This window comes from Oryctolagus cuniculus, chromosome 4 (assembly GCF_964237555.1).
Source record: "Oryctolagus cuniculus chromosome 4, mOryCun1.1, whole genome shotgun sequence".
Lineage (NCBI taxonomy): Eukaryota > Metazoa > Chordata > Mammalia > Lagomorpha > Leporidae > Oryctolagus > Oryctolagus cuniculus.
In genome coordinates, this window is record NC_091435.1 from 2,688,829 (window position 1) to 2,756,469 (window position 67,641).

The window sequence follows — 67,641 nt, forward strand, 5'->3', positions numbered from 1 at the left end:
GGACAGGGCCTTCCCGCGCTGCCGAGAGCTGGGCACTGCCCCAAAAGCTGGTTTCCCGCGTGGGACTTGGCCGCCTGCGTCTGGTTCTCGCCTCGCTGCCGGTGCCTCAGGGTGGCCGTCGTGGCTGAAATCCCGCCCGTTCCACCGTCTCGTCCCCACCTCTGCACCCTGGACCAACCCCGGGACCCGTCCCCCAACCGGAGGCGGCAGTGGCTCCGCGAACAGCGAAAACGGCCCAGCGCCCGCAGCCGCACTGGAGTCGGGGGCGAGCCTGGCTGTGGCCACACCCTGAGGAGCAGGAGGCGTGGGGCTGGGGCCGCGCCCTCCCTCAGCCTGGCAGTGGGCAGGCCGGGGGCTCTACCGCCCTCCGCCCCTCCTCCGCTCTCCCTGACGCTGCGGGGCTGCACCCTCGGTCCTCGCCCGCTGGGAAGTCATCTGTGGCCAGAGTCAAGGCTCGAGAGGCAGAGGCGCTGAGTCACCGCGGGCACGTCTGCCCGGAGCGTCTGCCTTCCCGTCGGGTTCCTGCTGCAAGCGGTGCCCTGACCCAAGCAGACAGCCAGGGCTGTCCTCCCTGCCATCCAGGAGGGTGAGGGGCCAAGCCAGGGCCACCGGGTGGTGCCCAGTGCTGCCCAGTGAGCGGCTGGGGTCCGCCCGGAGGCATGGGCAGGGCCGCCAGGGGGAGGGGGCTCTGGGGAGCGTTGGGCGGGGCGCATTCCTGCCGAAGCTTGCCTGAACCACACAGAGCCTTCTCCTGATAGGCGGAGCCGTTGGCACCGGAGCCGGCAGCGGAGGTGCTGAGCGTCCTGGACCCCTGGGCGGTCCGCCTCGCTGTCCCCCATCGCCTTGGCCTCCCGGTAGCCACTGCTGTTATGGCGTGCCGACTCCAGGGTCCCCCGGGAGAGCCGTGTCCACCTCTTCCTGCGACTCTTCCAAGCTGGGGCTCAGCGGGGTCAGCATCACCACACCAGCTCCCCAGCTGCCTGCCTGCACACATCCTGGGAGACCCCAGAAATGGCTCACGTCGGCTCTCTCTCTCTCTCTCTCCCTCTCTCTCTCCCTCTCTCTCTCCCTCCCTCCCCCTTCTCCCTCTCTGTTTCTCTCCCCCCTCCCCCTCCCCCTCCCCCTCCCTCCTCTCCCTCTCTCTCTCCCCCCTCTCCCTCTCTCTCTCTCTCCCCCTCCCCCCTTTCCCCCTCTCCCCCTCCCTCTCTCTCCCCCCTCTTCCCCTCTCTCTACCCCCTCCCTCTCCCCCCTCCCTCTCCCTCCCCTCCTCTCCCTCTCTCTCTCCCCCCTTCCCCTCCCTCTCCCCCTCCCTCTCTCTCTCCCCCCTCCCTCTCTCTCTCTTCCCCCTCTCTCCCCCCTCTCTCCCTCTCTCTCTCCCTCTCCCCTTCCCCCTCTCTCTCCCCCCTCTCTCCCTCTCCCCCTCCCCCTTCCCCCCTCTCCCCCTCCCCCCTCTCCCCCTCTCTTCTCCCTCCCTCTCTCCCTCTCCCTCTCCCCCTCTCTCTCCCTCTCCCTCTCCCCCTCCCCCTTCCCCCCTCTCCCCCTCCCTTTCCTCCTCCCCCTTCCCCCCTCTCTCCCTCTCCCTCTCCCCCTCTCTCCCCCTCTCCCTCTCCCCCTCCCCCTTCCCCCCTCTCCCCCTCCCTTTCCCCCTCCCCCTTCTCCCCCTCTCCCCCCTCCCTCTCTCCCCCTCTCCCTCTTCCCCTCCCCCCTCTCCCCCTCTCTCCTCCTCCCTCTCCCCCTCCCTCTCTCTCCCCCTCCCCCCTCCCTCTCTCTCCCCCTCCCCCTCTCCCCCTCCCTCTCTCTCTCTCCCCCTTCCCTCTCTCCCTCTCTCTCCCCCTCTCTCCCTCCCTCTCCCCCTCCCCCTCCCTCCATCCCCCTCTCCCTCCCTTTCTTTCTGTTTTCTCCCTCCAGAGCCAAACAGAACACCTGCTGGACCTGCTGGGTTGCCCTGCAGGACCTGGCCCCTGGATACGCCCCTCGAGGGCGCAGAGGCCGCCCCCACCCCACCTGCACCCAGGGAGCCGGCACCCCCTCTGTCTGGGTGGTGGGACCAGTGGTAAAGTGCTGGGCGGCTGCAGGGGACTCGATCAAGGGGAGGCACCCCCACCTCACCCCTGCTCTGCCCCAGCACCCACGCTCCCAGGAGCCGAGGGAGGCCGAGCCCCCGGCAGGCAGTGGCTGTAGGGAGGGTCAGTCCCAGGCCATGTGGCTTGGCCCTGGTTGCTGCGGGCAGGTCTTCCAGAGTACGGTGGTGAGAGGAGGCCCATGCTGGGCACTGGGCCACGTCTAACTGGGCGTCAGACACGCCTCCCTTTGCCTCTGCCACACTGTCCCGCTGCACGGGTCACCAGCGGCTTCCTGGGAGGCTCCCTCCCTGCCCGCAGTGTCCCGCCCTGCGAGGTCAGAAGGGCATGAAGACAGGTGGACGCCTGGGTGGCCACGCACAGCAGCCCAGCAGGGCCCACCCCAAGCCGGTGCCGGTGGCAGCTCTCTCGGCTGAGGCCAGCCTGGCACGGGGCCGGGGCTCGGAGCTCAGAGGCCTTTTCTGGACCCCACCTCAGATCAGCGAATCCCACCAGCAGTGACTACAGCAAACGCCCAGCAATGACCGAGACACTGCCGGGCTGGGTGAGTGTCCCCCTCCCACACCAGGGCCAGGGCCGGCCCAACTGCCTCCTGCCAATGCCACGAGGCTGAGGGTGGATGGGGCCATCCCCTGGCAGGCGCCGTGGGCCTCGGCACCCTGAGACAGCCTGCGAGGCCTGCGGGAAGTGGCTCCAGGATGCGTGGCCGGGGAGGAGGCCGGAGAGGGGAGTGGCGTTGGCCCCAGGGCCCAGGTGGTCAAGCGGCCAGCATGCGGGCAGCCGGGACCAGTCCTGCTAGGGGGCATGGCCCACCCAGGGATGTGTCCGTCAGCCACATGCTGGTCCGGCCAGCATCGCCAGATAGCAGAAGCTGCCATCCCTGCCCTGGTCGCAATGTGTGCAGTGGTAAGGAAGTTAGTGGACAGGGACGGCTGCCCGCTGCCCGCTGGCCGCCGCCTTCCTCCGCGCCAGCTGGGCAGGGAGGGGCGGGGTCTGGAATCCGGACGGCCAAGGACCTGCGTGCATTCCTTGGCTTCCCGTCAATCACATGGGCAGCATCTGCCCCGGGACCTGCAGGACACCTCAGAATCCGAGCCCAGACCTGCACCCCCAGAGGGCCAGCCCGGGAGGCACAGGGAAGGCCGCAATGGAGCTGGACAGAGGCCAGCAGACACTGCTCGGTGGGGGTGAGGTCTGTCCTGGGGCTGTGTGCCGGGCTCGGAGGGGGGCAGCGCTGGAAAGCCACACAGCGAGAGGGGCCTCGGGCTGGTGCTCACCCGGTTCCCCCGCGGGGACACCGTGCTACGTCCCGGTGCCCAGCCTTGCTCTGGGCTCAGAGTGGACACAGCTCGGGTCTGGTCTTCGACAGAGGACGCAGGTAGCAGAGCGCTCCCTGGCGAGTTGGGGGAGCCCAGGCCCTCGGTGCTGGGGGTCCTGCTGGTGTTGGGAGGGGGCTGGACGCGAGTTTCTCAAGTCAAAAGCTTCCTCCTGCAGGAGACAGGGAATTCCACAGTCTCAGACCCCGGACGACCAGCCCCGCCCTCCCCTCCAGACACTCTGGAATGGAGGAAAATGGTGACGCTCCGGCTGCCCCACTGGTTCCCAAAAGCCGCCTGAGGCTTGGCGAGCTTCCCTGGCCGGGCCACAGACCCCACCACGCCTTCCTGGTCCCTCACAGGCGGGGCAGAGTCAGGGGCTGCCGGGGGCCTCGGAGGCTGCCCTTGGAGGGATCCCCACCCCGCTTTGTGTGCGAACTCTCTCCTGAGGTCCAGGGACACCGGGCGTGCAGGGTGGGTGACAGTGACCCCACTTCCACGACGGTGCGGGGGGGGCCACTGTGCCTGGGCGGCAGGCAGGTGTGCCAGCGTCCCGGAGAGTGGACGTTCAGGTGGGGGGACGTGCTCACGGCCAGGCGGCTGCACTGCCTCGACCTCCCTGGGTGCTGCCTGGCCCTGGCTCCCACTGAGAATTCGGCCCTCGCCCGCTGCTCCCCCTCCCTGCACTGTCTCCCGCAGCCTCCCAGGCCCACAGGGCTTAGGCAAGACTTAGGGCTTAGGGGCTGAGCTTGGGGGCGGGGCACACATAGCCAGCACCAGGGTGTCTGGTGATGCCCAGCTCTGCTCCTGAGTCCACTTCCGGCCAGAGTGGGCCCAGGAGGCCGCGGCAGCAGCTCCAGTGTTTGGGTTCCCTCCACCTGTGTGGGAGACCCCGACTGCGTTCCCGGTCCCCGGCTCCTGCGGCTGCAGGCATCTGGGGAGTGAACCAGCTGAGGAATCCACCGGTTCTCTCTCCGTGTTTCTCTGCCTTGCAAATAAATAAACCACATTTAAAAGAATAAAGTCCCAGCCGGCGCCGCGGCTCACTAGGCTAATCCTCTGCCTTGCGGCGCCGGCACCCCGGGTTCTAGTCCCGGTCAGGGCGCCGGATTCTGTCCCGGTTGCCCCTCTTCCAGGCCAGCCCTCTGCTGTGGCCAGGGAGTGCAGTGGAGGATGGCCCAAGTGCTTGGGCCCTGCACCCCATGGGAGACCAGGAGAAGCACCTGGCTCCTGCCATCGGATCAGCGCGGTGAGCTGGCCGCGGCGGCCATTGGAGGGTAAACCAATGGCAAAGGAAGACCTTTCTCTCTGTCTCTCTTTCTCACTGTCCACTCTGCCTGTCAGAAAAAAAAAAAAAAAAGAATAAAGTCCCCTTGATTGGCGGCCCCGTGCCCCCCGCCCCCTGCCAGACCAGTCAGCTTCACCTGGCCATGCTGCTGCCTCCCGTGCTGCGGCTCGGGACGGCTCGGGACGGCTCGGGACGGCTCGAGGACAGCTTGGGGACGGCTCGGGTGCTCCCGAGGGCCCCGTGGCGCAGGCTGGCCTGAAGCTCTGCACTGAGCTCCCCCCCCCCGCACGTGGGCTATGGAGGCATGGTGGGGCCACGTGGGTCACAGGTCTTCAGGGAGAGGCCTCGGGAGACACTCACCCGCCCACACCCGGGTCTGGGGCCCCAGCCTCCCGAGAGGTGGGACCGCGCCTGTTGCTTAAGGCCTGGTCCTGGGCGCCTGAGCAGGCTCGGCCCGTGTCTGGTTGAGCTGCTGGCCGCTCGCCGCCCCTCTGCTCCGGGAGCCGACACCCTGAGTCCCGTGGGTCCCGTGAGTCCCGTGTGTGTGACAACGGGGTTGTGCTCTCTCGAGAAGGCGCCTGCTATTTGTGTTGTGCGTGGAAAATGGAGCGGTGCTTGGAACGTGCTTCCAAATCCTTCGGCAATGAGAAAGTGGCTCTGTGAAGCAAATACCCCAAATTTCTCATCACCGTTGAGTGAGCAGCGAGTTTCCCGGAGCTGTTCTGCCGCCCCCGAACGTGCTGGCCAACTCCCCGAAGTGTCAGCCTTGCCCCTTCCAATGACCGCCCTGGGCTGAGCTCCTGGCGCTGCCACCGCCACCGCCACCAGCTCTCTGTGCCTCGGTTTGTTCTCACGGGCACTACTGACCGCCGTCCCTGACGGGTGGACGGCTGGACACTTAGCTCCTTGGCTGGAGACTAGACTCTGTGCAGACTTCTTTAAAGGTGTATTGATTTATTTATTTGAAAGGCAGAGAGAGAGAGAGAGAGAGAGAGCGAGCGAGCGAGCGAGGTCCCCCATCCATCCACTGGTTCATTCCCCAAATGCTGCAACAGCCAGGTCCAGGCCAGGCTGAAGCCAGCACCCAGGAGCTGCATCCGGGTCTCCCACAGGAGCGCAGGGGCCCAAGCACTTGGGCCGTCTTCTGCTGTCTTTCAGGAGCATTAGCAGGGAGCCGGATGGGAAGTGGAGCAGCCGGGACTTGAACCGGCGCCCATAGGGGATGCTGGCACTGCAGGCAGTGGCCTCACCCATGCACCACAGCATCGGCCTCTTTGCTCTGTCTGAACTTGGGACCAGTCAGTCAGACTACCTCTACTTTGGCCAAATGTCCACATGCACCTGCAAAGAATTCGCACTTTGCCTTTATCGGACGAAGTATCGTCTAATGTCAGTTACATCAGGGTGATGGATGGCATTCACTGACCTGCCGAGCTCGCGCCGGTTCCCACGACCTGGTCCCTGGGGTGGAAGTGCCCAAACCTCCCGCCACTGCCACCTAACCGCCGATTTGCCTGTTTGTTTCTCAGCTCTGTTTCCACTGCCTGCGTGAGCTTTGAACGTTTGTTGCTGGGTGTGTGTGAGCCGAGGGGCGTGGTTCTCCGGGGCGTGCCGCCCTGCCTCCCCCTCCCCGGCACCGGCGTTCCCACGGTGTGTCACTCGCCCTCCGTCTTCCCCCCAATGCTCTGTGTCAGTTGAACACAGGCGGGCGCTGGGCTCAGTCCTGCCCGGCATTGCTGCTCCCGCGCGTGCGGCTTCTGCTCATCTCAGATGCGTGTGCAATGTGTGAGTGTGCAAGCGTCTCCGCCCGCTGCCCTGCTGCCCCTGTCATCACACACTTGTATTCAATTCCTCAAAATGTCCCGTCTCTGATGGCTTTCTCTCCAAAGTTATTCCTGGTATCACTGACCTGCGGCCTGAAACTCTTTATTTACTTGTTATTTGAGAGAGAGAGAGAGAGAGAGAGAGAGAGAGAGAGAGAGAGAGAGAGAGAGAGAGGAGAGAGAGAGAGAGAGATCTTCCCCCTGCTGGTTCACTCCCTGGGTGCCCGCGACAGCCAGAGCTGCGTCTCCCACGTGGGATCCACCTGCTGCCCCCAGGGTGTGCATCAGCAGGGGTTGATCCCAGCACCCAGGACAGGTGGGGGAGGCCCTGGCAGCACCTCACCTGCCGCCCCACTCACTCACTCACCCCAAGGAGTTTTTATATTGTGCAATGCAGCTACTCGGGTGTTAAATTCTCTAGGGGCCAGCACTATGGCATAGCAGGCTAAGCCTCTGCCTGCAGTGCCGGCACCCCACATGGGCTCAGGTTCAAGTCCCTGCTGCTCCACTTCCGATCCAGCTCCCCGCTGACGCACCTGGGAAAGCAGTGGACGATGGCTCAGGTGCTTGGGCCCCTGCACCCACGTGGGAGACCCAGAGGAGGCTCCTGGCTCCTGGCTCCTGATCAGCTCAGCTCCAGTGGTCACGGCCATTTGGGAAGTGGACAGTGAATGGAAGACCTCTCTCTCTCTCTTTCTCCCTCTCTCTCTGTGTCTCCCTCTCTCAGTAACTCTACCTCTCAAATAAATAAATAAATCTGTTTAAAAATTCTCTGTGTTTGTGTATCTGAAGGTGTGTCTTTCACCTTCAGGTCAGTGTTGCCCTGAGGGGCTCCGTGTCCCAGCACCCCTGTTCCACGGAGGGGACTCGGGAGGCTGGCAGCGCCCCTCCCCGACGGCTGGCAGTCCGTTTTCCTCCGGGTTAGACACCCCAGCAATTTGCAACACGCCTGTGCCTGTGTGCCCGGTGCCCCTCCCGAATGGGATCTGCCCCGCTTCCGGGATTCGCTCTCCAAGGGCTTTTTCAGCCGCTGCCTCTGTCGCTCCCCAGGGCCCTGCACGGCGACCCCAGGCTGCCCGCTGCCGCGGCTCCTCCTTCCTCTGCACGGCCAGGTTCACCGCCCGTCTCGGGTCCCCGATCTTTCCTCCTGCAGCGTGGAACCTGCTGTCACTCCCATCAGCGGGTTTTGCCTCTGCAAATTCGTTTCTAGACCTCCCAGGTTTAAAACGCCTCCCTCCCACCTTTGGGCGGCTTCGGGATACGAGCAGCAGCTGCCTGGCCGACTTCTGCCAGCCCGGGCACCGTCTCGGCTCCCTCGTGCGGCTCTGCCCCGCTGGAAGGCGGGCACTTTGGAAGTCACCTTGATGAGAGTGTGCACTTTGTCCTCATCTCGCTTCCAAGGCAGTGGACGCTCGAGGCCCGGGGGACGTGCTCCTGGGGGCCTGGGGCAGCCTCCAGCCCCGCAGCTGTGAGTGACGCTGAGTCCTCCCCTCCCCTAAGCCCACGCGGTGGCAGGCGCCTGTGCGGGAGGAATGGGATCACCGCTGAGTCACCGCACCAGGGGCTGGGCGACCAGAACCGCGGGGAGGGAGGCGCGGTGCTGACGCCAGCCGCTGGCCCAGCAGCGAGTGACACACGCTGAGCTCACGCAGAGCCCTGGAACGCGGCGAGGACACGGCAAGACGCGCGTGTCTCAGGGGACACCACGTGAGCCATGCTGGCCACAGCAGCTGCCCCTGAGGGTCCTCCTCGGCCCCCGCCCTCCCATCTTCCCAGGCAGAGCCGAGCCCTGCAGCCCCGGGCCCCCTTCTGCAGGTGCGCCGATCGGCCCCAGGGCAAACCTGGAGCGGTGAGCTGTGGCGCTGCAGACGCGGCCCCACCCACTGCCCTGAGCTCCCCGAGGCGGCGCCCCTGCCGAGTGCCTGACAGAGGGGGTCCCCCGGAAAGGCAGCCGGGGAGGGTGGCCCGGAAGCAGAAGATGAGCACCTGGCACTAGCCCGTCGGCTTTGCTCCTGGCACCGGCGGCTCCGGCAGCATCAGCGGGGCACAGAGAGATGCCGAGAGGAAGCCGAGGCTAATGAACACGTCGGGCACCGCTAACCTTAGCGCACACGCTCACTCCGCACCATCTGCAGACACGGCTGCAGCCGGGGGAGGCGGGGCTCCCGTACACAGGAAGGGGTGAGGCAGCCCCCCACCAGCACGCGAGCCCCCTGTGCTGCCCGCCTGTCTCACCACCTTCACCTCCCCACCTCCCCACCTCCCTCACTTTCCCCACTTCCCCTACCTGCCCCACCTCCCCCACCTCTCACCTGCCCACCTCCCTCACCTGCCCCACCTCTCTCACCTCCCCCACCTCTCACCTGCCCACCTCCCCACCTCCCTCACTTCCCCTACCTGCCCCACCTCCCCCACCTCTCTCACCTCCCCCACCCCCCTCCTCTCTCACCTCCCCACCTCCCTCACCTTCCCCACCTCCCCCACCTCCCTCCCCAACCTCTCTCACCTCCCCCACCCCCCTCCTCTCTCACCTCCCCACCTCCCTCACCTGCCCACCTCCCCACCTCCCTCACTTTCCCCACCTCCCTCACCTTCCCCACCTCCCTCACCTCCCCACCTCTCTCACCTCCCCCACCCCCACCTCTCTCACCTCCCCCACCCCCACCTCTCTCACCTCCCCCACCCCCACCTCTCTCACCTCCCCCACCCCCTCCTCTCTCACCTCCCCCACCCCCTCCTCTCTCACCTCCCCCACCTGCCCCACCTCCCTCACCTTCCCCACCTCCCTCACCTTCCCCACCTCCCCCACCTCCCTCCCCCACCTCTCTCACCTCCCCCACCCCCCTCCTCTCTCACCTCCCCCACCTACCCCACCTCCCTCACCTTCCCCACCTCCCTCACCTTCCCCACCTCCCTCACCTCCCCACCTCTCTCACCTCCCCCACCCCCACCTCTCTCACCTCCCCCACCCCCACCTCTCTCACCTCCCCCACCCCCTCCTCTCTCACCTCCCCCACCTGCCCCACCTCCCTCACCTTCCCCACCTCCCTCACCTCCCCACCTCCCCACCTCTCTCACCTCCCCCACCCCCCTCCTCTCTCACCTCCCCCACCTGCCCCACCTCCCTCACCTTCCCCACCTCCCCCACCTCCCTCACCTTCCCCACCTCCCCACCTCCCTCCCCCACCTCTCTCACCTCCCCCACCTCTCTCACCTCCCCCACCTCACTCACCTCCCCCACCTCTCTCACTCCCCCACCTCTCTCACCTGCCCACCTCCCCCACCCCCCTCCTCTCTCACCTCCCCCACCCCTCTCACCTCCCCCACCTCTCTCACCTTCCCCACCCCCCTCCTCTCTCACCTCCCCCGCCTCTCTCACCTCCCCCACCTCTCTCACCTGCCCACCTCCCTCACTTTCCCCACCTCCCCCACCGCCAGCCCCTGGCCTCATCCTCCCCCTGGGGACCCCACAGCCCCCCTTGGGTCTGCAGTCCGTGCTGCCGGGCAGAAGCCCTCTCCCCCTCTTCCGTGGACCCTGAGCAGGTGAAATAATCAAAATGACATCAGAAAATCATGTATGGAAGACAAATGCTTCCGTTTACAGAGAGAGGGCTCTAGGACACTACCACGTCCACTCCCAACACAGTTTGATTGACAGGTGGGTATGACCGTGCCCCTCCCACCTCCCACGCCTGGGTGACAGAGGGAGCGCCTCTGCTTCCCGGGGCTGACCGCGTTGTCAGGTTCAAAGGGCACGGCCCCCTGGGGAGGTGGCACAAGGCCAGTCCACAGGCGGACCACAGGTGGACCACAGGTCTGCACAGTGGCGCACAGGGAGGACACAGGGGTCCCCACGTTGCCAGGGACCCCAGTGTGACCTCTCGGACATGGAAGCCGTGGGCCTCCCCCCCTGGGGTCAAACGCTAGCACCCAGGCATCATTCGAGGGAGGGGACACGCACTGCCCTGAGGGAGGAGGGACAGGGCTGCTGCTGCCCCCAGACCTGGCGTGGGGACACTGGCAGTGACCCCAGGAGAGCGCACAGACCCCAGCCCCTCCCCCTGCCACCAGGCTGAGTGCCCAGCACAGGATGTCCGGAGGGGACAAAGAGCCCTTGGCAAGGGTGGGGCCCCATGCTGGCCACACCTGGGGACAGTGCTGGGCGTGTGTCACCAGAGCCACACAGCGCAGGGGTGACTGCCAAGATGTCCTGGGCAGCACGGGTTCGAGGGAACCGCAGCTGCAGGGAACCGGACGGCAGCTGGGACCTGCGAGGAGGCCGCGTCTCTGTCCCGTGCGGGGACCGCAGTGGCTGCCGGCAGGGCTTCGGGGGAGACCCTGCCCCCGTCACGCGTGGGCCCTGAGAGACACGTGTGCTCACACACCAGCAGCTTCTGAAACCGCCCCAAGCCAGGGGCTCAGCTGCCGGCAACAGCAGAGCGCAGAGTGGGCTCCGCCTCGGTCCCAGGTGCGAGGACACCCGCCCCACAGCCACGCGCGTCTCCGGGGCCACACGGGGAAACCCTGCGCTGCCTAACTCCAAGACCACGGCGTGGAGGTAAAGCGAGGGAGAGACCCTCAGGAAGAGGCCGAGGTCTCCCACCGCGGGGCGCGGGGTGGGGGGGTCCCGTTCCGTTAGCTGCTGGGGACCCGACTCTTAGACAAGGCCTGGCAAGGACTCTGGGGAATTTGCTAATGAGTGCGGTGCGACCACACACCGGCCTTCTCTCAGCTTCTGTGCTGTGCTAAGTCTAGTTTTCGGGCTTTTTAAATTTGTGGTTATTGTTTTGTTTATCTGAAAGGGGGGAGAGAGGGAGAGAGAGAAAGAGGGAAAGAGAGAGATGGAGAGAAAAAGAGAGGAAGGGAGAGAGAAAGAGGGGGGAGAGACAGGGAGAGAGAGGGAGAGAGGGAGAAACAGAGAGGGAAAGAGAGGGAGAGAGAGAGAGAGGGAAAGAGAGAGACGGAGAGAAAAAGAGGTGGGGGAGAGACAGGGAGAGGGAGAGAGGGAGAAACAGAGAGAGGGAGAGAGAGAGAGACAGGGAGAAGGAGAGACAGGGAGAGGGAGAGGGAGACCGGGAGAGAGAGAAACAGAGGGAGGGAAAGAGAGGGAGAGACAGAGGGGGGGAAAAAGAGGGAGAGACAGAGGGGGGGGCTTGTGGTTGGTTTGCTCCCCTAATGCCCACAACAGCAGGGCCAGAGCTGGAAGCCAGGAGTGCACCCGGGTCTCCCCCGCGGGGGCAGGGACCATTCCCGGAGCCTTCGCGGCTGCCTCCCAGGGTGCACACGGGAAGCCGGGAGTGGGAAGCCGGGAGCCGGAGCGCAGCCAGGCCCCGACCGGCGCTGATACGGGACCGGGACAGAAGGTGCCAGTGCTCTCCTGCTACCACGAATTTCACAATAAAAAGGTAAAATTGTTTCAAATCACAAAAACGTTTTAAAAAAAAAAAAACAAAGGGGGGAGACCTTATCTACGCAGAGTAGCTTGCGCGCTGTGATTTTCCTGTAAAAACAGACGACATCAGAACAGAGGAAACAAAGTTCAGGGCAAACACGAGGAGCCCATGCGGGTTCCTCTTCTGAGTCCCAGACGGCCCAGGAATCAGCTGGATTCTGCCCCAGTTCCTGGCAAATGCCGGGGAAACACCATGGGCCGCCGAGCCAGGCTGGCACGCGGCCTCCTGCCCGCCCTGGCCACAGGAGCTTCGCCAGCTCCAGGCTCCGAGGCTGCGTCTCCCCAGGGTGCCAGACACAGGTTCCCCGATGAGCACCTGGGGCGGGCTCTGGCCATTGCGGCCAACTGGGGAGTGAACCAGCAGAGGGGGAAGGGGAAAGGGGAAAAGGAGGGGGCAGAGGAGAAGGGGGAGGAGAGGGAGGGGAGGAGGGGGAGGGGAGGCAGCCTCGGCCCTGGTGAGTGACCACCAGGAAACAAAGCTCAGGCAGGGGGACCTTGACCGTGAGGGTGGAAGCTGAGCCCCTGGCTCCTGCGACCCCACCCCAGAGCCCGGGAGACCCCCACCCAGACCCGCAGCCCACGACGGGGGGGGGGCACATGGTGAGAAGCATGTTCCCAGCATGGCCCTGGGCAGCCCACGTGTGATACGCATGTGGCACCAGCCGACCCGACGGCCACGAAACAACCCCAGCTTCAGCCCTGTCTCTCCTGTGCCTGTTCAAAACCCCCTGCTGAGGCCACTCGACGCGTGAGCCCCTGGCAGCCCCTGGCCACAGCTCCCAGTGCTCCCGGAGGTGCAGACCCTGGGGCTGCAGCCCATGAGCCCCCGGAGAACACACGTGTGCACGTGTGTGCATGTCATGTGTGCATCTGTGCACGTGTGCACGTCGTGTGTGCACATGCCATGTGTGTGCATGTGTGTGCATGTCATGTGTGTCTGTGCACGTGTGCATGTCGTGTGTGCACACACCGTGTGTGTGCGTGTGTGCATGTGTGCACATGCCATGTGTGTGCCTGTGCGTGTGTGCATGTGTGTGCGTGTCATGTGTGCATCTGTGCACTGTGCACATGTGTGCACATGCCATGTGTGTGCCTGTGCGTGTGTGCATGTGTGTGCATGTCATGTGTGCATCTGTGCACGTGTGCACATCGTGTGTGCACACGCCATGTGTGTGCCTGGGCGTGTGTGCACGTGCACGCTCATGCTGTTTCTGTATGTATCGGTGGTGCTTGTTTATATGCATTGTGTGAACATCTCTTTAAAAAAAGATTTACTCATTTGAAAGGAAGAGTTAGAGAGAGAGAGAGAGAGAGAGAGAGAGAGGAGAGAGAGGAGAGAGAGGAGAGAGAGAGGTCCTCCATCTGATGGTTCACTCCCCAGTTGGTTGCAACGGCCAGAGTTGAGCCGATCTGAAGCCAGGAGCCAGGAGCGTCCTCCATGTCTCCCACGCAGGTGCCGTGGCTGAGAGCCGGCCAGGGCAGGGTGTGAGGGCGACGTCCGCCCGGGCTCGGCTCCCGCTCCCGCTGCCCCCTCTGTGGACGGGGTGGGGTGGGGGATCAAGGACGCCCCTGAAATGTGATCGGAAGATGTGAGCTCGCTGCCAGAGAAGCAGCACAGCCACGTGCACGGCACACCCCCCGCAGGATCACAAACACGCACATGACACTTGTGTTCACATTGCAAAACGCACAAAGCATGTGACACACGCACAAAGATACACACGGCACGCACACAATGCACACAGGAGTTACATGTACACAGTGTGTACAAGATGTTCACAGGGCCAGCGTGTGGTGCAGTGGGTAAGCTACTGCCTACAACTATGAGTGCCGGTTCTAGTCCCGGCTGCTCCACTTCCCATCCAGCTCCCTGCTGTGGCCTGGGAAGGCAGTGGAGGATGGGCCAAGTGCTTGGGCCCTGCACCCGTGTGGGAGACCTGGAGGACGCTCTGGGAGCCCGGCTTCAGCCTGGCCCAGCTGTTGAGGCCGTTGTCATTTAAGGAGTGAACCCCAGGACAGAAGATCCCTCTCTCTCTCTCCCTCTCTGTGTCACTCTGCCTTCCAAATAAATCTTACAAAACAAAGCTGTTCAACCAGCCACAGTGTGCACTGCCCAAGACCTCCTGGGGCAGCAGCACCCACAGCCCCTCCCCCCAGGGGTGGTCTGAAGTGGGGGAGGGGTGCCAGGGCTGCAGAGGGGTGGGGCAGGGGCAGGAGCCAGGACCCCACACCTGAGGTCCAGCGTGAGAGAGCCCCAGCGTGGGGAGATTCACGCAGCCCAGGGAGCAGCCCCAGACCTGGGCGCTGAGCTCGGGCGGCCGGAGGGGCAGATTAGGGAGGAGCGGGAGGGGGCGGGGCTGGCACTGGGGTGCAGTGGTCTGGGGGTCCAGGGAGAGGCCCAGGCTGCCCCAGCGCCTCTGCCGTGGCCGCCGTGAGTCCCACACGTGGCCTTCCCAGCCCTGGCCCCTTCAGCCCCCACGGCCCTCTGAGGGCCTGCTCTGCCCACGCACGCTTCAGGGCATGACCGAGGATTCCAGGGGAGTTTCCTACATTCGGGACCCTCCTCTCTGTGGCTCCCTCGTCTCCGGGGTTTCTCCCTCAATCTCCAGACACCCCGGCAGCCCTGGCCCCCGCCTCTGCCCAGCTCCTCCCACTGAGGGGCGTCTGGGGAACAGCTGGGCGCGTGGCCCCAGCCCACAGTCTGGGGTTTTCCATGCATGAGGTCACTCTGCAGTGCCGTCACACACTTGCTTCCCTTCCATCCAGAGTTCATGGTCAGCGGGAAAGCTGACCGAGCAAAACCCCCAGGGCCCGGCCGTGCTCAGCCGAGCTGCACACCTGACGTGGCACCAGGCGTGTCCCCAACACAGAGGCACCGCATCTGGCCACCTCGGCACCTCCAGGGCACGGCCCCAGGCTCTCACCTGCCCCCGACAGCCGCCTCATCCACTCTCCCCACTGGGCACCCAGACATGCCCTTGGCCTTGTCTGCCTGTGTCTGTCCGAGGACCAGGCAGGAAGTTGGAAGCCAACTGCCTGTGGCCCAGCCAAGCCTGGGCACGGCCCCACATCACCCCCAGCCATGGCTGCTCTCGGATGGCAGATGCCCGAAGCCCGATCCAGGTGTGAATGTACCTTTAAGACATGATGGAGGCTGGCGCCACGGTTCACTAGGCTAATCCTCCACCTGCGGTGCTGGCACCCCGGGTTCTAGTCCCGGTCGGGGCGCCGGATTCTGTCCCGGTTGCCCCTCTTCCAGGCCAGCTCTCTGCTGTGGCCCGGGAGTGCAGTGGAGGATGGCCCAAGTGCTTGGGCCCTGCACCCCATGGGAGACCAGGAAAAGCACCTGGCTCCTGGCTTTGGATGGGTGCAGCGCCAGCCATGGTGGCCATTTGGGGGTGAACCAACAGAAAAAGGAAGCCTCTCTCTCACTGTTTAACTCTGCCTGTAAAAAAAAAAAAAAAGACACAACGGAGCCGACAGCACACACAGGCACACGCAGAGCCGGACGCCCTCGGGGTGGCCGTGCCTCCCCATCTCCAGCCAAATCAACCCCCCACCGACATCCAGCGGAACACCTGTGGGAGGCTTCGCTCCGTTCAGAGTGGACGCGAGGCCGGCCTCGGGCCGTGGGCAGGCCCTCGGCATGCGAGCTGCCGGCGACCTCCCACGCACGAGGCAGCCGTCTTTCCCCGGCTTCTCCCGGCAGCCCCAGACAGCAGCAGGTGCAGCCGCAACGATTCCCCGCCGTCTTCACGTGTCAATCAAAGGGCGCGCGCCCCTCCCGGGAGAGCCGTGCTCGGCGCCGGCTGCTAATTTGTCGGAGAGCTCCAGCCGCGTTTGCATGATTTCCCAGCTAATTTAGTCTGATCGCAATTTGCAGCAGGTGCCGCTCCAGCAGGCAACGGAGCCGTCAGCCAGGCCCCGGCGGCGAGGGAACGGCTGCGCCAGCCAGAGCGTGGCGGCACCTCGACGTCCCCGCCGTCACCTCCAGTCCGCGGCACTGAGGAAGAACAAGCGTCCCAGGCCATGCTCTCTGCCCTCGGCCCGGGGCGCCGCACACCCTTGCTGCCCACGAGGCCACGGCCCCGCGTGCTGAGCCACCTGGGGGCTCTGGGGCCCCTGCCCAGCACAGGCCCAGGCAGCCCTGGAAGCAGCTGGACCCCCACACGACCCTGTCGGCAGCCTGCGCCGGGGCCCGGGGAGGCCAGCGCCGGCACCGGGGGAGGGCTCAGCAGAGGGCGGCCAGAGTCAGGCCCAGCGCAGCCAGCCCTGCCGGCCACCTTCTTGTGCCGTCAGTCTACAGCTACCACCGCCGTCAGAGCTGGCTGTGAAGACCCCTGCCCACCCTAGGGCCACCCCCACCCCAGGCTGCACCTCTCAGCTGCAGCCGAGGTCGGGGCACTGGCGTCACATGCTTACAAGGAGCCCCTCGCCCAATCCAGGCGGCCACACCAGACGCTGCAGCCCCCACGGGCTCCCGGTGGGGCTGGGGCCGCCTCCCCGCTGTCCAAGGCTCCCCTCCTAAGCCGGTCACGTCCTCCGTGGGTGGGAAGACACCAGCAACGACCCCGTAACTCCAGCATGCTTTCCTTCTTTGATTTTTTTGTCTGAAAGGCAGATATGGGGAGAGGGAAAGAGAGGTCTTCCATCCGCTGGTTCACTCCCAAAATGTCCACGGCAGCCTGGGCTGGGCCAGCTGAAGCCAGGAACCTGGAGCTCCATCCGGGTCCCCACATGGGTGACAGGGACCCAGGTACTTGGGCCACCACCTGCCGCCTCCTGGGTGCACCAGCAGGAGCGGGATCAGCACAGAGCAGCTGGGCCTGGACCAGTGCTCACACAGGACGCCAGGCACAGGCGGCGGCCTCACGCCTCCCGCTCCGCCGCTGCCTCCCCGCCCCCACTCTCCTGCTCCTGCCCAGGGCCTCAGGGCCTCCTCCCCCCACTCACACCCCAAGGGCCTCCTAGCCCAGTTACCGTCCTCTTTCCTGTCCATCAGCCCCAGCACCCGGCAAAGGGTGAGAACCCAGCAGGGAACTGTGCACTCACGAGCGAGTGGCTGATGGGACCTGCCAGTCCACCCTCTGATTGGTGGAGAAATGCAACACGTGCCAAAGCCACGCCCCGCAGTGCTGGACTGGACTCACACGAGAACCACCCAGGGCCCAGGCATGAAGCAGGACCAGGCCTCAGTGGTGTTCAGAGCCTCTCAGAGTTGGCGCTGTGGCATAGTGGGTAAGGCCGCCGCCTGCAGTCTGCATCCCATGTGGACACCGGTTCGAGTCCTGGCTGCTCCACTTTTGATCCAGCTCTCTGCTGTGGCCTGGGAAGGCAGTGGAAGACAGACCAAGTGCTTGGGCCCCTGCACCCGCATGGGAGAACTGGAAGAAGCTCCTGGCTCCTGGCTTCAGATCAGCCCAGCTCCGACCGTTGCAGCCACCTGGGGAGTGACCCAGCGGATGGAAGACCTCTGTCTCTCTCTCTCTCTCTCTCTCTCTCTCTCTCTCTCTCCCCTCAGAGCCTGATGTCCAGCTGGGCTGAGATGCACAGTGACCGCTGAGGGCCGTCGCTGACTCAGCCTCACGTACTGATCTTGACTTCACTCATTCACTCCAGGAGCGCCTGCATGGGCCAGGAGGACGGCAGCCAAGGCCACGGGAGCCCTCGCTGCCCCGGGGGCCAGGCTGGGAACAAGGCCCATGAGTGCACGGGAGGAGGTGGGTGCCCCAGGGGGAGGGCGGCTCGGCCTGCAGGAAGCGCTCCAGGCAGGGCCCTGCCAGAATCCACCCCCCACCCCACGCCGCTGGGCGGGCTGTGACGGCTCCTTTCACGGGAACACGGCCAGCGCGCAGGTCTGTGCTGGCAGCCTCCGGCCCTCCTGCTGGATCCGCTCCGTCGCTGAGCCCTGAGGGCCGGACCAGGACTTGGCGGCACCTGTTCTGTGGGCAGCACACGGGGCCAGGGATGGAGTTCACCTCTCCTCCGCAGGCCCCGAGCAGCCCCGGGCCATCATCCGGGGGCCCCAGGCGTGGCCTCCGAGCCGGGGGGTGTGAGGCCGGGGACATGGAGGCCGCGGCACTGCCCTGGCCATTGCCCCACGCCGCCCCGCGGCAAGTGTCCTGGGGAAGCTGAGCCCTGGCCTGCATCTCTGTCCCTGCCTCGCCTCCGGGTGGACGCTGGGCACCTGGGGGCACAGGGACTACCTGGAGGGTGGACGCTGGGCACCTGGGGGCACAGGGACTACCTGGAGGGTGGACGCTGGGCACCTGGGGGCACAGGGACTACCTGGAGGGTGGACGCTGGGTACCTGGAGACACAGGGACTACCTGGAGGGTGGACGCTGGGTACCTGGGGGCACAGGGACTACCTGGAGGGTGGACGCTGGGTACCTGGGGGCACAGGGACTACCTGGAGGGTGGACGCTGGGTACCTGGGGGCACAGGGACTACCTGGAGGGTGGACGCTGGGTACCTGGAGACACAGGGACTACCTGGAGGGTGGACGCTGGGCACCTGGGGGCACAGGGACTACCTGGAGGGTGGACACTGGGTACCTGGGGGCACAGGGACTACCTGGAGGGTGGACGCTGGGTACCTGGGGGCACAGGGACTACCTGGAGGGTGGACGCTGGGCACCTGGGGGCACAGGGACTACCTGGAGGGTGGACGCTGGGCACCTGGGGGCACAGGGACTACCTGGAGGGTGGACGCTGGGCACCTGGGGACACAGGGACTACCTGGAGGGTGGACGCTGGGTACCTGGGGGCACAGGGACTACCTGGAGGGTGGACGCTGGGCACCTGGGGGCACAGGGACTACCTGGAGGGTGGACACTGGGCACCTGGGGGCACAGGGACTACCTGGAGGGTGGACGCTGGGCACCTGGGGGCACAGGGACTACGCAGGACCCGGCTGCCCCTCGCCCACCGCTGCCACCAGGAGTCCCCCGTGGAGGAGGCCCCTCCTCGCTGCCCAGGGAGGGGGTCCCCGTGGCAGGAGTTGGGGCATGCTGGGGGCTGGGGGTGCGGTCCCCGGCCAGCGAGAGGTGCTCCGGTTTGTGTCCCTCCCGTGGGGGGAAGGGCTGGGCCTAGGGCTCAGTGAGCCAGGTGTGGGCTCCGCATTGGAGCGCTCAGGGAGGCCACGGCTGGACCCCCAGCGGCCTCCAGCCCACGCAGCCGCCCCCAGGCCAGGTAAACCCCAGTGTTGGGATCCGGTCTGGACTGCGTGCTGCCGGCGTACAGTGAGAGGGGAGGGGGCAGCGAGGTGGACAGAGCCCAGGAGCTGTGGAGCGGAAGGGAGGGGCACCCACGGGAGCCGCGGGCCTCCCCGAGTCACAGCCTCCCATGATCGCAGCAGCAGGGACCCTGAGGCCACGTTCTGGGTGCTGGGCCCCAGGCCTAAGGCAAGGGCACCCACCCAGGCTTCCTGGGCCCCCAGACCTGGGGGGAGTCCTGCCAGCCACAGCGTGCTAGGGAGCTTCCCAGGACACCCACAGCCACTCCACCCCGAAGCACCCTGCGTGTTCCCACACACCCCCGGCCCCCGGCACCTCCCCCTCCGTGCCCAGGGCCCCAGCCCAGGCCCAGTGTGCTGAGCCAGCAGGAGGCACTGGGGGCCCCATGGGGGCAGCGCCGGTCTGGGTTGGCGACTGACCCGATTGTCTGTTAATGGGTGACTCACTGACAGATGCCGGGGTGGGGCGGTCTGTGCTGAGCACCGTGGATTGCCATAGAAACTTCTAGAATGAAACACAGGCCTTGCCTGTCAGCTCTGGGCAAGCCTCTCCCGAACACCTCACAGGGACCAGAGGTGGGCGAGCCGCGGAGGCTGGGGTGACCCCCGGGGTCCTTGGATGCATCACACACCACTCACTCTAGAGCTTTCTGGAAAAGACCCTCGGGCGCCTTGCCCTGCGCCTCGTGGGCGGCGGTGCTGGGCCCGGGATCTCACGGCCCCGCAGCTCTGCCTGCGTCCGGTCCTCGCTTTCTTCATCTTGAAATGGGCCCCGGAAGCTTCCGGTGAGGAGCAGGACAGCAGCGGCCAGGGCTGCCCGAGGGGCCAGGGCGCGGGAGCCTCCCCACGGCGCTGGCCCGTGCCACCTGGACTGCAGACGTGTGGCCCCCGCTGCACGCCTCCGGCCGTGGTCATTTGCTGGCAGCCCCAGGCTCGGCTGACCCCCACCCCGGAAGCCGGTACCCCAGGTGCGCCAGCACAGGTCCCACCTCCCTGTGTCCTCACCGGGCAGGCGGGGACAGCTGCCTGGAGGGCCGCTGGGGGGAGCTCATCGTGCGGCCCCCAGCCCCTCCAAGAACACAGGGTCGGCCCCTCAGCCCTGAGCCGGTGCCAGGCGGCTGTGGGCCTCAGCCCCTCACACGCGTGTACATACCCATGTGCGCACACCCTGAGTGCCGGGGGCGAGGCTGGGTTTCTGGGCTGAGCCGTGTTGAGATGGGTTTCTCACGCCCCTCCTCCCTATGACCTTGGGTGCCCTTGAGCTCACAGCCCACCCCCTCCCCTTTCTCTCTCTCTCTCTCTCTCTGACCTCAGGAGGAATGGCACGGCACCCTGAAAGTCCTAGAGACACCAGAGGGCACAAAGCATCCCTGTGAGAGTGTGAGAGTGTGTGAGTGTGTGAGTGTGTATGAGTGTCTGTGTGAGTGTGTGTGTGAGTGTGTGTGAGTGTGTGAGTGTGTTTAAGCACGTGTGAGAGAGTATGTGTGTGAGAGTGAGTGTGTATGGGTGTGTGTGAGTGTGTGTGAGAGAGTGTGAGTGTGTGAGGGTGTGAGTGTGAGAGTGTGAGTGTGTATGAGTGTGTAAGTGTGTGTGAGAGTTTGAGTGTGTGGGTGTGTGTGAGAGTGTATGTGTGTATATATGAGTGTGTGAGTGTGTGTGTATATGAGTGTGTGTGTGAGAGTGTGTGTGAGAGTGTGAGTGTGTGTGTATTTCGGGTTCAAGTACTGATCCAATGCAGAGAAGCCATGAGAGGAGGGAACAGAGCCCTGAGCTGGGCCGTGGCCCTGTAGGGGAGGCGTGTGCACCTGCTGCCATGTGTGTTAGTGCATGTGTGTGTCATGTGCTCGTACGGTGTGGTCATGTGTGTGAGAGTATGTGAGTGTGTGTGTTGGGAGCACATGCGTGTTCGTGCACTGTGCACACCTTGCTCTGTGTGTTGGTACATGTGTGCGTCATGTGATACTGTGTTGGAGCACACGGGTGTCCGTGCAGTGTGTGTGCCCCTATGCTGTGTGTGCGCGTGTGCAGAGCTGATTGCACAGCAGGCACACCTGGCCCGGCCTGGCCCCCTCTCCTGCCCCCGCCCGGCCTGAGGCCCCACAGCAGCACAGCCTTTGACCAAACGGCCCCTTGCTTGGCCCCCAGGCTGACCCAGGCCCCCTTCCCAAGGGGCTGCCCACAGTGTGGACAGAGGCCCCCCTCAGCGTCCTTGTGGGCCCAGGGCCGCCCGTGGTGTGGACAGAGGCCCCTGCCATGTCTCTGTGGGCTCAGGGCTGCCCCGCAGTGTGGACAGAGGCCCCTCAGCAGTCCCTGTGGGCCTACGGTGTGGACAGAGGCCCCCCTCAGTGTCCCTGTGGGCCCGGGGCCACCCGTGGTGTGGACAGAGACCCCTGCCACATCTCTGTGGGCTCAGGGCTGCCCCGCGGTGTGGACAGAGGCCCCCTTCAGCGTCCCTGTGGGCCCGGGGCCGCACGTGGTGTGGACAGAGGCCCCCGTGACGTCTCTGTGGGCCCGGGGCCGCCCACCACACTCACAGGCCGCGGCAGGGGAGGGCAGGTGGGGGCAGCCCTGACGGCGGCCGTGGGCGCCTGCGTGGGAAGAGCAGGCTGAGGTCACCCTCTCCGGGAAGCAGTCGGGTCAAGGGCGACTTCTCGTGAACCAGCGGGCCCAGGGCACACGCGTGGGGCAGTACCGCCGTCTCCTCAAGCAGCCGCCAGGGCCAGCTGGCCCCGCCCACAGCACACAGCCCGGGCCCAGGGCCGGGCCTCTTCCACGCAGGTGCTGAAGGTGACCTTCCAGGCTGCGGCTCTGCCGGCCTCCGGCGGCCAAGTGAGGCCTCTGCTGCCCCCTGGTGGACAGTCGGCTGCGCAGGCAGGCGATGCAGGGAAGGCGACCTGGGGGCGGGACCTGCCCAGGAAGCACCTGCAATCCAGACACCACAGGGCAAGTCGCCAGACCCCCAGCTGCCGTGCCCCCGTGCCCCCGTGAGGATCACCTCCCCGGCTTCTGCATCCGGCCCGGGGACAGCAGGCGAGTGACTCAGCGTCCAAGCCCGCTTCCCCACTGCAGGAAGACTGGCGGGCCCTCCTGCAGGTGACACGGTGGCTGGCACACAGGCACGCCCCGGCGATGGGGACACCCGGAGGAAGGCGAGGATGCCCCTGTGTCCCACTCACAGTGCCCGGCTCTCTCCTCACTGAGCCCCTGCCGCTCAGCTCGGGACTGGAGGGGGCTCCCGGCTCCGGCCCAGGCCTGGCCCAGCCCAGCATTTCAGGGAAGGTCTCTCTCTCTCTCTCTCTCTCTCTCTCTCTCTCTCTCTCTCTCTCTCTCTCTGCCTCTGCCTCTCCCTCTCCCTCTCCCTCTCTCTCTCTCTCTCTGCCTCTCCCTCTCCCTCTCCCTCTCCCTCTCTCTCCCACTCTCTCTTCTCCACTCCCTACCTCTCAAATAAATGAATAAAAAATTTAAAAGTAAGAAAAGAATATTTATGATATTGATGATGGTGGTGTTGATGGTGATGATGGTGGTGATGATGGTGAAGACAGTGAGGTGAACATGGTGATGGCAATTATGGTGGTGGTGGTGATGGTGGTGGTGGTGGTGGTGATGGTGGTGGTGGTGGTGGTGGTGAGGATGGTGATAATGGTAGTGATGATGATGGTGGTGGTGGTGGTGATGGTGATGATGGTGGTGGTGGTGATGTGGTGATGGTGGTGGTGATGGTGATGGTGGTGATGGTGGTGATGGTGATGGTGGTGATGGTGGTGATGGTGATGGTGGTGATGGTGGTGGTGATGGTGATGGTGGTGATGGTGGTGGTGATGGTGGTGATGGTGGTGATGGTGATGATGGTGATGGTGGTGGTGATGGTGGTGGTGATGGTGATGGTGGTGATGGTGATGGTGGTGATGGTGGTGGTGATGGTGGTGATGGTGGTGGTGGTGATGGTGGAGATGGTGATGATGGTGGTGGTGGTGGTGATGGTGGTGGTGGTGGTGATGTGGTGATGGTGATGGTGGTGATGGTGGTGGTGATGGTGGTGATGGTGGTGGTGGTGATGATGGTGATGGTGATGTTGGTGGTGGTGGTGATAATGGTGGTGGTGGTGGTGATGGTGGTGATGGTGGTGATGGTGATGGTGGTGATGGTGGTGGTGATGGTGGTGGTGATGGTGGTGGTGGTGATGGTGGTGATGATGCCACAGCTGGAGTACACAAGGAGATCCCAGGAGGGGAACAGATCATTCTTGCTCCTAAACCACGGAGCGACACGCAGGTGTCAGGTGCGGTGGGGTGAGACCTCGCCCTGGGACCCACAGGCAGCTTCCTGGGCTCCCTGCCCCTCCCCCACCAGAGGAGGCAGCCACTGCTCTCCCAGCGTCTCCCTCCGGGGGCTGGGCCTGGGGCCCCGGAGCGATCACCCAAGGTAGGAGCTCTGGACTCCACCCCCAGGGGAGACGGTTCTCCAGACCTGGCCAATCCCACCCTGACCCGACGGGCTCGCCAGCAGGTGGCTGGGCCTGGGCTCTGACCGCCCGGGACTGCCCAGGCAACAAGGGGGCACGTGGGTAAGCTGGGAGCAGTCGGGCCGCAGACCTCGGAAGCTGTGGGCGGCAGAGGGAGACACCGCAGAGCTCCAGTGCCTTGTCCCTCAGACAGCTCGGCTTGGGGGGCCCGGGAGGACCAGCTGGCCGCGGCGGCTACAGCCACCCAGGGAGGCCCGGGGAGGGCAGGGGACCCCAGAGAGGAGAGGGCAGTGCATCCTCCAGTGCCCGTGGGAACGACGCAGGGCGGACCCAGCAACCCGAGGTTTCCGATGGCCGGTCAGACCCCAGCCGGCCACCAGGCGTCAGCACAGCCTCCTGCCGGGGCCGTGACACTGACGGGTCCCCTGGGCAAATCTGAGCAGACCCTCGGCCAGGAGACCTGGCTGCAGCCGGCCTGGGGCGCCCTCTGACCTCTGTGTGGATCGTCCCATCTGGAGCCCCAGGCATCACACTCCCGAGTCTGACAGCCACTGCAGGAGAGGGCATGTACCAGGGGCCGGGGGCCAGGGCAGGGGGCCGGGTCCTGGGCGGGCTGAGCCCTTCCTGAGCCTGAGCTGCCGGAAGGGCCCATTGCGGGCAGAAGAGGTGCCCCTCCTGCTGACCTCGGCTCCTGGCAAACCCCAAGGACTGGATGGGGACAGCACGCAGCTCACACGGCCACGGGAGGCTTCAGGGCTTGGCCGTGCAGTGAGCGCCTGGCGTGGTCCCCTGGCGCTGGAGCCCGGGATGGCTGAGGCCGTCCACCCGACCTGTGTCTGGCATCCCCTCCCCAACCCGTGTCACCTGCCGGCCACTCCACCCCCGCCTCGGCTCCCCCCCACCCAGCCAGGGCCTGAGCTCTGGGGCCGGACCTCCAGCAGGACTGCAGGGCTCAGGCCGCCCTGAGCGCCAGGTGGGGTGGGAGGAGCAGCGAGCCTGGGCCCTGGCTGGCCAGAGTGACTGCCCAGCCCCACAGGGAGCACCCGTGGCTTCCCTGACCCGAGTCCTCCCCGCCTCAGACACGCGGCACTCGGCACTCGGCACGCGGCACGCGGCACGCGGCTGGGCGGGCAGGAGCCAGGAGGTTCTGCAAGGGCCAGGCCACTGAGCCGGAGAGCTGGGCCACAGGCATGGGGAGGTGCGGGCGTGTGTGTGTGCAGGGTTGTGCAGGGTTGTGCCGGGTGTGGGCGTGTAGTGTGTGTGGTGTGTAGTATGCGTGTTCGTATGTAGTTTTTGTGTGGTATGTAGCGTGTGATATGCAGTGTGTAGTGTGTGTAGTATGTAGTACATATAGTGCATAGTGTGTGTGCAGTGTGTGTGGAGTGTGTGTGGAGTGTGTGTGGAGTGTGGAGGATGGAAGCGGTGCCACTTGTGATGCGTGTGGAGTGTGTATGTGGCATATAGCGTGTGTAGTATGTAGTGTGTGTATAGTGTGTGCGTGTACTATATAATGTGTACCTTGCATGCAGTGTATGTGAGTGTGTGTATAGTGCATGCAGTGTGTGTGTGAAAGGTGGAGGGAGTGTGTGTGTGTGTTCTGTGTGCACTACTCCCCTCCCTGCCTTCTGTTCAGCATGCTTACCCCGACACCCGACTCCCGGACACCCCGACACCCGACACCCTGACACCCTGACGCTCTGACACCCTGACACCCCAACAACCCAACACCCTGACACCTGACACCCTGACACCCCGACACCCAGGCACCCAACACCCTGACATCCTGACGCTCTGACACCCTGATACCCCAACAACCTGACACCCTGACACCCCGACACCCCGACACCTGACACGCTGACACCCTGACGCTCAGACACCCTGACACCCAGACACCCAACACGCTGACACCCCAACAGCCCGACACCCTGACACCCCGACACCAGAATCCCGGACACCCCGAAACCCGACACCCTGACACCTTGACACCCCGACTCCCGGACACCCCGACACCCGACACCCTGACACCCAGACGCTCTGACACCCTGACACCCCAACAACCCGACACCCTGACACCCCAACAACCCGACTCCCGGACACCCCAACTCCCGGACACCCCGACACCCGACACCCTGACACCCAACACCCTGACACCCAACACCCTGACACCCAGATACCCAACACGCTGACACCCAGATACCCGACACCCTGACACCCGACACCCAACTCCCGGACACCCCAACACCCGACACCCTGACACCCTGATGCTCTGACACCCCAACAACCCGAAACCCGACACCCTGACATCCTGACACCCAACACCCTGACACCCAGACACTCAACATGCTGACACCCCAACAACCCGACACCCTGACACCCCGACACCCGACACCCCAACACCTGACACCCTGACGCTCTGACACCCTGACACCCCAACAACCCGACACCCTGACACCCTGATACCCGACACCCTGACACCCAACACCCTGACACCCAGACACCCAACACGCTGACACCCTGATACCTTTCACCCTGACACCCTGACACCCGACACCCAACACCCTGACATCCTGATGCTCTGACACCCTGACACCCCAACAACCCGACACCCTGACACCCCGACACCCTGACACCCCGGCACCCGACTCCCGGACACCCCGACACCCGACACCCTGACATCCTGATGCTCTGACACCCTGACACCCAGACACCCAACACACTGACACCCCAATACCCAACACCCTGACACCCCGACACCTGACACCCCAACAACCTGACACCCTGACACCCCAACAACCCGACACCCTGACACCCCGACACCCTGACACCCTGACACCCAGACACCCAACACGCTGACACCCCAACACCCGACTCCCGGACACCCCGACACCCGACACCCTGACATCCTGATGCTCTGACACCCTGACACCCCAACAACCTGACACCCTGACACCCCGACACCCTGACACCCTGACACCCCGACACCCTGACACCCAACACCCTGACACCCAGACACCCAACACGCTGACACCCCGACACCCGACTCCCAGACACCCCGACACCCGACACCCTGACATCCTGACGCTCTGACACCCTGACACCCCAACAACCTGACACCCTGACACCCCGACACCCTGACACCCCAACACCCTGACACCCGACACCCTGACACCCCGACACCCCAAGCTCCAACACTCTGACACCCTGTGAGAGTCCTTTCTCCCAGGAGGAGGATGCGGGCGCCACCCATGGCCTTCCCTGGGCTCCATGGGTCCCTGGGGCCCTCAGTCTCAACCTCCCAGGCAGTGGGTCCCAGGCAGGGTGACGGCCCTGGCAGCCCATGCGGCTGTGGGGCTGCTTCCCAGGGACCACGCCTGGCCCCGGCCTGTGCCTCCGTGGGTCGTGGGAGCCACCTGCTGGCTCCAGACGGCAGTGCCAGCCTTCCCTGGGTGGAGGTGGAGGCGCCTGCCTGTGGCAGGGGCCTGGACAGACGGCAAGAGGCCAGCCTGCCTGGACCCTCAGCCCCTGGTCACCAGAGTCCCTGAGAGCCAGTGTCCCATCCAGGGAGGGGCGACAGGGAGGCAGTGCCTCCCACACTGGCCCAGGCTGCGCTAGCCAGGGACACGAGGGTGAACCCCAAGAAGACAATGGAAGCCCCCACGTGGGGTCCCTCCCTCTCCTCCCGCTGTCCCTGGGGCCAGGGGGAGGAGAGGGTGCAGGAGGCCTGGGGCCGGCAGGTGCATGGTGCCTCTCCCTCCCCCACCCTACCCCTCCCCAAGGTCCCACCCCTTCCCCACTGGACCCCCGTGCATCCTTCCCAGGCCACACCCCACCCATCCGCCCCTCGCAGGCTCCACCCCTCCCTCCCACGCCCCGCCCAGCAAGACCACAGGACAGCGTGTTGCTTGTGTCACCTGCTCTTTATTGGCTGCCATGGGTGACCGGAGTCCCCAGCAGTGGCACTACGTAGAGGGAGGGTGGAGGAAGAGGGTCTGAGAGAGGAGGCGCCGGGGAAGGCGGGCGGGGCCGCGGCCAGGGTGTCAGGACGCCCCCGGCCCCACTGCAGTCCGGAAGCCGTCAGAGTGTCGCTAGTGGTGTTCTCAGGGCCTGGTCACCTGCTTTGACCTCTCACCAGCAGCCCCAGGACGAGGCCTCACGGAGCAGGGGACCACCACCACCCTGGGTGCCCCTCTCTCAAACCCTCACTCCCCCGAGGAGATGAGCGGGAAGGGAAGGGAAGGGAAGGAAGACGAGCCCCACGCCTGTTCTGGGGTCCCCCCGGCCCAGGCACCGGAGGGCCTCGGTGGGGGCAGCGGGCTCAGGACGAGGGCGCCGAGCTGGGCTTCTCCTCCCGGGACACGGGGATGGCTCGCTCGCTGTGGCCAGCGTCCAGGCCGGACTGCACCTTGGGGCCGGAGAAGGTGAGCATGCCGTCCGCGGAGAGCGAGCAGGACAGCGCCGACTGGTCCACGTTGGAAGGCAGGCGGTAGCGCCGGTGGAACTCGCGGGAAATGTAGCCGTGGTCATCCTGGGCAGAGGCCAGGGAGGCGCCGTCAGGGGCGGTGCAGCGGCGTGGGGGGAGGGGCACGCGTCCCCCAAGGCCTGGACCCCTCCCGGGAGGCACGATTAACCCCCCTGGAACCTCGACCTGGCCTCCCTGCCTCCACAGAGGGGCTGTAACCTCAGACCTTCCTGGGGCGCCCATGGCCCTGGGGTCGCCGCTGTTTCCACTCACCGCGGTGCCCCAAAATGCCCTCTGAGTCCAGCCTGGCACCCCTGGAAAGCTCCCCACTCCCCTGGACACCCTGACTCCCCCACCCTGGACTCGTCCTCTGGCCTGGGCTGAGGGGGCTGAAGAGGAAGGGTTTGGGGGTGCCCCTCCCCGAGCCGCTGCAGCCAGGAACACACAACCCGGCCAGGAGGTGCCACGGCCTCAGCCCGGAGGCTGCACACAGGCCCCCCTCTGCTTGCCCATCGTGGGACCCCGTCTGGGCTTCCAGCTCTGCCCCAGGTGCTGCCTCCCCCTGCCCCAGTGCCAGGGACTCCCATGCGGCAGAGTGGGCGACTGCAGAGGGGGAGCCCCTGCCCGCCGCCTGAGCTCGGCCAGCCATGACTCGGGACACCAGGTACTGGCCGCAAAGGGGCCCTGGGAGCTGGCCGTGTCCCTGTGGGCAGGCCCTGGGGCAGCCGTTTGCCAAGGGCTCTGTGCAACCCTGCTGGCTTGGGGCCCGGTCTCCCCAGCTCCTTGCCAGCCCCACCCTGCTACTCGGACGGCTTGGGTGGGGCTGGGGGCAGCTGGGAGCAGCCGTGGCGGGGCTCCGGGGCCGCGAGCGCGCCTGTCCCATCCCCGCGCCGCCGCACCTGTCTCTCGTTGTGTTTGCCGTGGATCTCCACGAAGTCCTCCTGCACCTTCACGGTGAGGTCCTCGGGCGAGAAGTGCTTCACGTCCAGGAAGATGACGAACTTGTCCCGGTCGGACCGCACCTGGAGGCCAGAGCCGCGTGGGACTCCCCAGCCGCCTCCTCCCACGAGCCCCGAGGGACGGAGACTGCCGCGGGGTCCCGGGCGCCACGCTGCGCTGCTCCGCAGAGCCGGGTGGGGCGGGCGGTGCCGCTGGCGGCTGTGTGCTTGGTGGGGGCTGACTGGCAGGTTATGGTGAAGGGCTGGCTGGTTAGGGGCTACCAGCTGGTTAAGGGCTGACCGGCTAGTTAAGGCTGACTGGCTGTTTGTGAGCTACCAGCTGGTTAAGGGCTGACCGGCTGGTTGAGGGCTGACTGGTTATGGGCTAACTCGCTGGTTATAGGCTGACTGCTGGCCGTGCTAAGCTCCTGTCCTGCTGTCTCTGCCCGGGGCTGGGCTCACAGGCCACCGTGGCACCCAGAGCCCTCACACCGCTCTCCTGCCCGCAGCTCGGGCACCCCTGCACCGTGGCAGTTGGGGAGACTTAGCCCAGCCGTGGCACCTGTCACCCCGCTGAGGGTGGGGAGGAAGGCAGCTCTCGCGGCCTCTCTGCCGCTGGGGGCTCCCTGAGGGCCCTGGCTGGAGCCCCGCTCCCCACCCGCACCCGGGCTTCCTGTGCTGACGGAGAGCGGCCCCCGGGAGCTCGCACTGGCACCGGACTTGCGTTGCCGGGGTTGTACTTGGGGTCTCCAGCATGAGGCTGGCGCGTTAGAGACCACATACGGCTCATGAGCTAATGGAGGAAAAGACAGCGGTGGGCGCCGGGCGCCCTCCTCCTCCGGCCCCTCGCAGGGGCGAGGAGGCTGCGCTGCAGGGCCCCCGGGCTGGGCGGCTGTCCCCACGGGCTCCGTGGAACAAGCCCGCGGCGGCTCTCCGGAAGTCCCTAGGCCTGCCGCGCCTGCCGGGGCGCTTACCTCGGAGATGCCGGAGTCCAGCACGGTGCGGAAGAGGGACTGGCGGTAGTAGGGGCTGATGGTGGACGACAGGAAGGGCAGCAGGTCATACTCGAAGAGGCCCTCGCCGAAGAACTGGTCGAACAGCCGGCTGGGGTAGAAGGGCCCCAGGGTGCGCTTGAACCAGGGGTGCTGGATGGTGACGTCCATGGCCGGCGGTGCTGCTGCGGGGAGCGGAGGCTGCAGAGGATGGCAGGGGCTGCTGGGCAGTGCAGTGGACAGCCGGGGCGCCGGCCCTGCTTTATACGCCCCGGGAGAATGGAGGCATTAAGGGGGATTTCTCGGGAAAGGCATGAGCTCATGCAGGAGCTGCACGGTCAGCAACCCCGCGGGGCCGGCCCCGCACCCCAGCCCGGGAGGCCTGTGCTGACCAGCACGGGGCCTGGGCTCCAGTCAGCCTGCCTGGGCGCCTCGGGCCACCAGGCGACCAGGAGCCGCTCTGCCCTTCCCGCCTCGCCCCATGGGGCCGGGGCCAGGCTCATGTCCCGGCTACTAGGGGTGGGGGCGTCACGGCCAGCGACAGAGCTGCGCCTCGGCCCTCTGCCCTGTGTGGCCCTCACGGTGGGGGCAGCGCCCACCTGTTTCCCAGACGAGTACACAGGCACAGCCGTCAGACGTGGGGTCCCCAGAAGCTCCCGCTGCTTCCCACAAGCTGAGTTGCCTCTTACGGAAGCCTCGGGGGCGACGGAAAGCAGAGAAGACACCAAAGGGAGCTGGCAGTTCTGGCCCCAGGGGAAGCTTCTCCTGGGGTCAGGTGCATCCCCGGGAGGCCCCATGGCCTGTGAAGCCTGGCCCCCACGCATGACCTGCTGCAACTGTCCTTGTCACCCACACAGTGCCCTGCCACGGGCCAGGCCTGTGGCCAGGGAGGCTCGCACGTTGGGGATCCCTCCCTTGGCAGTCTGGAGGTGCTCCTGGTCCCCCGGCTGCCAGCTGCCACCCCCGCGGCACAGGGCAGTGCCGGGCCACACCCCGCCCCGGGCTGGCTTTCGAACGCACCCTCCGGACGGTGGCTTCGTCCTGCCCGTTCCATGTGCCCCAGACCCTGGCCGAGCTGGGGGCCGGCGTCCGTCTCTCGTTTGTGGGACACACTCATACCCCACAGCCCTCGGGGATGTGGCAAGTGCGTCTGGGCAGCAGCACTTGGGGGGTGCGTCCGAGCAGCTGAGGCGGGGTCGGCGTAGGACGTGGGGCGCCGCCCCGCGGGAGGCAGGGTGCTGGGGGTCACGCCCTCACCCTCATCTTGAGCACCAGCTCCGGGCACGGCCCTGGCGCGGGGTCTGGAAGGGAGGACCCTGACCCTTTGGTGTGTGATCCCAGAGGCGCAGCTGTAGCGAGGGCTGTGAGAAGGGGCCATGCCCCCGGCCCAGCCTGCACCGCCCCTGCTGGCTGTGGGAGGCAGCCCTGGCCTCACCCGGCGTGGCAGGCCCAGCTGTGCGCCCAGGTCACCCGGCTTGGACCAGGGGAGGGGACTACGAGCGATGGGGCTTTGGCTGCCTGTCTGGGCTGGGGACCAGCATCCCCTCAGTGGTGGGTGTGGATGGGACAGCCGGTGGCCCTGCAGCGCTGGCCGCTGACCCCGGGGCCCGGCTGGGGGTCTGCTCCCATGGAAGTGAGCGTCCACCTGGCTGTGTCCTGCACAGCGGGGCGGGGCTGTGTCCTGCAGCCTGGGGCAGAGAAATCACCAGATTCCTTGGGCTTTTGTGTTCGCTCCTCTCCGACCTGGCGCGGCTTGACCTGCGGTGCGCCAGGGGCTGCAGCCTCCCGGGCTCCCGTCCACGCTCAGCGGCCTCTCCCAGGGCCACACCTGGCACGCAGAGCCTGTGGCCAAGACTGGGGGGGGCTTGAAGCGAGGCCCTGCTGCTCCAGAGGGGAGCAACCACAAGTGACAAACACACGGAGCTGCAGCCACGCGGCCGGCAGCAGGAGCTCCGTGGGAGCCGGGGCTGGGGGGCTGGGGGGCCGCCCGTGTGGCGTCAGCAGCCACGGGCGAGGCCCACTCTGCCTCAGACCTGAAAAGTAGACCCTTCTCCCCGGGCTGGGTTCCTCCCGGAAGCCAAAGCCGCAGCGGCAATGGGTGGCCGGAGCTGATGCCCGTGAGCGCCAGCACCGGGCAGCACTGAAAACCATAGTAAACCAGGCTGCCCTCGCGGCTCCCGACGCGGCCAGGCTAAGAAACGCCGGTGCAGCCTGCGTCTCCCAGGCTGAGATCCTAACAGCTGGGGAAGCCAGCACCCCAGGGGAGCTGCTGTGGGCCTGCGGTCCTCCCTGCCGCCTGGACACGCCCCGCGTGACCCATCCTGCCGACCGGTCCACACCGAGCCATGTCTGCTGGCACCATCCATCGCTTGTGCTGGGACAGAGCCTGTCCGGCACAGGTGGTTCCGACAGCACTGGCTCACCCTCGGGGGCATCCAAAGCATTGGCGGTGTCCTGGGGCGAGCCGCGGCAGGGAGGAGGCTCAGCCTGGGCTGGGGCATGCCGGGGGTGGATGGCTTTGAGAGTGTAGACTCACAGGCAACCACAACTCTGAGCTGGGGTGCTGTGGCCTGGGTTGTGTCCCCCCAGCCTTCACGGCCCCTGTGCTGTCTCGGCTTCAGGGCGCCCCGGACACCAACTCGGGCGTGTGCTCAGGAGTGGGCGCACGGGGGCACGGCTTTCCTGTCCTTTCGTGAGAGCTCACCCTGGGAACTGAACTGCCCAAGGCACCCCCAGCTCAGCGGCTGCCTCTCCCACAGCCGTTGGCTTTGAGGTGTTTGAAGATTTATTTATATATTTGAAAGGCAGTTACAGAGAGAGAGACAACTTCCACCCACTGGTTCACTCCCCAGATGGCCACAATGTCTGGAGCTGGGCCAGTCCAAAGCCAGGAGTCTGGAGCTGCATCCCAGTCTCCCTCGCAGGTGCAGGGGCCCAAGTGCTTGGGCGTCTCCCACTGCTCTCCCAGGTCATCAGCAGGGAGCTGGACCGGAAGTGGAGCAGCCGGGACTGGAACCAGTGCTCTGCTACGGGCTGAAGCCGCTGCGCCACCACACGGTTCCCGAGGCAGGTGCTGAGCTGGGAGCCGGTCGGCCTCGCGGGAGAGGGTGGGACTCCTGCATCAGGTCTCCAAAAATGACATCGGCGCACAGAGAAACAGAGCCAGGGCCCGGGAGCTGCCGCGGGGTGGCTCCTCGGGGTTCCTGGTGCCTGCACGCGGCTGAAGCTCAGGTGCGCTCCTTCTGCAGAGCGTGCGAACAAACAGTGAGAGAAGCGATGCTCACAGCACGGTCCCCGCGTGGTCCCCGCGTGACTGGACAGGGCACAGCCCTGCGTGGGGCGGACGAGGTGCTCGGAACGGCCATTCGCTCTGGGTGTCCAACGCCAGGCACACGGCCGGCTGTGGGCCCTCGGGGACCTCTTGCTGCCCCAGCAAGGGTGCACCGGCCTCCATGGCCGTCCACGGGAGACCTGGAGCCCCCCACCCTCCGGCTCTGGAGCAGCCACACTGGGACCCCAGGGGAGAGGAGGCACCCGGAGCAAGCGTCCACCACAGGGGTCACGGCCAAGGGGAGGTCCGCCCGTGCCCGACGGCACCCCCTCCCACAGGCTGCTCCCAGCAGGCCCTGGGGCGGGAGTGGACGCGTGTGAGGCTGGGAGTCCTGGGCCACACAGGGCCTGCCCTGCAGTTCCCAGCTCAGGAGGGGCTACACACCCCCCCTCACAGGTCCCAGGTGAGGGCCACGGGCCCGCCCTGGGGTCTCCCAGGCAGCAGCTCTGGCTCAGAGACCCCGGCCTGTGGCTCTCAGGGCGGCCATTCTCCCCGGGACATCGCCTGGCCTCTTGCCCAGTGCCCAGCACTCAGCTCCCGGCTTCCTAAGGGGTCACCGCCACCCCCTGCAGAGCCAGCGCCTGTGACGGCCAAGGTGGCCGTGAGGCCCGGGGCCTCTGCCCGGGGCCAGTGCTGCCCTGGGGGCCCAGGGACCACAGAGGTGGCTGCACCAGGTGGGCACTGGCTCTGGGCAGCCCCTGCAGCCTGGCCCTCGAAGCTCATGGCGGGGAGTGGGGCTGAGGCCACAGCTGCACACGCGGTGCCCACGCTCACGGTCCAGGTTCCACCAGCAGGCAGCGCCGGCCACGCGTGCTCCCCGGGACGGTGTCCACACTGCAGGGGTGAGGGCACACGTTCCCCACTCTGGGAGAAGCCGAGAGGAGGATGGAGAGGGACACGCGGTGCCCACGTGTGGCCTGCGCCCTGTGCTGTGCTCCCCACCACGTGGGCACAGAGCATGGAAGACACAGAGAAGTCACGCGTGACGGGGCTGGGCAGGCCTCACACACGGCTGGACACGGGGTCTAAGGAGGCTGGGGAGGGGCCAGCTAAGAGTGCGGGTCTGCATGTCAGGGCAGGACCCCACAGGCCTGGCAGTGCGCACGCGTGGTGCTGTGTGCAGTGTGGTGTGTCTACGCGTGGGGGTGCTGCTGACACGTCTGTGTGATGTGTGTGCTGCTGAGTGTGTGTGTGTAGTATGAGGTATGCGTGTGCGTGCGTGTTGTTGAGTATGTGGCTGTGTGTGTTGTGTGCATGTGCACACGGTGTGTGTGTGTGTGTGTGAGAGACGTGTGCTGTGTGCATCTATCTGCACAGGGCATGTGTGTGCTGTTGAGTATGTGGCTGTGTGTAATATGTGTGTTGTGTGTGTCTGCACACAGTGTGTGTGTGACGTGCGTATGGTGCTGTGTATGTCCGTGTGTGATGTGTATGTCGTATTGTGTGGGTGTGATGTGTGTGTCTACACACAGGGTCGGTGTGTGTGTCGTTGTGTGTGTGTGCACATGGGGTCTATGTGTGTGATGTCTGTGTGTGTGCACACGGGGTCTCTGTGTGTATGGCTTATGTGTGTACATGGGGTCTGTGTGTGATGTGTGTATTGTGTGTCTGCACACAGGGTCTTTGTGTGTGCTGTGTGTGTTGCCTGTGTGTGCACACAGGGTCTGTGTGTGTGATGTGTGTTGTGTGTGAGCACACGGGGTCTGTGTGTGTGATGTGTGTTGTGTGTGTGCGCACACAGTGTCTGTGTGTGTGTGATAGTGCTGTGTGTGTGCACACAGGGTCTATGTGTGTGTGATGTCTGTTGTGTGTGTGTGTACACACGGGGTCTGTGTGTGTGATGTGTATTGTGTGTGTACATGGGGTCTGTGTGTGTGATGTGTTTGTGGTATTGTGTGTGTACACAGGGTCTATGTGTGTGTGATGTGTGTTGTGTGTGCGTGTACACATGGGGTCTGTGTGTGTGATGTGTGTTGTGTGTGTGTGCACACAGGGTCTATGTGTGTGTGAAGTCTGTTGTGTGCGTGTACACACGGGGTCTGTGTGTGTGATGTGTGTTGTGTGTGTACATGGGGTCTGTGTGTGTGATGTGTTTGTGGTATTGTGTGTGTACACAGGGTCTATGTGTGTGTGATGTGTGTTGTGTGTGCGTGTACACATGGGGTCTGTGTGTGTGATGTGTGTTGTGTGTGTGTGCACACAGGGTCTATGTGTGTGTGAAGTCTGTTGTGTGCGTGTACACACGGGGTCTGTGTGTGTGGTGTGTGGTGTGTGCGTGTACACACGGGGTCTGTATGTGTGTGAAGTCTGTTGTGTGCGTGTACACACGGGGTCTGTGTGTGTGATGTGTATTGTGTGTACATGGGGTCTCTGTGTGTGGCATGTTTGTGGTATTGTGTGTACACACGGGGTCTGTGTGTGTGATGTGTGTTGTGTGTGTGTGCACCCGGGGTCTCCATGGTGGGGGAGGCTGAGCCCCCTCCATGGGGCAGTGCTCGGTGCCCCCGCAGGCGGGAAGCGGGGCCTCCCCGGGCCAGCCCCGGGCATTGTCTCCGACCCGGGTTTCGCCCGCTCTCAGCAGTTTCCCGTCCCACCGCACAGAGGCTAAGCCGGCACTGGCTGCACCCAGCGATTCCCACAGCGCCAGCAGTCTGTGAGCTCCACAAAGCAGCCCTGGGATTCCACCCCCGGGCGCCAGTCCGCCCGCCCAGCCCCCTGCGCAGGCCAGGCCACGGCCATTGTTGAGGCCCCGCAGGAATGCGCAGGCTAAGCCCTGGTCAGCAGGGCCCAGGGCACCAGTCCCGTCCGCCCGGGACAAAGCCAGCAGGCGTGGGGCGGGGGTGCTCCTGGCCTGGGGGTCTGGGGACCCCTGTGTCCCACAGTCCTGGGGCCCTGGGAGTAAAGTGTGGCTTCGCCCAAGAACGCCGGCATCCTAGGAGCAGGGACCCCGGTCCAGGGACCCCGGGCGGGAAGACTTTCCCCGCTGGAGCGCAGCTTGTGAAGGGAGCCTGCTTCGCCCTTTTTGGTTTCTGAGAGACAGGCGGGAGCATCTGGCCAGGCCGGAGTCTGAAGCCAGGAGCTCCCTCTGGTCTCCTTCATGAGCAGCAGGGACCCAGCTATGGGGGCCACCGCTGCTGCCCGCCAAGGTCTGCACCGGCAGGGAGCTGGCGCCAGGAGCCGGGGCTGGCATTGAGCCCCGGCACTCACGCATCCTGGGCCTGACGCCCGCCCCTGGAGGGCCGCATTCAAACGGCCCCCATGCCCGCGGCTCCGGGGGCTGCGCCTGAGACCCGAGATGATTGCAAAGTCCACTTTTCAGCTGACGGGGACTTGGCTACGTCCCGGTGCCTCAGGGACCCAGAGGCGGTCAGGCTAACCTGAGCCAGAATTAGCCCTGGAATTAGCCCGTTTCCCGGCAACGGAGTTGTGCAGGCCAAGGTCAGGGTGAAGGTCGGGCAGGGCATCGGAGGCACCGCTCCATACAGCACCCAGCCACGGACCCAGGACCGCCTCCCCCCACGCACCTGCCTCGTGCGGCTCTGCTGGGGCAGCCATGGGGCTCCCAGTCCTGAGGACCCAGGCGCCTCCACGGGGGGCTCCCAGCTCGCTCCCCGGGGGGCTGGGCCTGTGGGGACAGCGGCTCTGGTTGGCTGGATGATGCTACCTTTTGCACCTGTGCTTGGAATGCCATCAGCCTGTCACTTTTCTTTCTTGTGTCTTCCTTGTGTGGCTTGTGCCTTCCTTGAGTGGCTTTCCAAGAGGAAACCGACCTGGTCAGGAGCGTGGAATCGTGTTTCTTTCCTTGCTGTGGGGATAGCGCGGCCCGGGGCCCAGCAGGTCAGCTCTGGGGTGCGAGCGAGAGCCTGCAAGGAGGTCCGGGCGAAGCCCCAGGAGCAGATGGCTAGCGCCCAGTTCTTTCTGTTACCAAGATTTGTTTGTCTGAAAGGAGAGCTATGGGAGGGAGGGAAGGAGGGAGAGAGAGAGAGAGAGAGAGGTCTTCCATCCTCTGATTCACTCCACAAATGGCTGCAAAGGCCAGGACTGGGCCAGGCAGGAGTCAGGAGCTTCCTCCGGGTCTCCCATGTGGGTGCAGGGGCCCAAGGACTTGGGCCATCTTCTACTGCTTCCCAGGTGCATTAGCAGGAAGCTGGGTGGGAAGTGGAGCAGCCGGGATCTGAGCCAGAGCCCATATGGGAGGCCGTGTCGCAGGCAGTGGCTCTGCACGCTGTGTCCAGTTCTGAGGTCAGCGCGTGCCCAGCTGTGTTCGTGCCCCAGGCCTCTTTCCCACTCACACTGAGTGCCACCACCCCACGCTGCTCCACTTCTCTTCTTGGTCGTAAAGAGAACCAAGTGTGGCGGCGAACGGCTCTGCAGCTGAACACGCGTGGGTGTGAGCAGAAACAGAAGGCCACGGCCATGCCAGGGCTGTGCGGGAGACCTCCACCCCCACGTGCCCCAGGGAGCAGCCAGGCACCCACAGAATAACCCCAGGAAGCTCACGGACCCACAAGCGGCAGAGCCCAGGACCCCGCCCAGGCGCCCACCGTGTCCCCAGGGGCTTCCTTCCCTGAGTAAAAGGGCGAGGGCTGCCTGGGGTCCCCACGAGCTGCCCCCCACCCATCCCAAGGGCTGACTTCCGTTTTAACTCCTCCTGCCCGCCGCCAGCTACGACCCTTTAGGTGGAGGGCCCGGCCTGGAGGAGGAAGACAGTCTACTCTGGGTGCTTGGTGACAGAGGGCGGTGGCCAGGGTCCCTGGCGGCAGGTGGGAGGAGCTTCCTCTTCTCAAGCCACAGAGCCCGGCTTTCACTTCAGGAAGTCCCGGCTCCCCGGGTAGGCAGAGACGACGCAGGGTAGGGCATGCCCGGCCCAGAGCGCCCGTGTGCCTGGGTGACCAGCCCACAGCCTCCTACCCGTGGGGAGAGGCTCCACGCCCCGCGGGACCAGGGCTTTCGGGGTGGGGGGGCCGTGAGAGGCTGTGGTCTCTACTTGGCTCCCCTCAAAGCAGGCGCTGAGAGGGGTGCAGAGGAGGAGGTGAGGCCGGGAGAAAGCCCCTTAGCAGGAGGGGCGCGTGGGGCTGGGCTAGTTCCCTGGGGGCGGGGGTCTGGGAAGCCGCTCTGGGGCGAGTCACGTGCAGATGAGCAGACTCAGTGAAGGGGGGACCCGGGGCGCCCCGCAGCTGCACCTCGGCATCGTCCCTCCAGGACACCCCACAACCTCCCCGCTCCTGAGGACGTGGCCGCCGGCACTTCCGGGTATGTTCTCCTGGGCAGAGAGCACCCCACAGAGAGGCAGAGGCGAGGGACCCCCTCATCTCCAGGGGCGCACGGCCCCACAGGGCAGCATCAGGGCCAGAGACCCGGAGCACGGGGAGCCAGGCGGCTCTGCAGGGAGACAGAACGGCGGGGGGCAGGGCCGACGGCACCCCGAGTTTGAGGGACGGGCTGAGGGGCAGAGCCGGGAATCTGAGCGAGGCGAGGCCTGGGACAGCCACGGAGGCAGAGCCACACGGTCAACGTCCCGCCAGGCTCCGTGACCTTTCCGGGGGTCGGGGTTAGGGGCCCCCTGCACCCACACCCAGGGGGCTGATGAGGCCCTGGGCGAGTCTCAGGAATTCAACCCCCAGGAATATCCGAGAAGGAGGGCAGGGGAAGCCGAGGCCCACCCCCACGTCCAGTAACTCCAGCTGACCGCGCCGGGCTCTGGCCTCTCCTGGGCCTGGCAGGTGCAAGCCAGCTTCCTGCCCCTCCCTGCCTCTCCCCTGCATTCCTCTAGGGGGCAGGGCAGGTGAGAGGCTTACTTGAATGGCAGAGGTTTACAACGGCAGGGGCTGCTGATTCCCTGCACGGGCCGGGGACTCTGCAGCTCCCGCGTTGCCGTCCAAGGAGGCCGCAAGTCCACCCACTCCGCAAACCGCGCCTGCGCACTGAAGGCCGAGGCTCCCCTCGCTGAGGGTCCCCCACTTCATTGAGTCTGCTCATCCGCCCCAGAGTGGCTTCACAGACCCTTGGCCCCCACGGAATTCGCCCAGCCCCTGGCCTGGGTCTCACAGCCCTGCTGTCCCCTCTGACATCCACAGCCCCTAAGCCCACCGGACGCCAGCCCCGGACGACCTCGTAGGTAGGACAGGAGGGCTCGGAGCGGGGCCGCTGGCTCCACAGCCCCAGGCTGGCCACAGTGCAGCCTCCCTGAGAGGCCGCCCCCGCCCCCACCGTGAGCCCGGCTGTCCGTCCAGTTCCGGCTGCCTGCACTCATGGCCGAGGGCACTGGCAGGGTCAGCCAGTGCTGAGCAAACACCGGCCCAGAGCCAGGCTGCCGGCGACGACCACGCAGCCTTGTGGAGTCCAGGAGGGGCGGGAGCCCTCCCCCAGCTTCCCACCCGGACTCCCCCATGTCACCAACCCCAGGGACCCGTTGTCAGGCCTGGCCTTGGCGAGCTGACATCACAGGTCAGCCCCAGGTCCTGCTCCTCCTGCCTCACCGTGGGGCCCCCAGCCCTTCAGCTCCCCCAGGGGCCCCTCCTCACTCTCTCACCCATCAAAGCTGGGGCTCCAAGGGCTGGGGCTGGGGCGCCCCCCCTTTTAAATAAAGATTTATTTATTTATTTGAAAGGCGGAGTTACAGAGAGGTAGAGGTAGAGGCAGAGAGAAAGAGAGAGGAAGAGGTCTTCCATCCGCTGGTTCACTCCCCAAAAGGCTGCAAAGGCCAGGACTGGGCCCATCTGAAGCCAGGAGCCAGGAGCTTCTTCCGGGTCTCCCACGTGGGTGCAGGAGCCCAAGGACTTGGGCCGTCTTCCAATGCTTTCCAAGGCCACAGCAGAGAGCGGGATCGGAAGTGGAGCAGCTGGGACTCAAACCGGCGCCCATGTGGGATGCAGGCGGCGGCTTTACCCGCTACGCCGCAGCACCAGCCCCTTCCTCTCTTTGTCCATGCTCTAAGGAGCCCCGTGGACACCCCCAAGCTTCGTTCTGTGTGCTGCTGGTCCCCAGTTCCTGCCTGGTGTCCCCGGCCGCCTCCACGGATCTCATGCTGGCCTTGTCCCTGCGGCCCTCGCCCCAGCCTCTGGCTCAGCCCTGGGGGCCCCGCACTCGCTGTCACCCAGGCCACGCTTGGCTTCAGCCTTGCCACCTCCAGCGCCACAGGTGGGAGCCCCAAGTCCCCAGAGTTCAGGGAGCCCAACAAGGATGGGCCCTCCCTGGATAGCACCTGTGCGTGTCTGAGGGAGGAGGCAAGGACATCCATCGGATGCGGCAAGCCCAGGGCAGCAGCCTCGGGAGGCACTATGGTGCCTACGCCTGTCTCCAACCCCCAGCCTGCAGACAGTGAGACAGGAAACACCTGTGGTTTACCCCACCCAGCCCGCGGCACGTGGCCGCCTGAGCTGGCTGAGACGCACCCCGTCCCTCCCTGGCAGCCAATCCTGCCACCTCCACCTGCGAGAGCAAGGCAACCCAGAATTCACCCTCCGCTCGCTGCCACCACCCCCTCCACCCAGCACCCCGTGAACCTGCTGCCCACTGCCCAGGACCCTGCACCCCGAATGCAGGACCACACCCAGCTCTCCTGCGCCCCACACCTTGCCCGGCTGCCCCAAGGAAAAGCCAGCGTCTTTGCAGGGTCGCCCCTGCCCTCACTCTCAGCGCTGTAGCCGCACAGAGCCAGGCACCCTCCCACTCAGGCCTTCGCACCTCCGGCTTCTTTCACACAGGAAGTGCTTCCTGGGGGGCGGCACCGTGGCTAAGTCTCCACCTATGGCACCAGCATCCCGTATGGGCGCTGGTTCAAGACCCGGCTGCTCCTCTTCCCATCCAGCTCTCTGCTGGGCCTGGGAGAGCAGTGGAGGATGCTCAACTCCTTGGGCCCTGCACCTGCGTGGGAGACCCGGAGGAGGCTCCTGGCTGCTGGTCTCAGATCAGCCCAGCTCTGGCCATTGCAACCATTTGGGGAGTGAGCAGTAGAAGGAAGACCTCTCTCTGTCTGTAACTCTAACTCTGAAATAAAATAAATAAATCTCAAAAAAAAAAAAAGTGCCTCCTTCAGTCCCCTGCATGGCAGGATTGCTCACCGCCTTGAGGTCACTAACCCAGTCGGTGTGGCGCCCGCCTCGTGCAAGGCCACATCTGCTTCCTGCCCTGGCCACAGGCTGCGTGGCCTTGGAACCTGTGCTGGGCTGCAGTGTGCGTGGACAAAGCCGTGGCTGCGCTCCGTGAGCAGATGCTGCCCCTCAGTGTGGCCACGGAAGAGGAAGGCACAGAGTGAGGCCGACGCAGGAGCCCCTGGCCACATGTGGACCCCTGAACCAGGAAAAGCGCCTGCAGCGTGAGCCAGAGAGCAGTGACGGCGACAACGCTGGCTGGTCGGGTGCACGTCCCCGCCCCGCCACGCCCGTTCTCACCCCCAGCCCTGCCCCATTGTCGCCTCCCGACCACGTCACCCGCAAACTGCCTCCCCCTGCTAACGCCCTGCCTTCCCTCCCAGAGGTGAGCTCTGTGGGCACAGGGCCTTCACCACGTCTCCTCACCACGGTCTCCCCGGGGCCAGGCAGGAAGGAGGAGACACTGAACAGATATGGCTGGGTGGGGGGGCAGATGTGTGGACAGTGGATGGGGTGGATGGATGGGTGGGTGGGTGGATGGATGATGGATGGGTGGATGGATGATGGATGGGTGGGTGGGTGGATGATGGATGGGTGGATGGATGGGTGGGTGGGTGGGTGGATGATGGATGGGTGGATGGATGGGTGGGTGGATGGATGGATGGGTGGGTGGATGGATGATGGATGGGTGGGTGGATGGATGATGGGTGGGTGGATGGATGGGTGGGTGGGTGGGTGGATGATGGATGGGTGGATGGATGGGTGGGTGGATGGATGATGGATGGGTGGATGGATGGGTGGGTGGGTGGATGATGGATGGGTGGGTGGGTGGATGGATGATGGATGGATGATGGATGGGTGGGTGGGAGGGTGGATGGATGATGGATGGGTGGGTGGATGGATGGGTGGATGGGTGGATGGATGGGTGGGTGGGTGGATGGATGATGGATGGATGATGGATGGGTGGGTGGATGGATGGGTGGATGGGTGGATGGATGGGTGGGTGGGTGGATGGATGGATGGGTGGGTGGATGGATGATGGGTGGGTGGGTGGGTGGGTGGATGGATGATGGATGGGTGGGTGGGTGGGTGGATGGATGATGGATGGATGATGGATGGGTGGGTGGATGGATGGATGATGGGTGGGTGGGTGGGTGGGTGGATGGATGATGGATGGGTGGGTGGATGGATGATGGATGGGTGGGTGGATGGATGATGGATGGGTGGGTGGATGGGTGGCTGGGTGGGTGGGTGGGTGACTGATGGGACTGAGATGAGAGCTAAACCTGGTAGTAACGGGAAGCTATCAGTGGAGCCCTCAACCCAGAGGGACTTCCCAGAGGAAGCAACATCCAAGCAAACAGCCCGAGTGGAGACGCTGAGTCACCCAATGAAGGGTTCCCAGGACCAGACTCTGCTGACCAGGCCAGGGGCGAACATGGACACTGTGTGGTCACCAGGGCCGGGGACATGGTCCAGGTGAGCAGAGGGAGCAGGAGGGTCAGGGAGATGCATCTGGGGGACAGAGGTGCGACAGGGGTGTCCCCAAAGGTGAAGCAGGCGACAGGGGTGTCCCCGCAGGTGAAGCAGGCGACAGGGGTGTCCCCAAAGGTGAGGCAGGCGACAGGGGTGTCCCAGCAGGCGAAGCAGGCGACAGGGGTGTCCCCAGCAGGTGAAGCAGGCGACAGGGGTGTCCCAGCAGGCGAAGCAGGCGACAGGGGTGTCCCCAAAGGTGAGGCAGGCGACAGGGGTGTCCCCAGCAGGTGAAGCAGGCGACAGGGGTGTCCCCAAAGGTGAAGCAGGCAGGATGTGAACCCTCCCGTGGGGCGCTTCGTCGCCAGCACTTGGACCTCAGCAGGGCAGGACCTGCTTCCGGCGTGGACGCCCCTGCCGAGACCCTCAGGGCTCCGGCCAGCAGCCGCAGGACATCCTCCTGCGAGTGACGCGGCGTTCACCGAGATCCCTGCTCCAGCTCCCCACGTCCGCACCCCCGTGATCGTGTCAGGGACAGAGAAAGATGGGGAGAGGGTCCAGGCCACATCCCATCCCCAGAACCACGAGCAGCACGGAGCTGGGAGGCAGGGACAGGGAAGCCGTCTGGGGCTCAGCGATGCCGGCCAGACAGCAGCCACGTCCCGGGAGAACCTGGCCCGTGCTGGTCCCTGTGGCTGCCTGGTGGTTCTGCCCCACTCAGCTCAGCGGCCACCACGTGGGGCTGGCTGTGGATGCAGAGAGGTCAAAGGCAGGGGACAGCGCCTGCCAGGGGGCTCAGGGGCTCTGGGTGCAGGCTTTGTCCACGACTGGCCCAGCAGGTCACCGGAGGATGAACCAGGCAGGGAGGAGCTGCCCGGGACCCCACGAGGCCGTGCTGCGGTTTGAGGATTTCCCCTCTGGAATGAAGCCTAGTCCCCAAAGTCTTGTGCTTTTTATTTATTTATTAAGATGTATTTGTTTATTTGAGAGGCAGAGTTACAGAGGGGGGGGAGAGAGAGAGAGAGAGAGAGAGAGTCTTCCATCCACTGGTTCACGCCTCAAATGGCTGAAATGGTCAGAGCTATGCTGATCCGAAGCCAGGAGCTTCTTCCAGGTCTCCCATGTGGGTGCAGGAGCCCAAGGACTTGGGCCATCTTCTACTGCTTTCCCAGGTGCATTAGCAGGGAGCTGGATCGGAAGAGGAGCAGCCAGGACACAAACAGGAGCCCATATGGAATGCCGGCACCGCAGGTAGAGACTTAACCACTACGCCACAGCGCCGGCCCGTCTTGTGTTAATGGGAGAAGAGTGAACGCACGTCCAGCGTGATGTTGGAGTGGGGCCGTGGGGTCATTCGATCGGCCTGGGTCTTAGGGTGGTGACCCTGTGACTGAGCCCTGGTGACGTGAGACCTCAGACATGATGGTCACGCACTCCTGTCTTCTGCCAAGGAGGCCCTGTGCCACCTGGGACTCAGTCAGCGAGAGGCCACCAGTGCTGGCCGCTTGGTCAGTGACCCTGCCGAGCCATGAGCCACAGACCTCCCATGAGTCCAGCCAGCCTGCCTCTGGCGATTTGTCAGTGACAACAAAGCCGACCAACACGGTGCCGGCTGTCACGGGCCTCACTGTGTCTCCTCCAGGAGCTGGGATTCACTGAAATCCCAGGGGCGAGAGGAGCCCCCTGGGAAAGAGAGACAAACAGGAGCCAGGGTCATCCAGCCCACGGAACAATGTCTGATTTCAATATTTATGCTTTAAACAGCGGTTAAACCACCAAAACATCAACAATCGGCCATTGTCACTATTTCTAGGTGCACAGTCGGAGGGTAACAAGCTCCCGTCCCCACCCCGGGCTCCTGAGCCCCCTCCCTGCCGTGTGCCTCTGAGCAGGCCACTCCTCTGGGTCCCCACAGCAGTGGGGCAAGGACAAGAAGCCCTCGTCCTGCTGTGCCTGGTTGACTGCAGACCCTGGAGAGGGGGGGACAGGCTGAGGTCGGCCGGGAAGGGGCTCACGAGGCGGGGGAGGTGCCAGGGAGTTAGTGTGAGAGCTAGTGTGCGCCTCCCGTCCTGGGGTTGGGCTGCACCCAGGAAGTCAGGATCTCGTCCCAGCTGTGTGACTGAGTACAGCCACAGACAGCACAGGAGGCGTGTGCACAGGGTGAGTGTGCACAGGGTGAGTGTGCACGGGGTGAGTGTGCACGGGGTGAGTGAGCACGGGGTGAGTGTGCACAGGGTGAGTGTGCACGGGGTGAGTGTGCACGGGGTGAGTGTGCACAGGCAGCGCAAACATCAAATTCTGACGACTGCTGAATCCGGTGTCGGCACACCAAGCTCCATTATCGCCTCTGCTCTCCCTGGGTTCTGGGCTCCCACACCTGGGGCCACACCACACAGGACCGCGCACCCAGGCCCCTTCAGTCAGGCCTGCAGGGGTCTCTGTGTCCGGGTTCCCCAGAGAAACAAACCAGAAAGACAGACAGAGGAGATGTAGACAAAGAATGGATTCATAGACAGATGAGAGGAGTGGATTGGGTAGGTGGATGGATTAGAAATTGACAGAGCCGGCACCGCGGCTCACTAGGCTAATCCTCCGCCTGCAGTAACGGCACCCCGGGTTCTAGTCCTGGTCGGGGTGCCGGATTCTGTCCTGCTTGCTCCTCTTCCAGTCCAGCTCTCTGCTGTGGCCCAGGAGTGCAGTGGAGGATGGCCCAGGTCCTTGGGCCCTGCACCCCATGGGAGACCAGGAGAAGCACCAAGCACCTGGCTCCTGGCTTTGGATCAGCGCAGTGCGCCAGCCGCAGCAGCCATTGGAGGGTGAACCAACAGAAAAGGAAGACCTTTCTCTCTGTCACTCTCTCACTGTCCACTCTGCCTGTATTAAAAAAAAATAATAAATTTGACAGATGGGGCCGGCGCTGTGGCTCACTTGGCTAATCATCCCATATGGGCGCTGGATTCTGTCCCAGTTGCCCCTCTTCCAGGCCAGCTCTCTGCTGTGGCCAGGGAGTGCAGTGGAGGATGGCCCAAGTGCTTGGGCCCTGCACCCCATGGGAGACCAGGAGGAAGCTCCTGGTTCCTGGCTTCAGATTGGCACAGCGTGCTGGCTGTGGCAGCCATTCGGGGAGTGAACCAACGGAAGGAAGACCTTTCTGTCTCTCTCTCTCTCACTGTCTATAACTCTACCTACCAAATAAATTTTTTAAAAAAGAAATTGACAGATGGATACATGGGCAGCCACGCCGGCAGGTGTCCGGGACGGGCAGGTAACGGATGATCTGCCCCGGGGACTGGCAGCCGAGCAGTGCTGTGATCTGCCTCAGAGCCCCAGCATGGTGAACAGGTGTTGTCTGAGCCACTTTGTCACGGCCACCCCAGGGAAGCTGACCACGCCCCTCCTCCTCTTCCTAGGAGCGGGCTGGTTCTGCCAGCACACGGAGTCCTTGCTGGCTCCTGCACCCAGCTGAGTGCCACGACAGGTGGCTCCGCCTCCATTTCCCGTCTCTGTGCCTCGGGGGTTCCTGCAGCTCCAGGCAGGTCCTTGGCCCCAGCATCCCCGACATGCCCGCCCCGGGGAGGCGCAGCCACCCGGCCGGCAAGCCAGGAGGACGTGTGCAGCACAGCTCGGCTCACACCCAGGCCCCGGCTTCCTGAGTGGTGGGGCAGCAGCTGCCGGCAAAGGCGAGGCGGCGGCACACCTGCGGGCCCTGGCTCGGTGCCCGACCTGCGGGAGGGCCTAGAGCCACAGGCAGGCTGCTCCAGGACAGTCAGCTGCCAGCCCGCCCACCCCTTACCCATCTGGACACTGACCTCGCTGGCAGGGGGCGCAGCAAGCAGGGCTCGGCCGAGCGTGGGCTGCCCGGGAAGTGGTGAGAAGGAGGGGTGCAGGCTCCAGGAGGAAGTGGCTGGACACAACCTTGACCTCCTGTGACCATGCATGAGACCATGTGGCAGGTGGGGCACTGCCCACTACAGGCTGTGCAGGATTCTCAGAGCCTCTCCCTCCACCACTGTGCCCAGAAACCCTGCCGTGTGGAGCCCCACTGCGGCCACTGAGCACCCACCCGGCCTCCCCGGGGGGCAGCAGGGTCACCCTGCCCCAGTGTCCCTCAGCTGGACGCCCCCAGCCCCCCGAGGTTCCCCCACGCGCCTTGTGCCTGGGCTGGGAGGGTGGCCCTGACCTGTGCAGCTGGCAGAGTGGGAGGAGCGCTATGCTCAGCTCCAGCCCTCCCGCAGCCCCCAGCAGGGCTGTGGCCCACCATGGACGGGCCCCACAGGGAGCGGCCGCAGCCGGGGGGTGCAGGTGCATGGTCAGTGGACTGTGAAGCAGGGCTGTGCAGGCAGCAGGGACTGGCGTGACCCAAAGGCCAGGGCCCAGGGGAAGCAAAGGCCATCATGCGTCTCACGGACGTGACCAGCGGCAGCCCTCGGGCCCTGCTTCCACGGCCAAGGCAAGAGGCCAGGCCAAGGAGACTCAGGTGCCCTGGTCCACTTTGTTCTCCACCCAAAATCTACAGCGCAAGTCCGGCGTCGCCCCCTGGGGAGCAATGAGCCCGCCCCGCAGGCCTAAGTCCCCCCAGTGGCCTGGGCAGGCTCCCGGCCCAGCACCGGCGCAGACTGGCGCCCTCTGGTGTCGGCCGCCGCAGCAAGCAGGCTGGAAAGAAAGTCCTCTCCACGATGAACCCCAAAATCGGACAAAAAAGCCTGAGTCCTGTGAAGTCCACCCCTCAACACCGCCTGCTAAACACGCCCGCCACCCTCCCACGGCCGATGACACGCGTGCAAACCCGGCTCAGCCGTCTGCCAGCACGGTTGCAAAACACAACAGCAAAGACGGGAGTGTGTTCACTGCTGCAGCAGCCTGGAGACCACCCTCCCGGGGCTTGGGCCACATGGTGGCGCCAGTTCAAGTCCCGGCTGCTCCACTTCCGATCCAGCTCTCTGCTGTGCCTGGGAAAGCAGTGGAGGATGGCCCGAGTGCTTGGGGCCCTGCACCCACGTGGGAGACCTGGAAGAAGCTCCTGGCTCCTGGCTTCAGATCAGCTCATCCCCGGCCGTTGTGGCCATCTGGGGAGTGAACCAGCGCATGGAGGACCTCTCTCTCTCTCTCTCTCTCTCTCTCTCTCTCTCTGTCTCTCCCTCTCTGTAACTCTGCCTTTCAAGTAAATTTTAAAAGAAAAAAGGAGGGTGTTTTGGGGGAAGAGACGTTCAGACACACGCTCCAACAGGGGTGAGCCCACAGGACGTCCCAGCCATGGGAGGACAAACTTGGTCTGGTCCCACGTGCAGGGCACTTGAAATCCCAGACTGGGGGTGGGGGGGAGGCTGCGGGCTGGGGGAGGGGAGGAGCTGGGGCATGGGACAGAGTCCTGGACGCACACGGTGGGCACGGCGGCCACTGCACTGCCCACGTGAACACGTTCAGGGTGGCAAATCTCAGGTGCACTTCACCGTGACGGGAAGCGAGGGAGTGAGGGTGTTGTGTGCTGTGCCATGGAAACACCTAGCCGCTGCACAACGCTGAGGCCGGACAGAGCGTTTAGCACGTGCCCGCCTCCCCACGCCCTGCACACGTGGTCTAATCCCCCACGCCCTGCACCGCCCGCCTCCCCACGCCCTGTACCTGGTCTAATCCCCAACGCCCTGCACCGCCGGCCTTCCCACGCCCTGCACATGTGGTCTAATCCCCCACGCCCTGCACACGTGGTCTACATCCCCCACGCCCTGCACCGCCCGCCTCCCCACACCCTGTACCTAGTCTACATCCCCCATGCCCTGCACATGCCCGCCTCCCCACGCCCTGCACACGCTCGCCTCCCTGTGCCCTGTACCTGGTCTACATCCCCCACGCCCTGCACACGCCCGCCTCCCCACGCCCTGCACACGGTGGTCCACATTCCCCACGCCCTGCACACGCTCGCCTCCCTGTGCCCTGTACCTGGTCTACATCCCCCACGCCCTGCACACGCCCGCCTCCCCACGCCCTGTACCTGGTCTACATCCCCCACGCCCTGCACACGCCCGCCTCCCCACGCCCTGTACACGTGCACCGTGGGCGATGGCAGCCTCGCTGTGGGGGCTCTCGTGCGCAGTTGGCGCCCCCAGCAGTTGGCAGCTCTGAGGGAGGAGGGCGGTTGGGCCTCCGGCCGCCCCGGCCAGCAGCTGGCCCCACAGTGCTGTCCGCACACTCGGCCCCTCAGGGCAGTCTCTCCTCAAGCAGAGGGCAGGGACCCAGCCTCGAGACAGCAGCGGCAGCCGCGCCTCTAAGGAGCTCACACAGCAAACAGCGGCCGCTCTTGCACAGGAAACATCCCAGGGCCGGCGTGGCGCAGCCGGGTGAGCCACTGCTGTGATGTCGCCATCCCACACAGCCGCCGGCCGGTTCGAGTCCCGGCCGCTCCACTTCCAATCCAGCTCTGCTCCGGCCTGGGAGAGCAGTGGAAGCTGGCCCAAGTCCCTGGCCCCCGCACCCGTGGGAGACCTGGAGGAAGCTCCTGGCTTTGGAGGCTGACGCAGCCATGCGGGGAAGTGAACCGGCGGATGGAAGCACCCCCTCCCCCTCCCTCTCCATCATTAACTAAACAAACCTTTAAAAAAAGTCCGTGACCTGCAGAGAGGCCACCAACACCTCGGGCCAGGTCAACGTTTGCAGCAAACTGAATTCTAACAAGGAAAAAAAAGAGCTTGGAGTCTTCAGAACGTTTCGATTTGGGGAATTGCAGATGAGGGGTCTGCTCCAGCAGGGACTCAGCACGGGAACCTGGAGTCGGCCGCTCGAAGCGCCCTCAGCCCAGTAGGGCAGAGCCGGGCGGAGACAGCGGCTGCCGTGTCCACGGGCACTGAGGGCCGAGCTCTGGACACCGGCAGCGCGGGTGTGGCTGCTCCCCCCACATGGAAACCCCGAGTGAGGGAACCCAGACCACGGTCCCGTGCCGCAAAGCGGGTTTCAGATGCGGCGGCTCCATCCTCGGAGGGGACCCAGAGGTGCGGGAACCCAAAATGAGGTGCCCACCTGGCAGGGAGTGTGCCCGGGGCCGGGGCCTCCGGGGGTCCCCCAGCCAACCTCCCTGCTGGAACGGCGCAGGCTGAGGCGCCACAAGGCTGGTGGTGGACGTCAAATCTGGGCTTCCCACAGGCCCCAGCGGAAAGACAACCTGTCAGCTGGCAGAGGGAAACCCAGCAGGTGCACCCAAGAATCACGGGGAGACGCGGGCCAGCGCTGGGTCGTCGCACGCGGCAGCAGAGGGAATAAAGGGAGCTGGACGCGCCCACCAAGGCTTCGCAGTGGACGGCTCCAGTCCCAGCCTGCATGCGTGCACCTGCCATGGTGTCTGGTATCAGGTGCACCCCTGCCCCAAGCTGGCCAGACAGACGTGCACGTGAACGTGTGGACGGATGGACAGACGCGAGAGTGTATAGGCGGGTGTATGGACTGATGGATGGACAGATGGGTGGACAGAGGTGGGTGGGTGGATGGACAGACATGCGAATGGACGGGTAGGTGGGTCAATGGATTGATGGATGGAGATAGACGGATGGGTGGGTGGCTGGATGGACGGACAGAACAGTGGGTAAGTGGATGAATGAGTGGGTGCGCAGGCAGGGGGAGGGAGAGCCCTGGGACTCACGCCCCCGGGTGCTAACGACCAGATTATAACCCCGGGTGACAGCGCTCTGCTCCCAAGAGAAAACCTCAGCGCGCCCCTCCCGCCACTTCTCCCAGGGCCTCCGGCCCCGCCGAGCGCCCACTGCCCGGCAGGTGCGGACACGGCCCGCGCAGACGGGCCCACCTGCGCCCGCTCTCCCCGCCCAGCGCCGAACCTAGGCGGGGTGCCCCTTGGCCGGGGGTCGGGGTCCGGCCCACAGCCCGCCCCTGGAGACCGTCCGCGAGCGCCAGGCCCCGGGCCGGCCAGTCCCGCGCATAGCTGGGCGGACCACGCAGAGGGCTGACACGCGGGAGGCTGAGCCCGCGCGCCGTTCTACGCGGGGGGGCCGAGAACGCGTCTTGCGCCGGGCGCCCGCCGAGGGCCGACGCCTGCGCCGAGACGCCCCGGCCGCCCAGCCCGCTTCCGGCCGCCGCGTGGCGCGCAGGCCGCGGGCCCCGCGAGCGGAGCGCGGGCCAGGCGGGCGCCGGCAGGGGGCGCGCGGGCTCCCGGGGCGGCGGGGGCGGAGCCGCGCGCCTGCGCGCGCCCCGCGTCCCGCCCACGCACAGGCAGCGCCTCGCCCGATTGGGCGGCGCCGCGGCGTCGGGGGCGGGGCGAGCGTCGTCGCGTCCGGGTGACGTCTCCCGCGGGCGTCGGCAGGGTCGGCGGCGTCGGCGGCGGTGGCGGCGGTGGCGGGTGGGAAATGGCGGAGTACTTGGCCTCCATCTTCGGCACCGAGAAAGACAAGTGAGTGCGGGCGGCCCGCCGGGGCTCGGGACGGGGCGGCGGGCGGGCGCGGGGCGGCGCGGCGGGGGGAGCGGCCCTTCCGGCCCCGGCGCGCCCGCGGGAGCCGCGCGCCGCCGCCTCGTGGGCCGCGCGCGATGAATGGGGCGCGGGCGGACGGCGGGCGGGCCGGGCCGGGGCCCGCGGCGCGGCGGGCGGGCGGGGCCGGCGGTTGGGGGTCCGACGTGGGCGAGTGGCGGGGCGGCCTGGCCGGGAGGGACGGAACCCGCCTTGGGGCGCCCGCAGCGGCGAGGGCGAGAGGGGCCCGGTGGCGGAGACGTGCGTACCTGGGTGTGTGTGCAGGCCGCGCGGCTGCCCCGCCGACTGCCGGCCTGCGGTTGACGCAACTAGGGGTCCCGGGTGGCCTCCCGCGGGCCGGGCCTGGCGGGGTGTCCCGAGGAGCGCGGGCCCCCCCCCGGAAGCCTGGGCGGATCCCCGGGGTCTGCGGGGCGGGGGTGGGGTCGGGGGCCCCGGGGGCCTCGCTGCCCCTCGGCGGGTCTAAGTGTGCGGGGCTTCAGCCTCCAGGAGCCGAGAGCGAGGTCCCCGCCCGGTGTGCGCGGCCACGAGCGCGGAGTCGGGGCTCAGAGTGACTGCGAGGGTAGTGCAGGCGGCGGGAGCCTTCGTCCCGCCCGGGGCCTTTTGGGAATTTGTAGCGAAAGTCACGGAGCGCGCAAAATCGCCGACTTGAGAAATGGGAGTGCTCGGGCCCCGGTTCGAGTCCCGGCCGCTCCACTTGGGCCCCAGCGCCCTGCTGTGCCCGGGAGAGCAGCGGAAGACGCGCAGGAGCCTGGGCCCTGCACCGCGGGGGGCACCTGGCTCCGGCCCGGACGGCCCGGCTGTCGGCGGCCACCTGGGAGGGACCGGCAAGGTGGAAGGCCCCTCTCCCTCTGAAGAAGAAAGTCGGCTGCCCGAGGCAGGGGCGCGGAGGGAGGCCCGTCCCTCCCGGGAGCTCGGCTTCCCCTTTCCTGTTTTTGCTGCGTTGAAAGATTGTGTTTCCGTGGCGGCTGCGCGGCAGAAAGGGAGGCCTTCCCTTCGCTGGTTCACGCCCAGCGGCCGGCGCCGGGGCCGGGGCCGGGCCGTCTTCCCCTGCCGGGGCCGGGCCGTCTTCCCCTGCCGGGGCCGGGCCTTTCCGCTCCGGCTCGGTGGCCTGGAGCGCCGTGGCCCGCCACGTCTCCCTGGGGTGTCCGCCGCGGCTCCTGGTTGACGGTGCGCGGTGAGGCCTGGGTGCTGCCCTCCCGCAGTCTGGCTCGGCACAGGCCCCGGTGCCTGTCCACGCGGCCTGCAGGTGATTGCTGGACGGGCAGGCGCGGTGGCCGTGGGTTCCTGCGGCCGCCCGCGTCCCCTGTGGCCTGGTGGCAGGTACTGGCAGCCCAGAGAATGTACTGCTGCAGGCCTGTTTGGAAACTTCCTGTTGGTCTGATGTCGGAAGTTTCCGGAGAGCTGGAGCTGGTTGCCTTAGAGCAGAGAAGACCGCGCGTGCGGGCAGCGGTGCACGGCCCCCGAGGAGGGGTGGGCAGTCGGTGGGAGCCGTGCCCTCAGGAAGCGGGGCGGTGAGCCTGGCTGTGGGCCGAGTCCACCTGTGGCGGCGGGGCAGTGGACCTTGAACCTGGAGGGGCCAGGGCGCGGCCGGGAGAGCCTGTGGCCAGGGTGCCGTCTGTGGGGCGCTCCGTCCTCAGCCAGGCGCTCTGCCGGTGAAGCCGGGGGCCGACGGGCGTGGGAGCAGGTGTGACCCCCGGGTCCACGTGCCCTGTGCGTCCTCAGCAAAGTGACCAGCTGTCCTCCCCCACAGGGTCAACTGCTCGTTCTACTTCAAGATCGGAGCGTGTCGCCATGGAGACAGGTGCTCTCGGCTGCACAACAAGCCCACCTTCAGCCAGGTTTGTCTTGCCTTGTTCTTGTTCGTCTGGTGCTCAGCCTTGCTCTCCACAGCAGTCCTGGCCGCTGTCACACCCTCGTGTCCACCAGTGTTTGTTCCCCGAGGCTGAGACCCGTGAGCTACCCCAGGGGAGGGTCTGAGCGCCTCTCCAGTTCCTCTCTTTTTTATCCGTGGGCCCTGTCTCCTGGACACGGTGCGGGCTGTGGCCAGGCCAGCATGGCCTGCGGCTCTCTCCGGGCCCTGGTGGGTGCTGGCCGGGCTCTCTGCCTTTGCTTTCCATTCAGTGGCCCGTGGAGCCGCTTAGAGGGGGGCGCCAGCGTGACTGTGTCCCCAGGCCCGTCCCGCTGTCCCCCTGCCCAGCCTTCCCCAGCGCCCGGTGGAAGGAGCAGCGGGTTGCAGCCTGTCAGGAAAGCATTGAGAAATGAAATGGCGTGGACGGTGCACGCGCAGCAGCGCTGTCACCAAGCTGGGCCCGTGGGCTGGGCTTCGGTCTGCTTCGAGCTGGGTTCAGTCCAGCGCTGTGATTTTTGAGAGCTGCCTCCTTGGCCCACTGGAGAGGCGGCCAGGGTGTCCACCCCAGAGGCTCCTGACGGACTGCAGGAGAGACTGGGGGCGGAGTCTGCCCGAGCGTTTGGGGTCTGAGACTCGAGTGTCTTCCCTTGAGTCTCCGTGGGCCGAGGGCTGCCGGCTGCCACGGAGCTGCCTGGGCCACTGCTCACCTCACGCAGGAGGCCGGGGTCGGCCAGCGAAGCCGTGGGAAACCCCCCAGCGCTGTGTTTCTGGGAGAGGCGCCGGCGCCTCCTCCCCTCTGTCCTTCCTGGTTACCAGGTAGTGAGTGGGACAGGACCTGATTTTTTTAAGAATTCTGAATGTGTTCTCCAGGATACTGGAGAACTTGGTTTAGCTCCTGTTTATTACAGTTGTTTTTAAGAAATGCTTTGATTGCACCAGGTCTCTCCAGCTAAACCATTGCTATAAATTGTACCACAATCAAGCACTTTTAATGTCCACCCAGTTGTTTGATTTGGGGTGTTAGGAGTATTGGGCTGCAAGAGAGAGCTCGATTCTTTAGTCTGGCCAGGAACGCTGGCTTGTCTCCGAGCCCTGGCTGAGCCGACGCGGTAGAGGGGAGGTAACAGGCACCGTGGGTCGAGCAGGCTGACGGAGCCCTAAAGCCTGGCGAGCTCGGTGGCGCCTGTCCACCTGAGCATCTGACCTGGGCAGTTGGCATCAGCAGGAGTTACGCTGCCTCCCTGAGAGAATTTACACAGCAGCCTCTGCGGACTGCATGGATTTGACAGTGACTGGCCGGGCTCAGCTAGCTCAGCGTGGGCGCTGGCCCCCTCCAGGGGTTCCAGCTGCAACCGACCAGAGTCCGCTCCGGGACAGCTCCGGGGCCTGTGGCTGGCAGAGTGCAGCCCTGACGGGCAGGCGCAGGTGGCTCAGTGTGTGCCGGCCCAGGCAACTTTCCCAGCCACGGACCTTCCTCTGGGGAGCTCCGCACGCGGCCGCGCCCCGAGGTGCCGCTGGAAGCTGGACGGCTCGTGTGTTGTTGACTGAGTGTTTTTCTAAGTCGTGGCGTTACTGAGTCACTCCTAAGTCTAGCGTAACTCTGGGGGGTTTCTTTGTAAGCTTACAGTGGTGTGGACAATAAGATCTCGTGTGATATATTAGCTACTAACTTAAACATGGTTTGTTTTTTCAGACAACTTGGTTTTGAGAAGAACGGTACAGTGTAAGGTTTCAAGTCTGCCTGATCCAGTTTAAAGCACAAGGGCTAAAAGGATTTTTTCCTTAAAAGGAGATCGGAAAGGAGCAGATGTGCTAAGCTATTGTATTATGTAAACAGAGACCCCGCCAAGAGAGTAAATGAGCCGGCGCCCACGGCGGCTCAGAAGCCTGTTTCGCTGAGACCAGAGAACTGGGTGTGCTGCACACGGCTGAGCTGTGCATTGATTGAGAAAAGTGACGTGTGTGGGCAATGTGACTGTGAGTGGTAGCTGGAGTAGAGCAAGCGCTGCGTTGCAGTGGCACGGCCTGCTCAGACGACAGTGGGGTCCCTCTGGGTTGCTGGCTGACTTGGCCGAGTCACTGCTCGAACTCTGTTTCCATAATATGATGGCTTCTGTGTCTTCTGCTGAGGACGAGGTCTCACGTGCGGGAGAAACCGGCAGCGAGCGTATAGCCATTTGCGAACAAACTGTCTCTGCGATTGTCTGATATGTGCACAGCAGCCAGTAGAATGCCCCTTTTATTTTTTTTTCCCGCAGACCATCTTGATTCAAAACATCTATCGTAACCCCCAAAACAGTGCACAGACGGCTGACGGCTCACACTGTAAGTCCCACAGTTGGAGGAGTTTTAAAGCGATGGTGTGAAAGAGCCCACTCTTAGCTGAGGCGCGCAGTGCCGGCTCCTGCGCTGCCGGCATAGAGCTGCTGCAGGCGGGACCAGGTGCCGGGCCCGGCGCACGGCAGGACCTGGCCGCGTGGCCGCCAGGAGGCCCTGCTCTCGGGCAGGCGCTGGCCGGGCCTCTTCCCTTGCTGACACTGGTCACGCGAGATGGGTTTTGACATTGTTAGCCGGTCATGGTCTTCCCAGTGACTGAACCCTGGCCTTTCTTAAGTTCCTTCTGGAAAATTAAAAATCTTGAGAGTGTTAAGGCGTCGATCAGGTAAGTTGCCCGACGAGTGTGGGCTTCATTTCACCATTATGATTTCTCCTTTAGGGAGTGGAGGTTTCATGATATGCCATTATTGTGTTCTCCTAACGCAGGAATCTTCGCCCACCGGTACACACACTCCGCTCAGTTGATGAGGTTCTGTGTCGTACCTGGAACACGGCCCCTCGCAGCCGCGGGCTTGCTGCCTGGCGTGGCTTTGGGGGCGGAGCCCCTCCTGCGTGTGGACAGAACGCAGTAGTAGCATGTCACGAGGTCTCCCCAGAGCAGCGGCAGGCAGGCAGCACAGCCACCAGCTAGGAGAACTCCGCGCAGGAGCAAATAACTCGCTCTCTTTGCAGCACGAATCTCGGCCGAAGCCGTCGCCAGAGGCAGCCGGTGAAGTGTTTACATTCAATTTTCCGTAATATAAAGTTGTTGCGTTTTGTATTTCAGACCATTGCCCTCTTGAACATTTACCGTAACCCTCAAAACTCTTCCCAGTCTGCTGACGGTTTGCGCTGTAAGTTCATACAAGTTCCTTCCCTGGTCCCCTGGGCTTCCGTGTCAGCTCAGTCCGCTCCGGTCTGCCGTGGCAGAGTGCAGGACCGTGTGTCGCTAGCGGTGGCCAGGAGCTCTCGTCCCACTGACCCTCTGGAACTGTCGGGGAGTTGACCTCCTGCCCACCCCTGGAAGAGGAAGACAGTGACTGGAAAGGGTGCCCGTGAAGCGCCGGGGCTGCTCTCCCTCCTGGGACGTCCCCCGGGGCGCGGCCCTGTCCTCCGTCCCAGAGCACAGCCAGTGCGCCCTGCTCCCAGCGCAGGAATGACTTTCTCCCTGGCCTCCTGGCCTCAGACCTGGTGCTGAGGCCGCACGGTGGGCCTGAGAACACTGCCCCCGCGGGCCCGGCATGGGCCTGGCCGGGGAGAGGCGCCGGCGGCCTCCGCCGCTCGGGTCAGGCCACCTGCACTCGCGCAGCGCCCGTCCCCCCGCCCGCCCTGTCGGGAAGTTCAGGTTGAGGGTGTGAGTGTTTCCTGAGCGGAAGCTCTGGAGAAGGGGCCGCACGCTGGTGTCTTCGGAGTTCGCAGACCAGAGCTGAGTTTTCACAACTCCGCGCACGGCTCGCTGGGCTGTAGTCGTTTGGAGGAACCGAGGATCGGCCGGGCTCCTGCCGCAGTGAGACAGCCAACCCAAAGCAAACACCAGTTCATTAAAGCAGTGGACGCTGATGCGGGAGCCCGGGGCTGCCGCGCCGAGGCTGACTGCACCCTTGGGCTGGAACCCGTTTCCAGGGTGACCTGCCCGGGGGACAGTCGCCACTGGAGCTGCCCAGAAGCGGGGAGGCCTTGGGGATGCCCCCTGCCAGGCACAGCTCCTCCGTGGGGGAGGGGCAGGGAGGGTCCCCAGGCTCCTGAGAAGCCCAGGCCTGCAGTGCTGAGACCGACCTGATGTGGGCCTGCTGTCCTGACCCTGCCGGGGGCGAGCCCTGGAGTCAGATGCCTGGTGTTTTGTTTTGCTGAGGTGGAGGGAAGTGTTACTGTATTTACTCACTGAATAATTTTTGCAAACAGCTGCCCTAGGACAGTGATTGAGAAGTAGTGGCTGAGTTGGGAGTGAGGGCCCTCGGCCCGTGCCCCGGGCTGTCCGCGCGCTGCCGTCCGGCTTCTGTGTCTTCCTCTGCAGCTCGCGGCACTCTGTTTGGCGTCTGCTACGGAGTCGAAGTTTAGCTGTTTCTTAAATATTCAGATTCTGGGTTCACATCGTACAGATCGAATGAAATTCTAATTCTTCATTTTAGGAAGAAAATCAGTTATCTAAATAAAATGACTGGCTCTTGACACATCCTTCCATATACAGAAACATAAGCTTCGTACGTGTGGATTGAACTTAAATAATAATCCCAGTTTAAAGCTACTTCTGCGGAAAAAAAGTATTTCCAAGTAGCAGTATCAAAGCCGTGCCCAGTCGTTTAGGTGGCTCGTCTTTGCTGAAGCACGAGGCCCTGGCGGACGCCGAGGTCTGTGTACGCAGGACAGACGCGGCCGCTTGAAATGGCCGCCACGGAGGCCGCTGGGCGCCGCAGCTTTGAGCGTAGTTCCGATCTTTCTTTTCGTGTCCCTTCTGCTGTGGCAAAGGAGAAAGCGTTAGGGGTGCAGTGTCGAGCCTGCCTGTGAGCGGCTTGTCTGGCTCGCCCCGACGTCCCCGGGGCTGTTGGTCAGGGCGGCTGCCGGCAGCCTGCGTGTCGTGGCCTCGGGCCGGCACTCGGGGCGTCCGGGCTGTAAAGCAGACTGGATCCCCGGAAGCTGAGAGACAGCGAGAGCTTAGCCGTGGCAGGCGAGCAGGTGAGCCGGAGGCCCTTGAACCGGCAGGTGAGGAGTGAGGGTGTCTTCCACGTGAAAGGGTGTTGAGGGCCTCACCCCGCCAGGAGCCGTGGGGGCCGCAGCCTGCCGACTCCCTGAGCCAGCTCCCGCCCGCTGGGACAGCAGGCTGGGCTGGGCTAAGCCCGCTGGGGTCTGCACGGTGGAATGAGGCAGGGAGCGTGTGCCGGGCTAGGTGGGCGTGTGCGCCCGTGAGGGGAAGCCCAGTGCAGCAGTGGGTTCTGAGCCCTCACGGGGCGCCCAGGGCTGGGGTGCACCTGGCTCTCACGCTGCTGAGTCTGGTCGCTCGGGCTTTAATCACGTCAGTTTTCTGGCGCTCCGTGGCTGGCAGTGCGTGAGAAACCAGGCGGGAGCGCACGCCCTCGGCCACCCACCCGCCCTCGGCTTCCGCTTTATGCTAAAGGGAAGAAACCCAGCGCGCTCCCTTGACATCCGCTCTAAATCTGAGGGATTTAGGTGATCTAGATGATCCAGAAGAAGGATCTGCACAGTTTAAAATTTTCTTGATTTTGAGAGTCGACTTCTCGCTTTATGAAAACGTGGCCCTTTTGATGCTGGTTAAAACTCGTTGTGGTTTTACTGCGTGACGAGCCAGGCTGAGCCTGTCAGGGACACGTGGCGGCTGTCGCGCGCAGCCGTGGTGCAGCCTGCGGTCGCAGACGACCTGCGTGTCACTAGAGCTGAGTGGTGGCGCGAGGCCCGGCCCGGCGCGGCGCTAACCAGCAGGCTCTCTCGTTGCAGGCGCCGTGAGCGACGTGGAGATGCAGGAGCACTACGATGAGTTTTTTGAGGTGAGGCGACCCCTGGGTGGGCCTGAGCCTGGCGGCCCGCGTAGCCGTGCGCCGCGTGGGTGACGCTGGCCGTGCTGTCCCGCAGGAGGTGTTCACGGAGATGGAGGAGAAGTACGGGGAGGTGGAAGAGATGAACGTGTGTGACAACCTGGGCGACCACCTGGTTGGGAACGTGTACGTCAAGGTAGGCGCCCCGCCCCCTGGTCCTCGGGCACCGGAGAGCAGGGCAGGGCTGCGGTCTGAGCTGCCCCGCCGTCCGGTCCTGGGAGCGTGGGCGGTGGGGTCAGCGTGTCACCGTGGGTGCCGGCGCCTCTGTCCCCGCAGTTCCGCCGTGAGGAGGACGCGGAGAAGGCTGTGATCGACTTGAACAACCGCTGGTTCAACGGGCAGCCGATCCACGCCGAGCTCTCCCCCGTGACCGACTTCCGGGAAGCCTGCTGCCGGCAGTACGAGATGGGGTGAGTGCGCGTGTCCGCCGGGCCGGGGCTCCGCCCTGCGCACGCGGTGCACGCTGGGTGACGCGCTGCTTCCCCCCAGGGAGTGCACGCGGGGCGGCTTCTGCAACTTCATGCACCTGAAGCCCATCTCCAGGGAGCTGCGGCGCGAGCTGTACGGGCGCCGGCGCAAGAAGTGAGTGGGGGCGGGGCGCGGGGTGGGGAGGGCGGGGCGCGGGGTGGGGAGGGCGGGGCAAGAAGTGAGTGAGGGCGGGGCGCGGGGCGGGGCGGGGAGGGCGGGGCGCCGGCGCAAGAAGTGAGTGGGGCGGGGCGGGGAGGGCGGGGCGCCGGCGCAAGAAGTGAGTGGGGGCTCGGGGCGGGGGGCGGGGCGCCGAGGGCGGGGCGCCGGCGCAAGAAGTGAGTGAGGGGAGGGCGGGGTGGGGCGGGGCGGGGGGCGCTGCCGCCTCCCAGACCCCGCGGCCCTCGGGCTCTCAGGAGGCTGCGTGTAGGCCTGCAGCGTCGGTGTCGCTGGGCAGAGGGACAGCACAGCGGGGTGCGGGGCTCGCCCGGAGGACAGGCTGTGCGGCTGTCAACAGGAGGGGGCCCCGGAGAGAAGCCCCCGCCCTTGGGCTGGTGGTGGCTGCGTCGGTGGACTCCCCGGGCCACCTGAGTCGGTGTAGGAGACGGCTCGCAGCTGACGTCTGGTGGAGCCTCGGGCCAGGTTCTGACGTGTGTGTTTCCCCTTGCAGGCATAGGTCGAGGTCCCGGTCCCGGGAGCGGCGCTCTCGGTCTAGAGACCGTGGCCGTGGCGGCGGCGGCGGCGGTGGAGGCGGCGGGGGCCGGGAACGCGACAGGCGGCGGTCGAGAGACCGGGAGAGGTCGGGGCGGTTCTGAGCCACGCCGTTTTTACCGAGTGTCCGTTAGGAAGCCTTGTAGTTGATTGACCAAACCAGTTCATAATGGGAATTTTTTTTAAAAAACAACAAAAAAAAACACAAAGATGGGTTTCTGAATAAAATTTGTAGTGATACGGTATTCTCAAGGGAGCTTGTTTGTTGTGGAACATTTTTTTCAGGTTCCAGCGCACGTCCTCCAACCTTGGGTACAAAATGAGCTGCGTGGGGGGTGGGGGGCTCACCTGCAGCTCCTGCGCCCCTGCCCGTGGCGAGGGCTGCACCCGGGAGCCCACCGGAGGGCGCCCGGGAGAGGCGTGCGGCTGGGCGGCACTGTGGTGCAAGCCTGCCCTCCGCCGCCGGCCACCCCAGGCTGTGGCCTGTGCAGGCTCCCTGGCGCGTTAGTGGGGAGCCGGGACTCGAACCAGCGGCTTACCCGCTGCTCCACCAATGCCAAGTGTGCGGCTTGCATGGAGACCCAGGCCTGGTGCCCCGTGCAGCTGTGCGCCTGCGGCTCCAAGGCGGGTGAACCAGGGCCCCTGTGCACGTGTGCACGGTAGTTAGAAGCCATCGCACGTATCGCCGGACGCTGATGATGGGGCCCCCGTCTCCCTGCTGGCCGGAGAAGTCCTGAGCGTGCAGAAGGGGCCGACGGGCGTGGCAGTATCTGCCGTCCGTGCTTGAAGGCACAGTACGGGGGCTTCGTGGCTGGACCTCCACCTGCCACGCCAGCGTCCCACAGGCTCATGTCCTGGCTGCTGCATGTCCAGCCCAGCTCCCTGCCGACGGCCTGGGCCCCTGCACCCACGTGGAGACCTGGGGAGCACCCGTTCCGGCCATGGTGGCCCTCGGGGAGTGGCCCAGCGGACGGAAGCTCTGACTGAGATCCTAAACCTTACAGGCCCTAGCGCGGGTCTGCTCTGGCGTCCGTTCACTGCCCGTGTTCTGGCTGCACTGTGAGGTCTCGGGTGTATTGGCGTCGGGGTGGTGCTTGTGGGTTTGAACCACCGGCAGTTTTTAAAGGTTTATTTGAAAGAGCAACGGGGCAGCGCTGTGGCAGAGCCGGTAAAGCCGCCGCCTGCTGTGCCGGCGTCCCACATGGGAGCCAGTTGGAGTCCCGGCTGCTCCACTTCCAATCCACTCTGCTGTGGCCTGGGAAAGCAGTGGAAGATGGCCAAGTGCTTGGGCTCCTGCACCCGCGTGGGAGACCCGGAACAAGCTCCTGGCTCCTGGCTTCGGGTCAGCGCGGCTCCGGCTGTTGCCGGCCAATTGGGGAGTGAACCAGCGGATGGAAGACTCTCTCTCTGCCTCTCCTCTCTCTCTGCAACTCTGACCTAAAAGAGCCACAGACATCAGAGAGGTTCCATCCACTGGCCCGCTCCCCAAAGGGCTGCTTCAGCTGGGGTGAGCCAGGCCAGAGCCAGGGGCCCCGCCAGGTCTCCGGTGTTGGTGGAGGGCCGTCTGCTGCTTTCCCAGGCACTAGCAGGGGCTGGCTGCTCCCCGCACCACAAAGCTGCCCGTGGGCTGGCAGCCCTGGGGGGCGTGTGCGTGACTTCCTGCTCACTCCCGTCCTGGGCTGTCCTCACTGTGGCCCTGGCTGAGGGGAGGGAAGGTGACAGGGTCCCCATGGCCCTGCTGGCTCAGGGGGAGGCGGGCCGGCGGCCTCCCCGGCCTCGGTCAGAGGGACGGGCCTGGAGCCCGCGGCACGTGTGCTGGGGGGGAGGCCGGCAGGTTCCCGTGTGCTCGTGCTGCCGTGTGGGCGATGGGGCAGCCACGTGCGGACGGACCGGGCGCTGGGGACTCAGAGCGTCTCCACTTCATATATTTTTAAAGACGTCAGCTTCTGTTTCCTATTTAAATGTTCTTGTTTCGTTTGTTTGGGAGACAGATCTGTGGGCCGGTTCATTCCTGATGCCCGCAGATGCTGGGGCTCAGTCAGGCGCGAGACCCGGACACTCGAGGGTGGCCTGCTGCTTCCCAGGCTGCGCGTGGGCGGGAAGGGGGCAGGGCCGGACTCTGGGCCACCCCACACACACACACACCGTGCTGTGTGCCGTCAGCCGGCTGCCTGTCTCTGCTGAAGCGCCTGTGCTGCCCAGTGGTTTGTCCTGACTGGGGCTTTTTGGGGAGCCTGGACCAGCTGAGCTGCGGGAACCCGGGCTCCTGGAGTCCCCTGGCAGGGGGCGTTGTGGGGCGCCTCCCGGGCCCGGTTCTGAGGTCGTGCCGCCCTGGGGCCTGGGTGAGGTCCAGCCGCCCTGCCCTGGGTCGCGGGAGACCTGCACACCCCGCTGACCAGGACGGATTTTGTGTGACAGTGGCTGGGATTTGCTGGCAGTTCCCGTGTGGAAGGCAAAAGACAGAGGGCTGCAGGAGGCCCCCAGGGCGCTGCCTTAGGCCAGGCTAGGGAAGGGGGTGGCCCTGCTGCCTGGGGGCGGGGTCTCCCCCCACACCCTGCGACACCAGCCTCCCCTCCCCGCAGTGGGGTCCCAGCAGCCTTGTGGGGCGGAGGTGGGTGGGCCCGCCCGCCCTCTGAGACCTCAGGCTCATCTGAGTCCCAGGGAGGGCGGTCAAGGTCGCCGTAGGTCCTGAGGGTGCAACAGGTGGTGGCCCTCCCTGGCCCTCGCCTGCAAACCCAGAGCCCTGGAGACCTGGGAGGGGTCAGCCGTGCCACCCGGCCCCAGGGCCTGGGCCTGAGGGAAGGGTCGCCCCCAGGCAGGCAGGGACCCTGTCAATCCTGGTCCCACTTCCTGCAAGGTCGGCAAAGCTCCCTGCTGCTGCTCGGGCCCTGCGCCCTGTGGGAGACCCGGGTGGGGCTCCTGGCTCCTGGCTTTGGCCTGGCCCAGCCCTGCCTGTTGTGGCCATCTGGGGAGGGAACCAGCAGGTGGCAAATCTCTCTGTCTGTCACCCTGCCTTTCAAATACATAAATGAATAAATCTTTATTTAAAATGCCCGAGGCCAGTACTTGGCAAGTGCAGAGTTCTGTTTGGTCCGCACCTGGGCCAGCAGCATGGTGGAGACAGACGGACGGGAGGCGCCAGGCACAAGGGGAGGTGGCCTTGCTTCCAACAACCTGGTCCCCAAGGCAGCCTTGAGTCCCTGGGGGAGGCCCCAGCACCCCTGGGGCAGGCGGCAGCCACAGGCCAGCAGCGGCAGTGCCCCAGGGTTCAGGGTCCTGCGTCCTGGCTGGGCTGATGGTCCTTGTGGGGGGGGGGGGTGCCCAGGCTCGGTAGCCTGCGGTCTAGATCCTGCTGTTGCCGAGTGCCCAGGGGGCCGAGCACCTGCTGCCAGCCCCGGCAGCACCCCGTGCCCGTTGGCTACAGGTTCTGAGTGGTAGCCCGGTCAGCAGCCGCAGCAGGGACGTGGGTGGGGGTGGGGGACCGGCAGAAGCACCAACGGGAGGCCTAAGGGGCCCGTGTCACCCCAAACATGGGCGTCGGGGAAGCCCGCCAGGCTGCCCGTGCTGGAGAGCCGCTCTTACGTGGCCCTGCAGAGGTAATCCCGGCTGGGTGGTGTGGGTGGGGTGGAGCCGATGCCACTGGGTCACCTGACTTCTAGTAAGCGGGGCGGGCATTTGGAGAGGGAACTAGCAGATGGGTGTGTCCCCCCCTTTCAAATAAGACTTGGTTTATTTATTTGAAAGGCAGAGTTACAGAGAGAGAGGTCTTCCATCTTGGTTCACTGGGGCTGGGCCAAGCTGCAGACAGGAGCCAGGAACTCCATCCGGGTCTCCCACGCGGGCGCTTGGGCCGTCCTCTGCGCTTTCCCAGGCCACCGGCAGGGAGCTGGATCGGAAGCGGAGCCGCCCGGCAGAGCCAGCTCCCATTGGGCTGCTGGTGTGGCTGGCTGCGGCCTCGCCCCTCTCCCCAGTCCAAAAGGATAAACGGGGGAAGCGTGTGGACCGAAGATCCCGACACCGTGGCGAGAACGAGAGGCCGCGGTGGTTGGGAACATGGCCGTGTGCGTGGTCAGAGCCGCCCGCCCCGGGCCACCTCCCCAGCCCAGCACTGGGAGATCCTGGATCCGGGAGTCCCCGTGCAACTGCAGAGGGGCCCCAAGTAGCCAAGAGGACCTTGGAGACCCCAGCTGTGGGACTTGCACTGCCGGCTGGCATCCGGGCTGCTTCCCCTCAGGTCCTGCTTCCCCTCAGGTCCATGCTGGGCGCTGGCCCCTCCTCAGGGCTCAGCCGGGTCCCTGCAGCCTAGGGGACGCGGCGGGGGGCGAGCACGGGACAGGGGTGGGGGGCGGGGGGAGGCCAGCACGCCGCCCTGCCAGGGAGGTGCACCTGTGCTGCCTTGGAGCTCAGGAGCGGGCGGGGGACACCGGCCCGCCTGCAGGGTCGCACCTGAGACCCCTCTCCCCACCACTTCCCGCCTCCCTCCCCAGCCCATCCTCCAGGCCAGCTGCCTCCACCTCCTGCTGCCAGCCACACCCCTCTCCGGCCCGTGCCTCCCTCTGGGTGTGGGGGGAAGGGAGGAGGCACAGGTGCACAGGGCCTCTCCACCCGCTCTGCTCCCTCCACTCCCCTCACGCCCACTGTGGCGGTCTGGATCCAGTCAAGCCTCACCCCACCTGGCCCCAGGGCGGTGACAGAGGGGGCGTTTGGAAGTGTTAGAAAAGTTAAACCGTTAAAGCCAGAACCTAAGCCCGAGAGGTAACAGGATATTTACATAGTTACAAAGGCCCGCCCAGGAGACAGCAGTCTGAGTCCAATAGTAACTTCAGGCAGCAGCCTGGACTGGGGGTTCCGTCAGCATTGGCAGCGGCGGGGGGTGGCCACCTGGGTGCCCGGGTTCCAGTCCCTGCCCGGGCACACCCTGGGAGGCAGCCGGCGAGGTCCCTGGGGCCCTGCCTTCCCCGTGCAGGCTCCGGGTCGCCGAGGCAGTGAACCAGCAGGTGCAGCATCTGCTTGTCCGTCTCTGTCTCTGCCTTTCAGATAAAAAACGAAAACACGCAGTGTGCAGAGGCAGCCACAGCCCGCGCGCGCACACACACACACACACACCCGCTTTCCTGTGGCCCAGCATCGCCCGGGGCCTGGTCGCCAGGGGACAGACGCCGAAGAAGCTCTCTCTCAGGCTCTGTCTGGAGAGGTGCCCGTCCGTCCTTACGGATGTCCCTGCCCTGATAAACCCTGCTGTTTGCTTTCCCCTGCTCTCCGTCTCACGCCTGGATTCTTTCTTGTGAAGACAAAAGCCCTGCCATTCACCGGTAACAATAAGGCTTTACTGGGGGGTAACAATAAGGCTTTACTGGGGACGGACGGTAGGGACAGAGAGCGCCCAGTCGCTTGGACTGGGGGGAGCGAGGTCATGTGACTGAGTGGAGCGAAGCCGGCAGTCAGGGCAGAGCAGAGGGCCTAGCGCCGGCCTGTGGGACTCCCTGGGTTTTTAAGGGCGTCTGTTTACCCCTCCCCCTCTCCTCCAGGACAAAGGGTGGGAGTCCTGGCAGAAGGGGTGAAAATTAGCAAGTTCGTCCCCAGAGTTGCAGGCAGGCCCGGGCAGGGCTGGGACCCCCGGGAGGTCACCAGGGCCCGGGCAGGACTGTGGGGGACACGGGGCTTCGGGGCTTCCGCAGTGGGTGCTGGTCCTCAGGCCCTTCACACGCAGAGGCTCAGTTTCTGACTCCTACCTAACCTCCACCTAGCTGCGGTCACAGTGATATCGGAATTTGGCCCCTAAAATATACATCGAAATGGAGCCCCGTAGAGTCCCCCAAAGTCCCATCTGGGGTGCCACACGGTATCAGCATATCCTTCTTAATAATCCCCAGCATTAATGAGCCGTGTGGGTTCTTCCTAACATTCAGAGAAGAACTCTGAATACTGGCACAGGTGGCCGAGGCAGCGTGGTACACTGTAAGCTTTTATTTGAGAAACAAGCACGGGAGAGTGAGAGTGAGGGCTTTATCTACGAGAGGGGGAATCTGGGTTCACACCGGGCACCAGCAACCAGCCCCGTGGAGGAGCACCTAGGCCAGGAGAGAGGGGGAATCTGGGTTCACACCGGGCACCAGCAACCAGCCCCGTGGAGGAGCACCTAGGCCAGGAGAGAGGGGGAATCTGGGTTCACACCGGGCACCAGGAACCAGCCCCGTGGAGGAGCACCTAGGCCAGGAGAGAGGGGGGAATCTGGGTTCACACCGGGCACCAGGAACCAGCCCCGTGGAGGAGCACCTAGGCCAGGAGAGAGGGGGGAATCTGGGTTCACACCGGGCACCAGGAACCAGCCCCGTGGAGGAGCACCTAGGCCAGGAGAGAGGGGGGAATCTGGGTTCACACCGGGCACCAGCAACCAGCCCCGTGGAGGAGCACCTAGGCCAGGAGAGAGGGGGAATCTGGGTTCACACCGGGCACCAGGAACCAGCCCCGTGGAGGAGCACCTAGGCCAGGAGAGAGGGGGAATCTGGGTTCACACCGGGCACCAGGAACCAGCCCCGTGGAGGAGCACCTAGGCCAGGAGAGAGGGGGGAATCTGGGTTCACACCGGGCACCAGGAACCAGCCCCGTGGAGGAGCACCTAGGCCAGGAGAGAGGGGGGAATCTGGGTTCACACCGGGCACCAGGAACCAGCCCCGTGGAGGAGCACCTAGGCCAGGGGAGAGGGGGGAATCTGGGTTCACACCGGGCACCAGCAACCAGCCCCGTGGAGGAGCACCTAGGCCAGGAGAGAGGGGGAATCTGGGTTCACACCGGGCACCAGGAACCAGCCCCGTGGAGGAGCACCTAGGCCAGGAAGCATGGGGTGGGTGGCGCAAGGCCACGGCCGGGGAGGCTCAGTCCCCTCCAGGCAAGAGGCCAGGGCAAGGAAAAAGGAGGACAGGGCCTCCAAGGGGAGCGGTTAATGAACCTGATTGGCGGTGGACGCTCAGCTGTGGCCAGGTAGGGGCGTGAGGTCACTCAGGGGCGTGGTGAAGGCGTGGTCTTCCAGCCCACAAAGCTAATCCATTTTAACCTGTGTGCCTGTCCACACAACAGGAACTGAAGTCACGGGAGCCGAGGTCACGGGGCTGAGGTCACGGGGCTGAGGTCACGGGAGCCGAGGTCATGGGGGCTGAGGTCACAGGGCTGAGGTCACAGCAGGGGCTGGGGGCTGGGCTGGGGTCACAGCAGGGGCTGGGGCTGGGGTCTCAGCAGGGGCTGGGGGCTGGGGCTGGGGGCTGGGGTCTCAGCAGGGGCTGGGGCTGGGCTGGGGTCCCAGCTGAGCGCGGGGTCCATCCTGCCTGTCCTGAATGCCCTGAGGTTG

General features: G+C 65.2%; 2 protein-coding genes across 8 annotated transcripts; one reads left to right on the forward strand and one right to left on the reverse strand.

Moving 5' to 3' along the window:
- Positions 1-27,555: 27,555 nt before the first annotated feature.
- CRYAA (crystallin alpha A) lies at positions 27,556-51,755 on the reverse strand. 2 transcript variants are annotated; one of them, XM_070071634.1, is made up of 4 exons: positions 51,656-51,755; positions 30,029-30,247; positions 29,016-29,138; positions 27,556-28,182 (listed from the first exon to the last, which is right to left on the reverse strand). In XM_070071634.1, the coding sequence occupies exons 2-4, from the start codon at positions 30,215-30,217 to the stop codon at positions 27,973-27,975; spliced, it is 522 nt and encodes a 173-aa protein (XP_069927735.1). In that variant the 5' UTR covers positions 30,218-30,247; positions 51,656-51,755; the 3' UTR covers positions 27,556-27,972.
- U2AF1 (U2 small nuclear RNA auxiliary factor 1) lies at positions 51,179-60,541 on the forward strand. Of its 6 annotated transcripts, XM_070071784.1 has the most exons (9): positions 51,212-51,332; positions 53,158-53,245; positions 55,515-55,581; positions 56,360-56,426; positions 59,023-59,072; positions 59,158-59,256; positions 59,397-59,530; positions 59,610-59,702; positions 60,256-60,541. In XM_070071784.1, exons 5-9 carry the CDS (start codon positions 59,043-59,045, stop codon positions 60,398-60,400), a joined length of 501 nt encoding a protein of 166 aa, XP_069927885.1. In that variant the 5' UTR covers positions 51,212-51,332; positions 53,158-53,245; positions 55,515-55,581; positions 56,360-56,426; positions 59,023-59,042; the 3' UTR covers positions 60,401-60,541. The 6 variants fall into 6 exon arrangements, with proteins under 6 accessions (XP_051685897.1, XP_051685898.1, XP_069927885.1 ...); XM_051829937.1 differs by lacking the exon at positions 55,515-55,581 and having other exon boundaries at positions 51,179-51,332; XM_051829938.2 differs by lacking the exon at positions 56,360-56,426 and having other exon boundaries at positions 51,188-51,332.
- Positions 60,542-67,641: the final 7,100 nt, after the last annotated feature.

Coding starts and splice junctions, on each gene's coding strand:
- CRYAA (XM_070071634.1), bottom strand. CDS start 30,217: ATGGACGTCACCATCCAGCACCCCTGGTTCAAGCGCACCCTGGGGCCC. Junction 29,139..30,028: donor TGGACTCCGGCATCTCCGAG/GTAAGCGCCCCG, acceptor TCTGGCCTCCAG/GTGCGGTCCGACCGGGACAA. Junction 28,183..29,015: donor GCAAACACAACGAGAGACAG/GTGCGGCGGCGC, acceptor GCCTCTGCCCAG/GATGACCACGGCTACATTTC.
- U2AF1 (XM_051829937.1), top strand. CDS start 51,289: ATGGCGGAGTACTTGGCCTCCATCTTCGGCACCGAGAAAGACAA. Junction 53,246..56,359: donor ACAAGCCCACCTTCAGCCAG/GTTTGTCTTGCC, acceptor TTTGTATTTCAG/ACCATTGCCCTCTTGAACAT. Junction 59,073..59,157: donor ACTACGATGAGTTTTTTGAG/GTGAGGCGACCC, acceptor GCTGTCCCGCAG/GAGGTGTTCACGGAGATGGA.